Genomic DNA, 61,879 nt, shown 5'->3' on the forward strand with positions numbered 1-61,879 from the left:
CTTTTGTACTGCCCGGCTTTCCTTTTAGTAGAAGTGTTTGTGCCATATAAAATTTTTGTAGCCTAACTGTTATGGAAGAGATTGAAGATCTACAGTAAGAATGTAGTACTCACAAAGGTTTGCATTAATGAGGATTACACAGAAAACCTTTGTTAAGGATTTGTGTAGATCTGATAATTGGCAAATTTTTATGTTTTTAAATATTCTTACAAGAGAATTCCATATAAGAATTGACCAAAATATAAATAAAAACTTTCAAAAATGGTTGAATTTGAAAAAAAAAAGATGTGTATGCTCCCACCTGTACTTAAAATACCAGGGAGGATGTGGAATAGGGATTATGAATCTTATAAATATCACAAAATCAAGAAAGGGAACTCAGTATGCAGATAGCACACATACTGCACGTATGTGCTCAATATCTATTGCTCATACCCTGAATCAGGGGGTGGGGGACGCTGTGAGAACTGCTGGACATAATAGTATATCTACAATATCTCTATTATCCCAGAATGATCTGGAAATGGAAGATTCTGAACTTAGAAAGATCCTGTTCCAGTGGTTCATGCTCTTTTATAAAATGAGCTGAATTTTCTCTCAAAAGTATTCTATGACCCTTTGAGGCAGCATAAAAAGTCTTATATGAGAATATTGCGCTGTTTTGTGCTCAAAATGTCACATATGAAAGAGTAAGATATGAAATTCTCCACAACCCTCTGGCCCTGGAATGTGCAGTGATCTCACATTGCATTGATCCAACTATATTAACATGAATTATTCACTTATCTCTTTCCCAAGTATTCTTCAGGCAGGCCCTTTGTTGTTCTCTTGTGGTTATGGATACGTGGATACATAGTTCAGCCTGGAGGTGAATAACACGGCAAAAAGTCATGAATGTAAATCATGAAGAAATCTCCATTTTTATGGTATATGAGTAAAGTGTAAATGAACTTTGCTTTCTAGGATGGTATCTTTGGTATCTCTGTGATGTATCTAAAGGAAGAAAATAAGTGTCCTACAGTCTAGATTTTTTAATTTTGAATAATGATAGAACAACCAAATGCCCACTTTCATGGCCAGACAAGGAGGGTGCTCCTTATCAAGGACAGTTCATGGGCACTGCAAAACATGCTCTTGCTTATGCATAAACTGCAAATCTACCAACCCTTGTGGAGTCACTGTGTAGGTGACCACAGATCTTCGGGGCACTAGAACTATAATAACAAGTTTTTATTCTCTGTTGAGAAAGAAGGAGGCCTTTCACTTGTTTCTGTCTGCTTAGCCCTAAATTAATCACAGAGAAACTGTATTAATTAAAGCACTGCTTGCCCCATTAAATCTAGCTTCTTAGTGGCTAGCCCTAATATATTAATTTAACCCATCTCTTTAATATGTACAGCACCATGAGGTTGTGGCCTACCAGCAAAGTTTCAGGGCATCTGTCTCTGCAGGTGGCTCCATGACTTCTCTCTGATTCTGCCTCCTTTCTCACAGCATTTAGCTTAGTTTTCCCTGCCCAATTCTGTTCCCCTATAGCTCTGCTATAGGCCCAAAGCAGTTTCTTTATTCATTAATGGTAATTAATGGTAATCAGAGAATACAAAGGAAATCCCACATCACCTCCCTTTTTCTGTTGAAATAAAAAAGGAACTCTTCTACTTTAACATAGTAAAGTTACATACAACATAACAGATATCAAGCAAGAATTACAGTTATAACATTTATATGTACTTCATCTTTTATCATGACTAAGGAAAATTATAACTATAAATTCTTCAAGTCAATCAAGACTCCAGAAGGAGCCAATATTACCTAAATTAACAGGAAGTGCGCTGTAAGCAACTTCTTTTTTTTTTTTTTTTTTTTTTTGATTTTCGAGACAGGGTTTCTCTGTAGCTATTGGTTCCTGTCCTGGAAATAGCTCTTGTAGACCAGGATGGCCTCGAACTCACAGAAATCAGCCTGCCTCTGCCTCCCGAGTGCTGGGATTAAAGGCGTGCGCCACCACCGCCCGGCTTGTAAGCAACGTCTAAAAGTAGAATTGACAGAGACATCTCATTGACTGGACAGTCACCCAGAGTTCTTCTGTATCATTGGGGCATTCATCTTCAGTCTACAGCCCCACAGTATCCAGCAGACTTTTCCACGAGGAAGGAAATTTATTGGCAGTTTGTCAGTCATTTTCTTCTTTGCTCTGCAGAATATCCTACACACAAGTTCATGAAGCAGGAACCCCAAAGGATCATTTCACCTCTAGGCAAGTTCAGCAGTCATTTCACTGTGGGTTCTGCATGTCCAGTTTATCAAGTGGTCCAGGCAAGAGCAGTTCTTGTCTGCCAATATCTAACCAATTCCATAAGGAGCCTCTTCGATGCCCATCTTCCTCTTGAAGTAACTGGTTCTGTGCTTGTAGGAGCAGATGTGTCTCATTGTCATGAAAAGTCCTAATTCTTAAAGATTTTAAATGCCATATTCTGTAGTCTTTGAAAGGTTTGAAGAATGCCTATCCATCTGAAATACATCTCTGTACATCTCGAAAACCTAACTAACACAAGTTTCACTAGTATAGATGACTACCTATTAACCTATATTTCTTAATTATACATTACATTTTTAAATGAGCTGCACAATCACAATACCTTAATCAAGAGTAGAAATACATATACCCAGTATAACAAAATTTTTCTTAAATTTCTATCAATAAACCAAGTTCCATACCTCTCTATAGCATATTCCCCCCTTAAATGTAAACAAACATTTATAAACAATCATTTAGGGAATTTTGGTGTGGTTCTTCTCCAAACTGCTTCTTGCTTTTTATTGGGTGAAGTAATTTTTTGAGGGGTGTTCAAGACAACCTTTCAGGGGTCTTGGTCCATTAAACCTCATTAGCCTAGAATGAATCCACAGGTTCTCATCCTCTGTGGAAACAAAAGAAGAACCTCTTTTCCAAAGCAACATATCTTTAAACTCAAATTCTGAAGTCAAGATAACTTTAAAGTATATATGTTGGCTTAGCTTAACAGTTCCCAGAATCAAATGTCTCTCTGAGGTCAAAAAAAAATCCAAAGAAAACAAAATAGTATACATAATCCAGACGTTTTGTGTATATTTCATCTTTACATGGCTTATTCTTTCTTTACTCCTTTTAATCTATGGACTGTCTGTATTCTGTCTCTTTAAAGACTTTACTCTTTTTATAACTGTCTATATTCTTTTTCTTCCCTCTCAAAAAAAATACTTGGCATAATTCTCAAATTATTATACATTGAGGAAGTTTGAATACAAATCAACTTCTGTGACTTGGTTAAATTGTGGAAGCTTAGGGATGTTTGAAATCATGCTATAAAATAATGAGGTTGTACAGAATGAAATTGAGGACACAGTTATCCTAAAGATATTTGTATTTGTGGAAGGATATATATTATTCTAATTATAACATCAAACTACAAGCAAAATGGTTGATATGCAGAAACATCTTTATATTTGTTCTAAACTGACTAAGCCAATATTCCTAAGCTATCATAGCATGGGAAATTGTCTTGTAAGACCACTTTATATAATCATATATATCATTTATATATGTAATTTATATATCATAAATCACATTACATGGATTATATGAATGTTCTTGAAATGCTCACACCCATATTTCTTCTGATTCTTTTTTCTTTTCTCTTTCTAAGCCAATATGATTCCCTCTAGGGATTTAAAACTGAGCCTTGGAGATTCAGTGCTTTGGCCAGACAGAAACCACTGATAGTAAAACCAGGGTTTGAGCTTTCATACTGCACTGTTTCCTTAACAAAGACATTCAGTTCTATTCCATCCACCAACCTCAGCTGTGTACTATGACCCAATATCAACCTTAGTCATTGGCATTCAAAGCAAACATGACTTTAGTTAATAAGTAATGCAAAAATTAAATTAAAAATAATTTTTAAAAACAAGTTTTGACATTCAGGTCAGAAAAGTTTGATTTTAATGATCTTTAGAATCTAGCTAATAATTAGATGGTCTTTTTTGAAATGGTGGTCAGAAAAGTCTGATTTTAATGATCTTTAAAATCTAGTTAATAATTAGATGGTCTTTATTTTGACATGAAGGTCAGAAAAGTTTGATATCAATAGTCTTTTGACCTTTAGTGACACAAAGTCTTATTACCCTGTCACCTTTAGCAAAGTAAGCAGAATTTGTTTTCTAATTCGTATTGACATAAATCCCCAAATAAACAAGAAAGAAACAATTACTGGACATAGGCTTGACTAGAAACACAGGATTGTATGTTAAAACCTATGTTGAAAGTTGATAAGTCTTAACTGGGTGAGATGCTAATGGCTTCTATGTCCTGAGTACTAGCTGAGGACAGAGCCTATGAAATAGAGACATATTTCTAAACTTATTGTTTTTCCCACTGAATTATTGTGGCTTACTGTTCAAATCTCAAGCTAGACATCAAAGTTAGAGATAACCGGTACACAAGAAGCATGGCCTTGGTCCTTCCCCAGTGCTGAGCTGGTCTCACAGGTGTTCTGAGCATTGGGTTCACAATAGGGTAGAACATCAGCACTGGTTTCCAACATGCTAACCACACGATCCCTTCCCTAACTGTAGGAAGCACAATACAGAATAATTGTCTTTAGAGGAAAAAATTGGAAGTGTGTGCCAGGCTGTAACATAAAAGACTATTGTTTTAGGCTATCAACCAGAGATGACTGCTTAGACACATGTTTGAGCTTATAGAAAGTCTTTATTAGCCTATTAGTGACTATACTGGGTGTTTGGGATCCCAGGGGAGCCCCAAAACTTTCTCAAGGAGCGCTTTGAAAGCACAAAAGCAATATTCTGGGTTGACATACTTCAGTTAACAAAAGCAGGAAGAAACATAACTACAGAAGCCAAAAAACAAAGTTAATACATATACAGACTTACTCAGAACTGGGCTTTTTGGTGGTTTAGGTCTTTGTTTGCATTTTTGGAGGTGCTACTTTCTATGTGCTGAGTTTTATGACCTGAATGGTATTTCCATTATAAATTCAGCTGTGCTATGATCTGGGACCTATTAGAGTTGCTGCTGGTACCATCATATTTACTATGTCTATCACCATGCAACATCACACACTGTCTGACCATAGTTTGGTGACTACTGCAACCCAGAGAAGAGACTAACCTATTTTCAAAAAAATATTTTAAATTGGATGATGCTCATCCTTTTTGTTCATATTCTCCCATATCTGCTTTTTATTTCAAACACATCCAACTTTGTGTCGTCATTCACGTTGTTTGGTTTTTATAACCCTTACACTCCTATTATTGCTGTCTCTATATGCTTGGGTGTTTGACAGTCAACTGTGGTGGGAAGAGTGGGAGGACCTCTCGCTACACCAAGGAGTGGGAGGACCTCCCGCAACAAACTTTAGTGTGTTACACTTACCAGTGGCAACACCTTTAGAAAAAGCTATCTCTCTTCCAGAAGTTACCAATTACCAATAGCTTCTCAGCTAGGTATGTTGTTTCCTGCCAATTGCCCACACCGTGTTGAGATTTTGACTGGCTTGAACTTGTGCAGGTCTAATTATGTTATTACTTGTAGTTGGGTTTTTTTTTCACTCTAACCCCATGTTGCACACCAATGTGTTGTTGTTGTTGGTGTTGTTGTTGTTTGCTCTTTCCTCTTTATCGTTTTAGGGGGCCCACCACAGTTTCCAAATCATGACACAGAATTATTCTTTCTTATAAATGCCTAGCCTTACCTTGGCTTAATTTTAGACAGTCTTTCTTAACTTAAATCTGCCATTTACCTTTTGTCTCTGGGCTTTTCCCTCTTCTTACTTACGAATAACTTACTTTCACTCTGTGGCTGCCTGGGGAGCTGGGTGGCTTGGTGACCAACCCCTAGCATCCTCATTCTTGTTCTCTCTTGCTCCTCCTTCTCTTGCCATATTTCTCCATCTACTTATTCTCTCTGCCTGTCAGTCCTTACTATTGGCCATTCAACTCTTTATTAGACCATCAGGTATTTTAGGCAGGGAAAGAATAATATCTTCATGGAGTTAAACAAATGAAACATAAAAGAATGCAACACATCTTTGCCGTATAAAAAAAATATTCCACAGTGTAAACAAATGTAACACATCTCAAATTAATGTCCCAAAATAATTACCTCTCCTCTGAGTTTCTATGTGTGAGTCAGGACAACATTGTTTCACTGTGATAGTCTACTATCCCTGGCTCTTACTCTATTTCTGCTCAGTCTTGCTCAATGATCTATGAGTCTTGGCAGGTGTGTGTGTGTGTGTGTGTGTGTGTGTGTGTGTGTGTGATATAGGTGTCTAATTTATAAATTAACAACCCACAGTCACTTACTCTCTCTATTTTTAACAGTTATGGTTCTCTGTATTTACTGAAAACCACTGTTTAAAAAAGTGTTATCTATAATGAGGGTTGAGAGATTCACTAAACTGTGGTATAATGGTTATTTGTTAAGAATTAACTTAATTCTATTTCCCATTAGCAGAGCAATATTAGTTGTCATCTATTAGGGCCAATGAATATTTCACAGGTTCTTGGTAATAATAGCTGTACTGTGAAAAAGGCCTAAAATCCAATCGCAGAGCAGATATTTACATAATGTCTGTACCACTGTTGAATCACTAGGCATACCTTGCAAGTAGTCTTTATTACAGCTCACAGCATACACAGGTGAAAAAGCCTAGTGATTACCTTCTCCTCTTGTAGCATGGATACCACCGTCAGCAATGGAGATGAAGTTTCTAGATCAATATTACATTGATTTCTCCATGTTTCATAGCTCATATATGTGATGTCTTTAGATCTTCAATGTTAGTCATACCTTACAGGATTCCCATCTTGCTATACTATTTCCACATTAGCAATAATTTTTTCTCTCTCTAGTTCGTGATCCTCTACCTCTTTAAGTATCCCAGTTCATTCTGAAAAATACATGACCTGTGTATAAGACAAAACAGCTTTAGGTCCCCCTCTAGTGGTGATATAGAAACACTCCATTGCAGAGTTTGTCTTGCGACAAACTTAAACACAAAGTGCCATGTGCTGTGAGATAATAATGTTAGACACATAGAGGAAGAACTAATCAAAACCACAATGAGGTATATTAACTCTTTATAGTAATATTCCCTATTATAGAAAGGACAACGTGTAGTAGGAGGCCGCTTCTTCACTCCCAGCTGTCCAGACCATAAAATAATCACACAGAAACTATATTATTTAAAATCACTGCTTGGTTAATTAAGAATATTTCTTAAGTGTATTTCTAGCTAGCTCTTAAATCTTTGGTTAACCCACTTCTGTTATTTTATGTTATATCAAACCTATCGGCAAGTTTTTACTTGGTGGCTTGCATCTTTCCCTCTGGCAGCTACATGGCATCACTCAACAACAGGGTCTGCTCTACTGTGTTGCCAAAGCAAGGAACAGGGCCTGTTACACTGACTACTGCAGCTGGCTAGGGACAGGGTCAGCTGTCCCATTCTTATTACCTCAGGGCCAACTCTTCTACTGGTGCCAGTTTTGGAAGGGTTGGAAGAGGGCATCTTTCCCTTGTCCCCATCACCACACTGCAGACTAAGAAATAGTATTAGCTTTCCTCCATTACACACTCAGGGCTAGTTCATACACTCTCCTGTCTACAGGGCCAGCTCTACTCTGCTGCCCAGATGAGACACAGGACCCATTCTCCCATGAGCTGCATCTGGTGGAGTATTGGTTCAGGTCTCCCAATTGCTGCTGGTGGCAAGGGATGAGGGGAGAAGGGCATCTTTTCCTCACCTACGTCACCACATGGCAGATGAGAAGGGTGCAGTCTGCTCTCCCATTCTCACACCCTCATAGCCAACTCTCCCATTCCCCTATCAACAGTTCTATTGTCCTGCTCAGGTGAGGTGTAGGACTCCCTCTCCTGAGTGTTTCAGCTGGTGAGGGGCAGGACCAGGTCTTCCTAGTGGTGCGACCAGTGAGGGATGTGTCCAACTCTGTACAGCCCTACCCTTTCAGCTTTCTGTGGTGTCAGGAGCCACAGACATCAACACAGACCATGAATACATTAGGGCAATGAACCGAGATAGGGGTCCTGGCAGTAGCCCAGGCCCAGATATCACTATGCTCTGTGGTGCAGTTAAGCCTCCCATCAGAGACAGGAAAGTCCATGCCTGGCCTAAATGTGTGTCTCCTTGTTTTACTCAATCCATCATATAAACTGATTTCTTATATCAAAATTTATGGCATCCATGAATATTTATAATTTTTGTATTTTTATGATCGTGATGTGTGAAGTTCTACTGTATATATGTTGCTTTTATTGGTTAATGAATAAGGAAGCTGTCTTGGGCCTGCAAATGGCCCAAGAGTAAAGATAGTAAGGGAAAACTAAACTCGGTCCTGAAAGAAAGAAGGAGGAGTCAGGGAGATGCCATTTAGCCACCAGAGGGGAAAGATGTAAGCTGCCAGCTAAAATCTTGGTGGTAGCCCAAGAACCTCTAGGTAAAATAAAAAATAATAGAAATGGGTTAATTTAAAAGATAAGAGTGAGTTTGAAAGATGTATAAGTTAATAGGACAAACAGTGTTGTAATTCATACAGTTTTTGTTTGATTAATTTCAGGAATCTGGGCAGCTGAGAACAAACCAGCAGCCTCCTAATACATGATCACTTAAAATAAACTCAAAGCTCTTAAGGTGAAACAAAGGTTTGGTTTAAAATTCTGTATTAAAGCCAATAAACCTCTCAGGATTCAGAAGGATTACTATAGCAGGTGAAAACTGTCTAAGATATCTGAGGATAAATTTAAAAAATATATTTTATTTTCACTGGTGTGAGAAGTCCTACTTTATATGTGTTGCTTTTATTTGTTAATGAATAAAGATGGTACCTTGGCCTGTGATAGGGCAGAATAGAGCTAGACTGGGGAAAACTAAACTGAATGCTGGGCAAAAGAAGGAGGAGTCAAAGAGAAGTCATGTAGCCTTTGCCAGAGACAGGCATGCTGGAATCTTGCTGGTAAGCCACTGCCCCATGGCAATATACAGATAAATAGAAATGGGTTAATCAAAGATATAAGAGCTAGCTAGCAATACGCTTAAGTGATTGGTCAAGCAGTGATTTAAATAATATAGTTTCTGTGTGATTATTTTAGATCTGGAAAGCTGGGAACGAATAAGCAGCCTCCTACTACAGCTCACATAAGTCTCTATCATATCTCACTGATTCTTCCTGTTAGTTCCCTAATTCGCTGTTCTTTACTTTTCTCTCACCATTCCTCTTCATTGTTCCACGTTGTTCTACCCATCCCAAGAGGTTTTTAGGATATATACCGACACACACAGTTAATAAGCATGCATCTCATAGAATCACAAAAACCAGATGAATCCAGCAAGGAGGTTCCTTATGTCTCAGAAGGGACATGGCTGTGTAGCTCCCCAACAGACACTCAGAGGGTTGAATAAGGATAGGATTTTAAATTTAAATTATTTCAAAATTCTAAAAAGAAGTTTTTGTGCACTAGCTACATTTCTTAACTATAACCCATTAAGATAGAATTTAGTGATTAATTATTGTATAAAACTGCAGCAATGCTTTTAAACTTTCTGAGCACTTCTACTTCCATCCCCACTGGCTGGAAACACAGTGTTGGAAGCCATAGTAACCCGCAAGCTTTGGCGGAAGATGAAAGTAATTGATTGGCATTAGCATCTAGCTAGCTGAGTTTAAAGTGAATTTCTTTGGAGACTTTGATTCCAATTCTAGCTGGGTGCCTGCCAGCACACAAGAGAGGAGGAATTTCTTTCTCTGGGGTTGGTTTAGTGACTCAAGCCTTTGTCCTGTGTCTCTAGGGGAAAACACATAAGCAGTTAGTTTTCTGGGCTATGATCTTATGTTAAATAAAACCAAGATGAAGAGTAAACACAGAATATTAACAGTTTATTATGTTTGAGCTAAAGGCCAGTAGATTACACCTTCCTGAGCCTGCTGCTAGAGAATTCAAGGCCAACCAGACCCGTTTCTCAGGAAGAGTAGACATACTGTCTCTCGGCTCAGTGCCTTCTACTTGGGGCTCCTTTCTTATCAATGAATACTGTCAATAAGGATAGTTGTGAGAGACTAACTTTATGTAGATTTGACCATGAAAACTAAAGGTTTGGTTGAGTCAATAGTTGCACACCAGGGATTTAGGGTGTGGGCAAAGGTATACAGTTGCCCATACAGGAAAAGTTAGGTTTAAAGAATGGTTTATACACTGCTGGGGAGCCAGTTTTTTTTCTGGAGACAGCAAACGTAAAGAGCAAGTACTCTTTATATAAGAAATTTTGCTTTTGCTTTTTTTTTTTTTTGTTTTTTTTTTTTTTGTTTTTTACTGGCCCTACACAATTTGAGTGCTTAATGACATATCAGATGGCTTTTAGATGAATGCTTGGATGGCAGTACACATAGACAGACAAAAAGGCAATCATGGCAAATTTCTTATTACCTTCTTACACATACAACAGCAAAGAGCAGTAGAATTACCAGCCTCACATTAACAATTTATTAATTATTCTCATATTAAAAATATTATTTTAAAATGTCAAGCTTGTATGTTATTCTAGAAATATTGATACATTTCTTGTATTCTCTATTTCCAGCTCAAGTTTCCATAATCTTTTCTTCCTATTTTAGCATGCTATGTCCTGAGTTTTTCTAAGAATATTTTTAATTATTCTGCAATAGACTATGAAGGTTGGGGTATATCATGCTATTCCTTTTTGACTAATATACATCATTTAATGAAACACTAAAAAACAGGTTAAATATCCTTACCACCTTTCACTTTTTGTAAGTTCCTTATACAATAAAATCATCTCTCACTAGTTATCTGCTTTATCATGTTCATATTTTTACTGAAGCTCAAATCATCTGGAAGAAACAATTTTCTGTTTATTTTTTGTCAAGTAGAAATATGAGTTCCTAAAGAGAGATATTTGCCCTTTTTATCAGGGTCTCTACAATGATATAATGTGATATGAAGCAAATACTCAAAATCACAAAACAGAGGAAGGTGGCTCTAATACCAGACATTCAGCCAACACATTGTGTATTGGAGATCTGACATACAAGAATGAGTAAAGAGACAGATATTGCCTGCACCACTCTGACTAAGGGGTGAGTAGGTGGCCTCCCAGCTGGACAGCCCAGTCCCTAGGCACTAAGAAATGGGCCCACTGCATCCCCATCCCCCACCCATGACAACACCACTAGCCAGTCATCAGGCAAGGCTCCTCCAGACAGGCTGCTCCACCATACCCACATCAGACCCTGTAATCTACAAGTCCCACTCCACCTGCAAACCTCAAAGGTTTACTGAGACAGACATTGCCTGCACTGATCAAACCAATTGGTGGGCATAACTGGAGGTTTCTCTCCTGCCTTCTAGTTCCCAAATAATCGTTCTGCGGCTTAACATTAATTAGAAACTGTTTGCCCTATTAGCTCAGGGTTCTCATTATGTAGCTCTTACAACTTCATTTTACCACGAAGTTCATGATTTGTTGCTTCACATCATGTTTCTTCAGCAGTTGCTAATGTCTCACTGACTCTCCCTTCTTCCTTTCTGTAGCTGTTAGGATTTCCTACTATATTCTATAGTTTACCCTCCCATAGGCCAAAGCAGCTTCTTTATAAACCAACGGTAATAAAACCTATTCACACCATACAGAAGGGCCTCACACATCAGGTGATTGGCTGACCTCCCAGATGGACAGCCCAGTCTCTAATACTGAAGGCCCAGAGCACAACTCCTGCCCCTTCTCCAACCATCTCAGTCCCACCAGAAAGTAAGCAAGGAAGGATCCCCGAGAAGGCTTCTCCTCCACCAACTACCATTTGAACCTGCAAACTCCAGGCCCCACTCTGCTTCCCAACCCAACCATCCACTGTGGCATCAGCAGCTTTGGAAGAGATGGAAGAGGTGGGTAGACACCAGTGCAAGAATGTAGAACACAAGAGACAGAAGACAGAATCACAGGCATTGAAGATTCAATAGAGAAAATAGATTCACTGATCAAATAAAACATTAAAGTCAACAAAGTCATAACAAAAACTGCCCAGGAATTCTGGGACATTATGAAAAGGTCAAACATAAGAATTATAGGGTTAGAAGAAGGACAAAAACTCCAGCTCAGTCTCACAGAAAATCTATTCAACAAAATCATAGAAGAAAATGTTCCCCAAACTAAAGAAGGAAATGTCTATGATGGTACAAGAAGCTTACAGAACACCAAATAGACTGGATCCAAAAAGAAGTCCCCTCATTACATAATAACCAAAACACTAAATATATTGAATAAAGAAAGAATATTAAGAGACTCAAAGGGAAAATTCCAAATAATGTATAATGGCATGTAGCAATATTTTGTTTATGTTTTAATATATAAAGCTTGCCTGAAGATCAGAGTGCAGAGCTAAGTCACTAGAGGCCAGGGAATGGTGGCATGTATGTTTTACCCAGAGACTTGGGAGACAGAAGCAGAGGGAGCTCTGTAACTTCAAGGCTACACTGTGCTACACAAGACTGAATCTATATGAAAGCGAAAGAGATCACACAAAGGTGATCCCAACCTTTAATCCCAGCACTTGGGAGGTAGAAACAGGAGTCATAAGGCTAGATGGAAAAAGGAATATAAGGTGGAAGCAGACAGGAGCTATGTGCAGTCTGAGGCTTAGTAGAGACTGTTTCAGTCTGAGATTCAGTGGATGCAGTCTGAGGACAGAATTTCCCCATTTGACTGAGCATTGGTAGAGGTAAAAGAACTCTAGTGGCTGGCATCTCTGCTTCACTGTTCTTTCTCATTAACCCCTATTCCTATCTTTGGTATTTTATTATTAAGACCAACTAGAACTGGTGCTACATCTGATGCCCAACTTTTGGGGTACAAAGTCACAAAAAAGCCATTTGCCTGTTGAAGTAATAAGGGCGGCGGAGGGGCTGCGTTCCCAGCACCCCGGCCGCCTGCTCTGCTAGCTTATGCCCCGAAATAACAACACACAAACTGTATTCATTTAATCACTGCTTGGCCCATTCTCTTCTAGGCTAATTCTCACAAATTAATTTAGCCCATTTCTAATCATCTGTGTATGGCACCCCAAGGTGTGCTTACCGGGGAGATTCTAGCCTAGTCCATCCTGGGTCGGAGCTTCATGGCGTGTGTCTGCCCGGGAGCGGGGCATGGCGTCTCTGCTGAGGCGTCTGCTCCGGAGAGCAGAGCTGTGGAGTCTCTGACCTCACTTCCTGTTCCTCCCAGCGTTCTGGTCTGATTACTCCACCTACCTATGTCCTAACCAATAAAATGGGCCAAGGCAGTTCCTTTATTAGCCAATGACCTTCCTCCATCATTTCCCCTTTTTCGGTTTAAACAAAAAAAAAAAGGCTTTAACATAGCAAAATTACATATAACAAAACAGTTATCAAATAAAAGTTACAATAATCTTTATCATAACTAAGGAAAACTATAACTATAACTAACTATTCTTAACTCCATCAAAGACTCCAGAAAGATACACTACTACCTAAGCAAACAAGAAAAAAGCAACTTTTAAAACTCTAGAAATGACAGAGACATCTCGCTGCTTGAACAGTCACCCAAAGTTCCTCTGTACCGTTGGGGCATCCATCTTCAGCCTTCAGGCCCATGGCATCCAGCAGACATTTCCATAAAGCAGGAAAATTCAAAGTCAGTTCAGTCACTATCTGTTGTGTCCTGCAGAATATCTCCCAGACTCTTTCATGAATCAGGAACCCCGAAAGATCATCTCACCTTAGACAAGTTCAGTAGTCCTCTCTCTATGGGTTCTCTGTGTCCAGTTTATGCAAGAGTCCAGGCAAGAGCAGTTTCTTGCCCAAATGGCTATCAAACTCCATAAGGATCCTCTTCGATGTCCATCTTCCTCTTGAAGTACATTGGTGCTGCCAGGAGCAGAGTGTCTCATTGTCATGAAAAGTCCTCAGTTATTAAAACATTAAATGTCCTATTCTGTAATCTTTGAAAGACATGAAGAATGTCTATCTAAAATATATCTCTATATATCTAGAAAATCTAATTAACATGACTACAAGCTTTACTATTATCGATGATTATCCATTAACAACCTATATTTCTCAATTATACAGTACATATTTAAATGAACTACACAATCACAACCTTAATCAAAATCAGAAACACTTATACGTATAACAAAATTGACCTTAAATCTCTATCAATAAAGCAAAATCTATACTAATGCAAATTATTCATATCTATATCATATCCCCCTTTAAATGTAAAAGGACGTTTATAAACCATATTTGGGAACATGGGCGCAGTTTTTTCTCTCCAAACTGCTTCCTGCTGAATGGGGGCGTCGTTAATAAGGTCTTTCATGGTATAACTTGTGTGCTAGTTTCATCTCAGTTGGCAGTTGAGCGAAGCAATTTTCTAAAGATGTTCACTGCAACCCTTCAGGAGGGTGTGGTCCATCATACCATATCGGGATAGAAGAAATGAACAGCATCTCATCCTCTGTGAAAACAAAATAAGAAACTCCTTTCCAAAGCATCATGTCCTTAGATCCAAATTTCAAAGTCAAGGCATCAAAATATCTATGTTGGATTAGTTCAGCAGCATTTATAAATAAATATCTTTTAGTAGCTTTTGCTCTTTCCTCAGCATTCAAACAATTCAAAGAGAGCATAATAGCATACAGTATTAAAATTCTCTGTGTATTTTCCATCTTTGTGCAGCTTTTTTTTAAACCTCTATTTTGTTTATTTTTACTGTTAACTCTTTGCTTTTTGAGACAGGTTCTCTGTATCTTTGACCTGAAGTAACTCTGTAGACCAGGCTGTCTTTGAACTCTCAGAGATCTGCCTGTCTCTGCCTCCCAGGCATTCGGGATTAAAGGTGTACACTACTACACCTTGAACTCACAGAGATCTGTTTGTCTCTGCCTTCTAGGCACTGGGATTAAAGGCGTGTGCTACCACACACAACAACTCTCTTCCTTTTTTTGTTTTTAACTTTAAGAACTTCAACTTTTAGTCTGCATATATTTTTAACACACTTTAAACCATTCAGAAATTTTCTCTGTCTTTGAATCTCTCTTTACTGTATATCTCTCTTATTCTGACCACATGAATCTTTAATTTACCAAGCAATCTCAGTAGGACTAAAGGCGTGGCTTTGTCAGCTAGATAGAGTCCATTCCTTAGCTTTCCAGCCTCATGGCTGAGGTACTGGCTGTAGCCATGTTTACTGCAACAACTGTATGGCATTTCAAGGTCCCTGCCAGAAAGTGAGCTACAACAGACAACACTCAAGTCCTCTCGGTTAGCCGGCCCTCCTGCCTCAAACAGTCAGAGTTTGCCCTGGCAGGACAGCCCAGAAAGCCGGCATTTTTAAATGGCGCAGCTTTTTTCCTGCTACGGCTGAAAACCGAAAAGCATGCGTTCAGCTTTTCGTCAACACTGTTTAAGTGTTTCGTGGCAGGACCTCTTAATGAGCTGCAGGCTTTGCAGCTAAAGCTGAGTCAGGAAGCCTCTCTTAGATGAGGCGCTTGCTTGCCTCTAGCAAGCAGAGTAGAACTGAGAAATTGCTGCTACCAAGAAACCAGGCACAATGCTTTCCTTTTGTTCTAGAATTACTTCCCAAGCTGTCTCAGGCTTTATGTGGAAGCAGTTGTCCATGTGGGCGCCATATGAAGTAATAAGGGCGGCGGCGGGGCTGCGTTCCCAGCACCCCGGCCGCCTGCTCTGCTAGCTTATGCCCCGAAATAACAACACACAAACTGTATTCATTTAATCACTGCTTGGCCCATTCTCTTCTAGGCTAATTCTCACATATTAATTTAGCCCATTTCTAATCATCTGTGTATGGCACCCCAAGGTGCGCTTACCGGGGAGATTCTAGCCTAGTCCATCCTGAGTCGGAGCTTCATGGCGTGTGTCTGCCCGGGAGCGGGGCATGGCATCTCTGCTGAGGCGTCTGCTCCGGAGAGCAGAGTTGTGGAGTCTCTGACCTCACTTCCTGTTCCTCCCAGTGTTGTGGTCTGATTACTCCACCTACCTATGTCCTAACCAATAAAATGGGCCAGGGCAGTTCCTTTATTAGCCAATGACCTTCCTCCATCAGCCTGTGGCTTTGCAACCACTGGCAAAGCTGGAGCCACACGTGGTCAAAGGCAGCACCCTACCAGCTAGGTTTTCCTTTCTTCTCTCCCTTCTCAGGCTGCTGCTAAACTAGGAAGCTGCTTTAAAACATAGCCAAGGTGACAAAGCAATCATCATCCTCACATCATCATCATCATCATCACTGGACCATTTGGAGAGAAAATTGGGAATTCTAAAGAGGAATTACTTAAAAGAGAGTTTTTTAAATAAAAAATGGGGCCCTGCCGTCTTTGGGCACATAAGCCCTGCCGTCTTTGGGCACATAACAGCACCAAGCTCAGCCTGTCTGGACACTGGGATCGAATCCGGAGGGCAGCCAGGTGGGCAGGAATACCTTTGTTTCAATAGCCTGCCTGCAGCAAGCAAGGTAGGTGCTTTGTTTAAGAGCTACCCAACCAGCATGGAGATCTGATCTAGGCACCAGGAGAACCATCTCTGGGGTGAGTGAGTTTCTGACCCGCGGCAGCAGCCCTGGTCAGGGAACTACTTCCTGCAGGGCATATACTCCTGCATACTGCCTCTCTCTTCCTATCTCACCCAGCATGCATCCAGAACCCTCCCCACTTCTGCCTCCCTGCCGTCTTTGGGCACATAACATCACCCAGCTCAGCCTGTCTGGACGCTGGGATCGAATCCTGAGGGCAGCCGGGTGGGCGGGAATTCCTTTGTTTCAATAGCCTGCCTGCAGCAAGCAAGGTAGTCTCTTTGTTTATGAGCTACCCAACCAGAAGGGAGATCTGATCTTGGCACCAGGAGAGCCATCACTGGGGCGCCTAAAGAGCCATCACAGAAGAGTGCCATCACTGGGAAGGTACATCAGTGGGCAAGGAGACCTGATCCTGTAAAAGAAGATCCTTAGGGGAGCATTCGGAGGAAGAGATGGGTAGGCGCCAATGCAAGAATTAACACAACAATCTGAAAAACAACATGAAACCACCAGAACCCAGCAACCTCACAACAGGAGGACATGAACACCTTAATCAAGAAGAAGTAGAAAAAATGGACTTTATGAAAGTGATTGCCACCCTTAAACAACATGTAAAAAAATGCCCATATAGAAATGAATTAGAAGTATAACAGAAAGTTTGAAGAATTGAATAAAGCAGTGAATGATAACCTAGAAAACCAAGGAAAAACAATCAAACAGATAATGGAAACAGTTCAAGACTTGAAAACTAAATTAGAGACAAGGAAGAAAACAAAAACGAGGGCTGGCTGAACATGGAAAATATAGGTAAACGCATAGAGACTACAGAAACAAACATAACCAGCAGAATACAAGAGATAGAAGAATGAATCTCAGATTCTGAAGATAACATAAAGAAAATAATCGCAATTATCAAAGATAACAGCAAGTCCAACAAACTCTCATCACAAAACATTCAGGAAATATGGGACACAATAAAAAGACCAAACCTAAGAATAATAGGAGTAGAAGAAGGAGAAGAAGCACAGCTCAATGGTCCAGAAAATATATTTAATAAAATTATAGAAGAAACCTTTCCCAACATAAAGAAAGATATTCCTTTGAAGGTTCAAGAAGCATACAGAACACCGAATAGACTGGACCAAAAACAAAAACAAAAAAACATCTCCTCGCAATATAATAATCAAAACACAAAACATACAGAATAAAGAAAGAATATTAAGAGCTGCAAAGGAAAAAGGTCAAGTTACTTATAAAGGTAAACCTATCAGACTTACACCTGACTTCTCTATGGAAGCCATGAAAGCCAGAAGGTCCTGGATAGATGTATGCAGAAACTAAGAGAACACGGATGCAAGGGCAGACTACTATACCAAACAAAGCTTTCATTCACTATAAATGCAGAAAACAAAATTTTCCAGGATAAAAACAAATTTAAACAATACGTAGCCACAAATCCAGCCTTACAGAAAGTAATAGAAGGAAAATCACAAACCAAGGAGTCCAACAATGACCACAATACCTCAGACATCTAGAGACCCTTCAACAGTACAACTCAAAGAAGGGAAAACACACAAACTCGACTAATAGAAAAGTGACCACAGTTAACAACCACTGGTCATTAATATCACTTAATGTCAATGGGCTCAACTCACCTATAAAAAGGCACAGGCTAAGAGATTGGATAAGAAAACAGGATCCAACATTCTGCTGTCTACAAGAAACACACCTAAACCACAAAGACAGGCACCTACTCAGAGTAAAGGGATGGGAAAAGGTTTATCAAGCAAATGGACCTAAGAAACAAGCAGGTGTGGCCATACTAATTTCTTACAAAGTTGACTTCAAACTTAAATCAATCAGAAGAGATGGAGAGGGACATTTTATACTCATAACAGGAACAATTCATCAGGATGAAGTCTCAATCTTGAATATCTATGTCCCTAATATAAAAGCACACACGTACGTAAAAGAAACATAAATAGTACTCAAGCCAGCCATCAAACCGCACACACTAATAGTAGGAGACTTCAACACACCCCTCTCAACAATGGACAGGTCAATCGGACAGAAACCTAACAGAGAAATTAGAGAATTAATGGAGGTAATGAATCAAATGGACTTAACAGACATCTATAGAACATTCCAACCAAATAGGAAAGAATATACCTTCTTCTCTGCAGCTCATGGAACCTTCTCAAAAATTAACCACATACTCAGTAACAAAGCAAACTTCCACAGTTACAAAAAAATATTTGTAACCTCCTGTGTCTTATCAGATCACCATGGATTAAAGTTAGAATTCAACAACAATGCTACCCCCAGAAAATCTGCAAAGTCATGGAATCTGAACAGTCAACTACTGAACCATACCTGGATTAAGAAAGAAAGAAAGAAAGAAAGAAAGAAAGAAAGAAAGAAAGAAAGAAAGAAAGAAAGAAATTAAAGTCTTCTTTGAATTCAATGAAAATAAAGAAACAACATACTCAAACTTATGGGACACTATGAAAGCAGGCCTAACAAGAAAGTTCATAGCACTAAGTGCCCACTAAAGGAAAAAGGAGAAAGCACACATTGGAGACTTAACAGCCCACATGAAAGCTCTAGAAAAAAAAGAAGCAGACTCACCTAGGAGGAGTAGAAGACTGGAAATAATCAAACTGAGGGCAGATATCAACAAAATAGAAACACAGAAAACAATCCAAAGAATCAATGAAACAAAAAGCTGGTTCCTGGACAAAATCAACAAGATTGATAAACACCTATCAAAACTAATCAAATGGCAGAGAGTGAATATGCAAATTAAGAAGATCAGAAATGAAAAGGGGGACATAACCGCAGACACAGAGGAAATTCAGAGAATCATTAGATCTTACTACAAAAGCCTATATGCCACAAAACTGGAAAATGCAAAAGAAATGGTCACTTTTTAAGATAAATACCATATACCAAAGTTAAACCAGGACCAGGTGAACAATCTAAATAGAACTGTTAGTCGCAAAGAATTAGAAACTGGACTACTGAGAACTCAAGAACAATGGCAATGGGTTTCTGATCCTACTGAACGCACTGGCTTTGTGGGAGTCTAGGCAGTTTGGATGCTCAACTTACTAGACCTGGATGGAGGTGGGGGTTTCTTGGACTTCCCACAGGACAGGGAATCCTGATTGCTATTCGGGCTGAAGGGGGGGGGGACTTAATTGGGGGAGGGGGAGGGAAATGGGAGGCGGTGGCGGGGAAGAGACAGAAATCTTTAATAAATAAATAAATTGAAAAAAAATAAAAAAAAATAAAATGTTAAACAAAAAACCTCCATACCAAAAAAAGCCCAGGACCAGATGGTTTCAAAGCAGAATTCTACCAGAACTTCCAAGAAGACCTGATACCTATATTCCTTAATGTATTTCACAATATAGAAACAGAAGAGGCATTGCCAAATTCCTTTTATGAAGCTACAGTTACTCTGATATCAAAACCACACAAAGACTCAACCAAGAAAGAGAATTACAGGCCAATCTGACTCATGAACATCGGCGCAAAAATCCTCAATAAAATACTGGCAAACCGTATCCAAGAACACATTAGAAAAATTACCCATTATGATCAAATAGGCTTCATCGCAGAGATGCAGTGCTGGTTCAACATATGCAAATCGATTAATGTAATCCATCATATAAATAAACTGAGAGAAAAAAAAACCATATGATTATTTCATTAGATGCTGAAAAAGCATTTGACAAAATCCAACATCCCTTTATGATAAAAGTCTTGGAGATATTAGGCATACAAGGGTCATACCTAAATATAATAAAAGCTATTTACACCAAGCCGACAGCTAACATCAAATTAAATGAAAGGAAACTGAAAGCCATTACACTAAAACCAGGAACACGACAAGGCAGTCCACTCTCTCCATACCTCTTCAATATAGTGCTTGAAGTTTTAGCAATAGCAATAAGACAACATAAGGGTATCAAGGGATTTGAATTGGAAAGGAAGAAGTTAAACTTTCATTATTTGCAGATGATATGATAGTGTACATAAGTGACCCCAAAAACTCCACCAAAGAACTCCTACAGCTGATAAACAGCTTTAGTAATGTGGCAGGATACAAGATCAACTCCAAAAAATCAGTTGCCCTCCTATACACAAAGGATATGGAAGCAGAGAGGGAAATCAGAGAAGCATCACCTTTCATGATAGCCAAAATCAGCATAAAATATCTTGGGGTAACTCTAACCAAGGAAGTGAAAGATCTATTTGACAAAAACTTTAAGGCATTGAAGAAAGAAATTGAAGAGGATACTAGAAAATGGAAGGATCTCCCTTGCTCTTGGATTGGGAGGATCAACATAGTAAAAATGGCAATTCTACCAAAGGCAATTTATAGATTCAATGCAATCCCCATCAAGGTCCCATCAAAATTCTTCACAGATCTCGAGAGGACAATAATCAACTTTATATGGAAAAACAAAAAACCCAGGATAGCCAAAAACAATCCTATACAATAAAGGATTGTCGGGAGGCATTACCATCCCTGACTTCAAACTCTATTACAGAGCTATAGTGATGAAAACAGTGTGGTACTGGCATAAAAACAGAAAAGTCGACCAATGGAATTGTATAGAAGACCCGGATTTTAACCCACAAACCTATGAACACCTCATTTTTGATAAAGGAGCTAAAAGCATACAATGGAAGAAAGAAAGCATCTTCAACAAATGGTGCTGGCATAACTGGATGTAAACCCGTAGAAGAATGAAAATAGACCCATATCTATCACCATGCACAAAACTCAAGTCCAAATGGATTAAAGACCTCAATATCAATCTGAACACACTGAACCTGATAGAAGAGAAAGTGGGAAGTACACTACAACAGATGGGCACAGGAGATTGCTTCCTATGTATAACCGCAGCAGCACAGACATTAAGGGAAACATTGAATAAATGAGACCTCCTGAAACTGAGATGCTTCTGTAAAGCAAAGGACACTGTCACCAAGACAAAAAGGCAACCTACTGACTGGGAGAAGATCTTCACCAACCCCACAACAGACAAAGGTCTGATCTCCAAAATATATACAGAGCTCAAGAAACTAGACTTTAAAATGCTAATTAACCCAATTAAAAAACGGGGCACTGAACTGAACTGAGAATTCTCAACAGAAGTTCAAATGGCCAAAAGACACTTAAGATCATGCTCTACCTCCTTAGCAATCAGGGAAATGCAAATCAAAACAACTTTGAGATATCATCTTACACCTGTCAGAAGGTCTAAAATCAAAAACACCAATGATAGCCGTTGCTGGAGAGGTTGCGGATTAAGGGGTACCCTCATCCATTGCTGTTGGGACTGCAAACTTGTGCAACCACTTTGGAAATCAGTGTGGCAGTTTCTCAGTAAATTTGGGATCAACCTACCCCTGGACCCAGCAATACCACTCTTGGTAATATACACAAGAGATACCCTATCATATGACAAAAGCATTTGTTCAACTATGTTCATAGCAGCATTATTTGTTATAGCCAGAACCTGGAAACAACCTAGATGCCCTTCAATAGAAGAATGGATGAAGAAAGTGTGGGATATGTACACATTAGAGTACTACTCAGCGGTAAAAAACAATGACTTCTCGAATTTCGCATGCAAATGGATGGAAATAGAAAACACTATCCTGAGTGAGGTAACCCAGACCCAAAAAGATGAACATGGGATGTACTCACTCATATTTGGTTTCTAGCCATAAATAAAGGACATTGAGCATATAATTTGTGACCCTAGAGAAGCTAAATAAGAAGGTGAACCCAAAGAAAAACATATAGTCATCCGCCTGGAAATGGGAAGTAGACAAGATTTTAGGGCAAAACCTGGGAACTTGGGGGTGAGGAGGAATGGGGCTAAGGGGAAATGGTGTGAGAAATGTGAGAAGGGGAGAATGGGGGAAGTTTGGGGGAATGGGATGGTTGGGAAAAAGGAAGGGTGGACACGGGAGCAGAGAAATATATATATATATATATATATATATATATATATATATATATCCTAATTAAGGGAGCCATCTTAGGGTTGGCAAGAGACTTGACTCTAGAGTGGCTCGCAGGTGTCCAGGGAGATGTCCCCAGCTAGTACCTTGAGCAACTGAGGACAGGGAACCTGAAATGACCTATCCTATAGCCATACTGATGAATATCTTGCATATAACCTTAGAACCTTCATCTGGCGATGGATCGAGATAGACAGAGACCCAAATTGGAGCACCAGACTGAGCTCTTAAGGTCCAAATGAGGAGCAGAAGGAGGGAGAACATGAGCAAGGAAGTCAGGACCACGAGGGGTGCACCCACCCACTGTGACAGTGGAACTGATCTATTGGGAGCTCACCAAGGCCAGCATGACTGGGACTGCATAAGCATGGGATGAAACCGGACTTTCTGAACGTGGCGGACAATGAAGGCTGATGAGAAGCCAAGGACATGGCACTAGGTTTCGATCCTAATACATGAACTGGCTTTCAGGGAGCCTAGCCTGTTTGGATGCTCACCTTCCTTGTACTTGATAGAAGTGGGAGGACCTTGTACTTCCCGCTGGACAGGGAATCTGGACTGCTCTTCATTCTCGAGAGGGAGGGGGAATGGAGTGGGGGGGAGGGGGAGAGGGGTAGGGGAGTGGGGAAAGGGGGCGATGTGTGTGAGGAAGGGGAGGGAAATGGGAAGCAGGAAGGAGGCGAAAATTTTTTTTGCAACAACTAAAAAAAAATAAAAAAATAAAATAAAATAAAATTTAAAAAAATGGGAAACACAATGATGATAAAGAAAATTAGGTCTCTATATAATTATGTAATGAATTATTTTAAAATGGAATGATTAAATGAGGGAATAATCAACTTAACCAAGATTAGCATACTGTTAATTATCATTTTGATAATCCTTCTCATTTTGATAGTTCTTGGTTTATCTCTTAAAAAGCTGTTCAGTATGAATGCAATGATATAGGACTTAGAAAAAACTTAATAAAACAGGACACATAGATATTCAAATCCCAGTGGGAATTTAATGGAGATCCAATTTCAACATTGCATTATAAGGCTATTGTAACTGTAATTCTTGCTTGATACCTGTTTTGTTGTATGTAATTTTACTATGCTAAAGTTAAAACCTTCCTTTTTATTTAAACAGAAAAAGGGAGGTGATGTGGGAGTCCCCCTGTGTGCTGAGATTACCATTAATGAATAAAGAAACTGCCTTGGCCTGTTGATAGGGCAGAACTTAGGTAGGCAAGGAGGGTTGTACTGAATGCTGGGAGAAAGTAAGGCAAAGTCAGAGCGATGCCATGGAGCTGCCGCCAGAGTCAGATATGCCAAATCTTTGCCGGTAAACCACTGCCATGTTGCATTTACAGATTAATAGAAATGGGCTAAATTTTTTTCTTTTCTTTTTTCTTTTCTTTCTTTTTTTTTTTTTTTTGAGACAAGGTTTCTCTGTAGCTTTGGTGCCTGTCCCAGATCTAGCTCTTGTAGACCAGGCTGGCCTCGAACTCACAGAAATCTGCCTGCCTCTGCCTCCCGAGTGCTGGGATTAAAGGCATGCACCACCACCACTCAGTGAAATGGGTTAAATTAATATGAGAGTTAGCCAATAAGAAACGAGCTAATTGGTCAGGCAGTGATTTAAATAATATGGTTTCTGTGTGATTAAGTTGGTTCCAGGCCTCTGGGACAAAAAAGCTGACCCTCCTCCTACAAATGGGTTTAATTAAATCCTTATGTTTGACTCCAACAAGCACTATCTGTACAGCTATGATAAAGGGAATGGCAAGTAGGTACCTCTTAGAAATAAACTTTAAAATCTGATGTCAGATTGAAAGAAAGGAAAATGTTGACAAGAATTTAGTGATAACTAGATATGCATTTTTGTATTTTCCAGTGATCAAATAAGGTCAATGATTTCACAATTATAACATCAAATTGATATCATACAATGTGTGGAAATTAAGAAAATAAACTGATGAGACTTTTTAAGAACTTTGGTGTTGTTTGGTAGAGAAGGATAATACATAGAGCACAGGATATCCTGTGTAAAAGCATGAATTCATATTTGGTTCTAGGTAATAATCATGAGCTGGAATGACAAGAGTTTATGTTCAGAGTAACACCAATTCAGGGACAGGAATAACAACACTTAATGTGGAATCCTCCCTATGTCTAGTCCTTAATGTATTTCCTCTTGCAACATTCATTTCATTAGATGCTGAAAAGGCATTTGACAAACTTCAACATCCCTTTATGATAAAAGTATTGGAGAGATTAGGGATACAAGGGTCATACCGATATATAATAAAAGCTATATACAGCAAGACGACAGCTAACATCAAATTAAATGGAGAGAAACTCAAAGCCATCCCACTAAACTCAGGAACACGACAAGGCTGTCCACTCTTGCCATACCTCTAATATGGTGCTTGAAGTTCTAGCAATAGCAATAAGACAACATAATGGGATCAAGGGGATTCGAATTGGAAAGGAAGAAGTTAAACTTTTGTTATTCGCAGATGATATGATAGTGTACATAAGCGACCCCAGAAACTCCACCAAAGAACTTTTACAGCTGATAAACAGTTTTAGTAATGTGGCAGGATATAAGATCAACTCCAAAAAATCAGTCGCCCTCTTATACACAAAGGATATGGAAGCAGAGAGGGAAATCAGGGAAGCTTCACCTTTCACGATAGTCACAAACAGCATAAAATATCTTGGGGTAACTCTAACCAAGGAAGTGAAAGATCTATTTGACAAGAACTTTAAGGCATTGAAGAACGAAATTGAAGAGGATACCAAAAAATGGATGGACCTCCCTTGCTCTTGGATTGGGAGGATCAACATAGTAAAAATGGCAATTCTACCTAAGGCAATTTATAGATTCAATGCAATCCCCATCAAGATCCCATCAAAATTCTTCACAGATCTGGAGAGGACAATAATCAACTTTATATGGAAAAACAAAAAACCCAGGATAGCCAAAACAATCCTATACAATAAAGGATCTTCTGGAGGCATTACCATCCCTGACTTCAAACTCTATCACAGAGCGACAGTAATGAAAACAGTGTGGTACTGGCATAAAAACAGAGAAGTCGACCAATGGAATCGTATAGAAGACCCGGATTTTAACCCACAAACCTATGAACACCTCATTTTTGATAAAGGAGCTAAAAGTATACAATGGAAGAAAGAAAGCATCTTAAACAAATGGTGCTGGCACAACTGGATGTCAACGTGTAGAAGAATGAAAATAGACCCTTATCTATCACCGTGCACAAAACTCAAGTCCAAATGGATTAAAGACCTCAATATCAGCCCGAATACACTGAAAAGGATAGAAGAGAAAGTGGGAAGTACACTACAACAGATGGGCACAGGAGATTGATTCCTATGTATAACCCCAGAAGCACAGACATTAAGGGCAACATTGAATAAATGGGACCTACTAAAACTGAGAAGCTTCTGTAAAGCAAAGGACACTGTCACTAAGACAGAAAGGCAACCTACTGACTGGGAGAAGATCTTCACCAACCCCGCAACAGACAAAGGTCTGATCTCCAAAATATATAGAAAACTCAAGAAACTAGACTTTAAAATGCTAATTAACCCAATTAAAAAATGGGGCACTGAACTGAACAGAGAATTCTCAACAGAAGAAGTTCAAATGGCCAAAAGACACTTAAGGTCGTGCTCAACTTCCTTAGCAATCAGGGAAATGCAAATCAAAACAACTTTGAGATATCATCTTACACCTGTCAGAATGGCTAAAGTCAAAAACACCAAGGATAACCTTTGCTGGAGAGGCTGTGGAGGAACGGGTACCCTCATCCATTGCTGGTGGGATGCAATATTGTGCAACCACTGTGGAAGTCAGTGTGGCAGTTTCTCAGGAAATTCGGGATCAACCTACCCCTGGACCCAACAATACCACTCCTGGGAATATACCCAAGAGATGCTCTATCATATGACAAAAGCATTTGTTCAACTATGTTCATAGCAGTATTATTTGTAATAGCCAGAACCTGGAAACAACCTAGATGCCCTTCAATGGAAGATTGGATAAAGAAGGCATGGAATATATACACACTAGAGTACTACACTGTGGTAAAAAACAATGACTTCTCGAATTTTGCATGCAAATGGATAGAAATAGAAAACACTATCCTGAGTGAGGTGTCCCAGACCCAAAAAGATGAACATGGGATGTACTCGCTCATAATTGGTTTCTAGCCATAAATAAGGGTCACGGAGTCTACAATAGGTGAACCTAAGGAAGCTAAGTAAGAAGGTGAACCCAAGGAAAAACATATAGTTATCCTCTTTGCTAAGGGAAGTAGACCAAATTGCCGGGGAGAAAATTGGGATCTTGGGGGTGGGGTGGAATGGGGGTAAGGTGAGATGAGGAGAGTAAAGGTAGAAGGGAAGGAGGGGGGACTTGGGGAAACAGGTTGATTGGGATAAAGGAAAGGTGGATAGGGGAGCACGGAACCACAATTCTTAGTTAAGGGAGCCACTTTTGGGTGGGCAAGAGACTTGACCCTAGAGGGGCTCCAAGTGCCCAAGATGAGGTTCCCAGTTAGTTCCTTGGGCAGCTGAGGATATGGAAACTGAAATGACCCTATCCTAGAGCAATAATGACGAATATCTTGCATATCATCATAGAACCTTCATCTGGTGATGGATAGAGATAGACACAGAGACCCACACTGGAGCACTGGACTGAGCTCCCAAGGTCCCAATGTGGAGCAGAAGGAGGGAGAACATGAGCAAAGAAGTCAGGACCACAAGGGGTATACCCACCCACTGAGACAATGGGGCTGATCTATTGGGCACTCACCAAGGCCAGCTGGACTGTGACTGAAAAAGCATGAGATAAAACCAGACTCTCTGAATATGGTGGACAATGAGGGGTGCTGAGAAGCCAAGTTCAATGGCACTGGGTTTTGATCCTACTTCATGTTCTGGCTTTGTGGGAGCCTAGCCAGTTTGGATGTTCATCTTCCTAGACCAGGAGTGAGGGGGGAGGACTTTGGACTTTCCACAGGGCAGGGAACCCTGACTGCTCTTCAGAATGGAGAGGGAGGGGGAGAGGAGTGGGGGGAGGGGGGAGAGGAGTGGGGGGAGGCGGAGAGGAATGGGGGGAGGAGGAGAGGAGTGGGGGGAGGAGGAGAGGAGTGGGAGGCTGGGAGGAGGCAGAAATTTATTTCAATAAAAAAATTAAAAAATTTAAAAAAAAGCAGAAGCAGAAGTTGATAGACAAAGAAAGGAGAGACAAAATGCATACATATATGAGAGGGGGATGATAGAGAGACATAAAGGTAATAGATGAATGAGAATTAATTTATTAAAGCCATTGCTACACACGGTCTTATAACTGATAATTTCCTATGTAATCTGACTGCAACACAAATACTCAGGAAAACAGGTTGCAAGTCTGAATGCAGGTATAAAGGCCTGAGAATAGTGGTGTAAAGTGTTCTTAGGAAACTAGGAAAATACATAAACGTAAAAATATTAGTACGTTGACCCACTTTAACAAAAAGTCACATTTTGTAGCACAACAATCTGTATTATAGATCAAATAGCATTGTGAATGTGTGCTTGTGCACTAATGTATGTGCAGATATAAATCTGCAGTAGAACCCAGGGTAGGAATTAGCAATTCCAGACAAAGTGACTAATCTAAGATTAAGTTAGAGAAGGGATAATCAGTAATGACACTTCTCATTAGATTACTTGTAATGCAGTGGGAAGGGTATAATTCATCTAGAAATTATAGAAATTTGACTCCTCCTGGGAGTATTATTTTTTGGGGAAGGGAAGTGATGCACATGGAACTCATGGTTAACAATAGAGAAAAAAAATGCATGCTCAGTTCTAACCTAAGAACATCAAGGCAAAAGTGTGTTTAAACATTTATCTTTTATTGACACTATCTGCAAAGCAAGGCATGACCTGACCCTGCAATTGCACCCCTCCCTGTGACTTATCCTCTAACTGGAGCTACTCTTGGACACTGGTTATTTGTTTCAAATACAAATACTTCCAGTGAGTCTAAGTGATGTTCAGCCAAAGAGCATTGTATCATCTTCCTCTTCATACACTGTATTTCTTGTATGTATGTGGTTATGTGAATGTGAGCATAATCAAGTGCCTATATGTAAGAGAATGTCTATACATGTACACATACATATGTGGATGTCAGAAATGAACCTTGTATGTTGTTTCTCGGGAGCTGACAAGTTTGTTTTCAGAGACAGGGCATAACACTTGGGAACAAGGCTCACTAATTAGGCTGGATTGGATGTCTAGCAAGCTCCCAGGATCTCTTGTTCTGTTTACCCAGTGTTGGTACAACAAGAACACACCACCATGTCTTCAGGATTAATGGGCAAGCACTTCTGTGAATGAAATATCTCTCTAGCACTCACTCTTACATTCTCTATTCTTCATGATATGTGGACCAACATGATGTGTAGGAAACTCTTATTTTATTTTGCTTCTTACCTAAACTGTCTAAAAACAGGTGCACAAATCAAACTTATTTATTACTGAAAACATACAGAAGAAAATGACTATGGATTCTCTTATTATGTGATTTGCAGTAAAGTTCTATTTTAATTAAAGACCAAATACACATTAGCAAAAGGAATAATAACACAGTTGCAGAGAACAGAATATAACAATGTATTTCTACTGTGATTCAACAAGTTGCAAAATAGTTAACAGGTGTTTCCTGGGTACAGAATGGGAATACATGAGAGGAGGGAAGGACATCTTGTCCAAGATGGGGAAGGAGGTGAATGATGATCTAGAGAAGAATTACAGAAAACAATACAGCTTGGGCTAGGCAATCTTCTCTTTTTTTAGATAGGAATAAAGCAGAGCTGGTATTGGGGTGGCACAGAGGCAAATCCATTGAGCACCGGGGTTGTGTCAATATCCTCAGCATTAACCAGCGATTTCAGCTTAAAGTTCTGTAAAATGGTGGTGATGAATAGAAACAGCTCCATTCGTGCCAGGCCCTCTCCTGCACAAATCCGTTTTCCTAGGGGGGATAAAATCAAAGATTACTATGCTCATTTGCATTTGAGAATCACTGCATTTGTAACTGAGACTATGAATGAAGGGTAAGTTTTAGGTGGATGGATAGACGTTTGGCTGCATGAAAGAACAATTAATTTGGCAAATAGAAAAATGTGGAACACAATTGTTTCTCAGATAACCTATACTATTAAGAAATACATTGTTCAAAAATACTTTTTAACTAGTTATAGTTATTCACATCTATAATCAGGCTGCCTAGGAGACTGAGGAGGAATTTTGTGTTAACACAAATAACTCTCTGATCTCTTCATGAAATTCTATTAATGATAAGTGATTTCTTCTTATGATTCTCCACAACACATGAATTTTGAGGCAACTAGGGAATCATTTATTAGAATGGTGTTCCATTTTTTGCACTAAGATATCAAGTTGGAAAGATAAATGTACTGATATCCCCAATAACCCAGAGATCTGGGAGTCTTTCTCATTGGCCTACTTTAACTGAAATTTAAGAAGCATTATTCATTTGTGTGTTTACCAAGTGCACTTGGGATGTTTCAGTAATTTTTGGTATTGCGGAGACTTGTAATTACATAGTTGAGTATGGAGGTGAGTGACACAGCAAAGAAGACCTGAATGTAAATTATGACGTCTCCATTTTCACGGTGAGTAAAGTGTAAATGGCCTTTGCTTTCTTTGGTATTTCTGTGATGTAGCTAAAGGAAGAATACAAACACACTGTACTCCAGCTTTCTGAGTTTTGAACAGTGGATTAACAATTAAAGCCTCACTTTCATAACCTGACAAAGAAGAAATCTCTTTATCATGACATGCATAAACACTGAAAGTCATACTCCTGATCTTTGGCCATTAGGGAGCCACTAGATAAGTCGCTACAGATCCTCATGTCCCTGCATCCATGGAAATGAATTTTTATTACCTGTTGAAAATGGCACGAAGTAGTCACTTTTCTTAAAGTTTCCATTCTTATCTAGAAAGTGGCCAGGGTCAAATATCTCTGGGTTAATGAATTCCTTGCTGTCATTCAGCACTGATGTCAGTGATGTTATTACCGTTGTTCCCTATAACAACACATAAAAACAAATAAAGTTAAAAGAAATTATAGAGCTTAGAAAAATCATGAAAATATCCAGATTTACCTTCTGGTCCATAGTTAGGATGAAGTGCAAAGAACAGTAGGGACATTTCAACAGGCAGAACAGTAAGCAGCAGGGAGGAAGTCAGTCACAGTGTTGTAGCTGATGTGACTTCAATGATGTTCACATGAGTACTTGGACTAAAATTTCTGAGTCTCTTCTCCCTTTCCTTTAGATTGAACTAATGCTTCTCTGAACACCAACTGCTCTACTTCATCACATATGTCTACATACCCTTCATGTGAATTAGGTTATAAGTAGAAAAATTCATTGAGTGTTTTGAACAGAATAGGAGACCATTCATTAAGTACAAAAAGGAAGATTTAGAAAGACAAACGGCACTCCTTTTCTCTCACTTACAGAATCTATATTTGTATTTATATTATAAGAAAGAAAATGCAGTGCTATGTGCAGAAGTATATGTGTTCAGTCTTATATATAATCTGTCTATGTGAATGTACAAACATAAATATAGAAATGCATACATATATATGCATAAATATATATATATGTGTGTGTGTGTGTCAGAAATGCAAGATGAGGATTATTTGGGAGAAAAAAAAGAGGAATGGAATGGGGAGAAGAGGGAGACAATAAAATAAAACAATGTATGATGGAGGTAAGATGATCTGGTGACAGCTAAAGCAATAAAACTTCTGAAGACACAGAAATTGCTGGGAGCTGGTGCAGGCAAGTTCTCTTTAACTAGGACAAAAACAAACCTCATATCATTTTACACTTTCTAGAAATGTGGTCTACAATCTTTTTCAAGGCTGCCAACACATATTAGAAAGCAGTTTATCTAAATATGTCTAAAATTTTAAAACTAAAAAGACCATTATTGATATATGTAAATTATGTGAAAATTAAGTTCTAGTATCAATAGGCATTGAACATTGATATGAATGATATTCATAATCATTTGTTTACATGTTGCCTGTGACTGCTTCTCTGCTACAGTGAGAGTTTCTGAAGGGGCAGCACAATCTTCTTGGCCTAGAAAGGCTAAAATCTGCCAGAATATGGCAAAGATCATTGGTTCCTTCTTATCCTATTTGTTTTTGATGAGATCAGTGGCTCTATTCTCATCTATGAAATCATTTATCCTGTTTCTCAGAATGAAGAATCAACTTGGTTGTTTCATAAAGTAGAACAATAGAATATTCTACTTGACTACATCACAAAGAAACCTGTCGGGTCATGAACCTGAAGGAGAGGGATGATGGAGTATAAGTTTAGCTGATACAACACTCACCTCAAACTAGGCTTTAAACCCAAGAAAGATATGAGTAAATGTGCCATTCCTATTTTGACCTTTGTTATACTTATTAGTTAGTTAGCTCTAAGTATATAAACATAACTAAGTTCTGTATATTAACCATAGACATCAACAATCTTACCTTGAGAATGTCCCTTAGCCAAACAGATACACTAACCCATATACTAAGTCTGTTATGATACAGAAAACCTACTGTCAATTGGAGAAGTAAGTTCTATTATCAGCACATGATGTTAGTAACTGGAACCTTACCAAAATCGTTTTGCCCCACTCCACCCTCCCCGCAAAAGAGAAGAATCCCAGGAGGACCAATGTCATACTTTCTGAAAGAAATTACTACTATAAAAATTCTACATTTTTCATCTGCAATTTGTGATGTCTTCAAAATAGCAATAATTGGCCACAGAAATGAAATAAGTACAAACATAATGACATCAGGAATCAATTTAAACTCCTTTTTAAGGCAAAAGCTTGGTTTTAATGTAAAAATTCTATCAAATTTGAGGAAGAAAAACTATGAAGAGAATGGAATATGAGCTACTTTACTGTGGAGCCAATTATGTCTGAGTATGGCCCAGGGACACTGATTTTCACTTTGAGATGAATTTTATTCACAAAAGTCTGTACATTATTTTCAAAATTGTTCTTTATGCTCATTTTATGGTTCTATGTATTGTATACTTTTGATCACCGACTGTATATGGTATAAACACATATTTATAATGGATTTCTCCACTACACATTGCTTATGACTTCTAGTTTAAGAAAATTCTCTTCATAGTTTTTCTTCCTCAAATTTGTTATTGGAAGTAAACAAGATTGCCGGGCAAAAATTGGGAACTTGGGGGTGGGGTGTGATGGGGGCAAGGGGAGATGGGGAAACAAAAGTGAGAAGGGGAGGATGGGGAGAGCTTGGGGGAATGGGATGGAGGAAGGGTGGATATGGGAGCAGGGAAGTACATATCTTAATTAAGGGAGCCATTTTAGGGTTGGCAAGAGTCTTGACTCTAGAGGGGTTCCCAGGTGTCTATAGAGATGTCCCCAGCTAGTTCCTTGGGCAGCTGAAGAGAGGGAGCCTGGAATGGCCCTATCCTATAGCCATACTGATGAATATCTTGCATATTACCATAGAACCTTCATCTGGCGTTGGATGGAGATAGAGACAGAGACCCACACTGGAGAACTGGACTGAGCTCCCAAGGTCCCAATGAGGAGAAGAAGGAGGGAGAACATGAGCAAGGAAGTCAGGACCGCGAGGGGTGCGCCCATCCACTGAGACTGTGGTGCTGATCTATTGGGAGCTCACCAAGGCCAGCTGGACTGGGACTGAAAAAGCATGGGATCAAACCGGCTCGCTGAACGTGGCGGACAATGAGGGCTGATGAGAAACCAAGGACAATGGCACTGGGTTTTGATCCTACTGCACGTACTAGCTTTGTGGGAGCCTAGGCTGTTTGGATGCTCACCTTCCTAGACCAGGATGGAGGGGGGAGGACCTTGGACTTTCCACAGGGCAGGGAAGCCTGGCAGCTCTTTGGAATGAAGAGGGAGGGGGAATGGAATGGGGAAAGAGGGGAGTGGGGGGAGGAGGAGGCGGCGGAAATTTTTTAATAAAAAAATAAAACAAGTCAGAAAGGACTTTTGGAAAATTGACAGAATGTGGACCTTCAAACAGAGATGCTTAAACTTTGCGGAACTGTATTTGGAAGAGAGCAAATGTGGAAGTGTCATTACCAGTTCTAGCTGCACCTGCGGTAAAGCTGCCCCTCTCACCGTGAAGCAGTATAAGCCATCAGCAGCACCAGATAACTCAGAGGACTGTAACAACACTGTGAACCTGTGAGCATCAAGAGCACAGAGGTGCAGCAGAGAAGAGACAAGCTCACCTTGGGGATGATGTAGTTCCTGAATTTAATGTCGCAGGTCACTGCATGGGGCAGGTTGATGGGGATGAGGTTGATGAATCTCTGGACCTCATGAATCATGGCATCTGTATAGGGCATGTGGCTCCTGTCCTGCATGCAGGGGCTGCGGTTTCTGCCAACAACACGATCAATCTCTTCCTGGACTTTAGCTATATGGTCACAGTGACAAAAGGGAAAACAGGAGAAAAATAACATTTTTGGCACAATGTCAGGCCATATACAGCACTATGTGAATATTCCAAAATAAGTGTAAATGTGCGTTTTTCATTCATAGATAAATGTATTTAAACATATATTTATACAGAAATGCTGTGTTGTGGATTTATATCACTATCCTCTACAGATATTAGGATAGATCAGGATATATTTATTACTTAGTAGCTGTAACAATAAATAAACTGTAAGTAATTAAAAATATCATAAAACAATATAATTATTTGGAGGTCTTTTATGTCTGAATATGTCTTATTATATATCTCAAATACTTTTTTTGTCCAGGAGTGCCTCTTAAAATGTTAAGCACCATTATTAGGACTAATGCTGTTTTGCCTTTTGTCTCTGCCCAGTCCAGCATGTCAGAGATCCATTCATTGCCTCTGAGAGCCATTCTTTCAACCCCAGATCTTGGGTCAGGTTGCAGTAGGTCTGTGATGCTATTAAGCAAGTTGTATCACTCTGTTCACAAACCCCATTTAAATGCTCCATATCAGGGCCTCCTGAAAGACTCAGAGTTTCTGCTGGCAGCATGACCCAGGAAAACACTATTTCAAAACTGCCTTTTATTTTTCGTTTACTACCACTGAATCAGGAAGACTCTCTTAAAGAAGCTGTGGCATGCTGCCAGCAAGCAGAGCCAATCCGGAAAAAAATGCAGGTAAACTTTGATTTTAGTGTCTAGAATTCCTTTGCATGCCCTCTCAATTTTTATGTGGATTTAACTAGCACATATTGGAGTTTGAATTTGTTGTAGGAGGCTGTTAGTTTGTTCCCTGAAATAATCGCACAGCTGCTCAACTCCAAAATAATCACACAGAAACTGTATTAATTAAATCACTACTTGGCCTATTAGCTCTAGCTTCTTATTGGTTAGCACTTACATCTTAACCCATTTCATTCATCTGTGTATTACCACATGGCTATGGCTTACCGGCAATTTTCTGTCCATTGTGGTGGGGCTACACGGCATGTCCCTGACTCTACCTTCTTCCTCCCAGTATTCAGTTAAGTCTTCTCTGCCTAACTCTATTCTACCCTGTCATAGGGACAAAACAGCTACTTTATTCATTAACCAATAAAGTCACAAATATACAGAAGAATTTCCCACACCACACAAGGACAATTATATGTATTCACTTAAACTTGGACATTGCTCTTAAATCAATAATAACCAAGCTACAACCTGTAGAACCACTGAGGTTAGGTATGGAACTATGAAGGACAGAAAGACCTTGTTAGGAAGAGAGATAGAATAAATGTTTATGGATGTACTGGGTGTGGTGCTCAAATCAAGGCCTTAAGTGGTGAAGAGACGGGACATGTATGTTGAAATACAGGTAGAGACATGTAAACTTCAGCATCATTTGAGGGAATGTATGGAATCTTAATACAGCAGAAACTTCATATATATATATATATATATATATATATATATATATATATATATGAAACATATACAAAGGTGATCTAATGAAATAGCCAAATAATATGAAGGTAAGGTAGAGTCCCAACTAAACAACACTTTTCACCAAATGAAACTTCTAACACCAGCATTAGGTTACATCTAATTGAGTTTTGATCAAAGGAGTTCCCAGAAAATCTCCAAACAACCCAGGCTATTGTCAAGACATAGGTTGCTCTCCAAAACTGACAGCAAGGTCTCATTGTACAAAACTCTGGGACATTGAGAAGTCAAGTCAATGTTTACAAGGAAACTTCACCCATATATTCCAGGATCTTTGGTAGAGGAATATGCTCTGCTTACTGTCAAAAGAGAAACAAACACCAACCCAGCCACAAAGTCTTTAATCAACAATGGTGTCTTGCCTCCTAGATATGCGAGGGCAATAGTGGCACAAAACCAACCAAGAACTTATCTGACTTATGACTCACTCCATGATATCACACCCATTCCTCAAACTGCTTGGGTGTCTATAATGGAAGACTAGATAGCCCTGAAACCTATAGTAAAACCAAATACTTCTGTATTAAAACAAAAAGCATAAACAACAAAACATAAAACAAAAATTATAGCAATAAAATGAATCCTGATGACATTCTGCTCTACTCATTGATCAGCATCTTGCTCAGTCATTTTAGAGAATATTCATCTTGCAGCAGAGAGCAAGAAGTACAGAGACCCTCAACCAGGCATTATGCACAGAGTGAAAGATCTCAGAATACTTATCCTAAATGGAATGTCTCCATTAAACTCCTCCCATAGTGCTCAGAGTACACTGTGGAACAGGAGGCAGAAAGAGCACAAAAATCAGAGGGGATGGAGGGTATTAAGAATAAAAGGCTCTCTAAAATCAAAATAATCAAAGGACATACGCACTCGTGGAGACCGAGGCAGCATGAATAGAGCTTGTACAGGTATGTAATAGGTCCTTTGCATTAAATTATGGCTTCCAGGTTGGATGGGGGAGCACGGAAGCACGGTTCTTAGTTAGCAAGAGACTTGAACCTAGAGTGGCTCCCAGATACCCAAGCCGAGGTCCCAGTTAGTTCCTTGGGCAGCTGAGGATGGGGAACCTGAAATGACCCTATCCTAGAGCAATACTGACGAATATCTTGCATATCATCATAGAACCTTCATCTGGTGATGGATGGAGACAGAGACAGAGACCCACACTGGAGCACTGGACTGAGCTCCCAAGGTCCCGATGAGGAGCAGAAGGAGGGAGAACATGAGCAAAGAAGTCGGGACCACGAGGGGAGCACCCACCCACTGAGACAGTGGAGCTGATCTATTGATCAAGGCCAGCTGGACTGTGACTGAAAAAGCATGGGATAAAACTGGACTCTCTGAGCATGGCGAACAATGAGGGCTGATGAGAACCCAAGGACAATGGCACGGGGTTTTGAACCTACGTAATGTGCTGACTTTGTGGGAGCCTAGCCAGTTTGGATGTTCACCTTCCTAGAAATGCACAGAGGGGGGAGGACCTAGGACTTACCACAGGGCAGGGAAATCTGACTGCTCTTTGGGCTGGAGAGGGAGGGGGAGAGGAGTGGGGGGAGGGGGAGAAGGGTGGGAGGAGGGGGAGGGAAATGGGAGGCTGGGAGGAGGAGGAAATTTGTTTTTTTTTTCTCTTTTCTCAATAAAAAAAAGTTACAAAAAAATAAAGTTAAAAAAAAATAAATTATGGCTTCCAGTTTATTGTTATTGTGGAATTCTTTGCATGCAAAAGAAATGGCTTCTCTTTCCTATGCCTTCTCTTGAGTTCTTTCCCTTTCTTTTGTCTAATTTTAAAGTATTATTTTTGTTTGTCATATTATATCTATTACATTCAATTATTTTATATATTATTCTTTAGAAGGCTGCTTGTTTTCTAATGAGAAGCAGAAAAAAAGGTATATGGGTGTGAAAGAAGGTGGAAATTTCAGGAAGGAGTAGAGGGAGAAGAAACCACAATCATGATAAATTATGTGAAAAAAATCCATTTTCACTAAAAGGGAAAAACAGCAGATTGAATTATAATACTTTGTAATAAAAATATTCTTTGTTAGATTCATTAAAATTGCATAAATATTATTTATTAGCATAGAAGTATAATTATTTTGAATTTTAGCAGCCTTCTTATATCTGATTATATTTTACCTGTTTGTAATTTTCCTTTATTGTTTTTTTTTTGTTTTTAGGGGGGTTTTGAGGTTTTTTTGTAATTTTCCTTTTTTGAGTTGTAATTTTATTGGAAATTTTAGTAGATACTTTGAAATGCTGGGAATATATTCTCAATTAACAGAGCACTACACTACAGTTGTTTCCCTTTCATTCCCTCTTTATGTTCACACCTACAGCACCCATATGGGAAATGTTGAATTGGGAGCTTCCCAGAGGTGGTACCCAACAACTGCTATGATACTCTTACCCTCTGACAACTGCTATTCAGATTCCTGGATCTTATGACTTCCTGTTACTTTACTTCAGATAATAGGATAAAATATTATCTCTCAAATTTTATGTAGAAATGAAAAATTGAACAAAACTAACGGTTGACCTAGAGGTTTCTTCTGCCTTTTATTTTATAAACACAAAAGAAGCCAGATGATTTTGAGAATTCTGGTCTAGTCTCAATGGGAAAAGTTTATGTGTGACTCAGGTATTTCCCTGAAGGGTTCCATGCTTCTGTTCAGTCCTGAAAACACCATGAGTCTGTGTCTTGGATTGGTGTTTTCAATCCATAGTGGTAAATACATGGAAAATGTTGTCTATTATATTGATGAAATAAGGAGTGCTGATTTATTCCTTTTGTCTGGATGAGTGATGCCACTGCTCACATTCATGGAACAAGGCAGAGAAGGGACTCTAAGATCTAGAATTTGGGGACTCAAATGCTGCCAGCTTCCACGTTCATCCCTATGTATTGCTCAGTCCTTTGTCATTCATCAATGCATCAGTTAAAGGGCTTCTTAGACTCAGTTTCTTTTAAGAATTTTATTTTCCTGGAGGGGTGTATCATGCTGAATGGGAATAGGAAGGGAACTTCAACAAGTCCAGCATCCTATATTCAACTTGTTCTCTTCTTAAGCTGCTATTGCTTTGGAACCAGAATCTTTACATGTCTGTAGTTATATATCCACAGCTTGTGTGTCTTACTTCATGTATGTTCATCTAACATTTATGTTTCAAGATCATCTTTCCTGTTTTATATTTTTCTATTCCCTCATAGTAATGTTTTAGTAATTTAGTGAAGCATTCTTAGCTGCTTGTTATCTCTTCCTATCCTAAAAAATATGATTCATGTTTGTGCTTTTATCATGTATTGGGCACAGAAGGGAGGGTGTGTTTTGTATGTGCTGGACCACTGGATCTGTTTTAAACTGCAATGCGAAAGAAAACATTATTGGTACAGTTGAAAAGATTATTGTTCAACAAAAGTTTAAGAAAATGGATTTCTTAACTGACAAAATTTCTTAATCTACATTTTCTTCATCGATCAAAAATCTTACTAGAGAATCTAAATGTTTTGAAATCTTCTCAGAAGGCACATTATCCCAGCCAGACTCAGTAAAGTCTAGGTTTCAGTGAGATGAATTTTCTTTTCTCCTTCCCAAAGTTGATTCATAAGAATGAAAGAAGAAATCTAGAAGATTTTAGCTGACCTAAAAACATGACTTAAGAATAAAAGGACATGTATCTGAAGGACAATGTATGCTGGTCATGCCTATTTCAGATTACCCTCCAGAAATCTCACACACTGACTAGAATTTGATTGTTTGTCTTACAGTCTGTTTCTCTTCGTCATGCTGTTTACTACAGTCAGTGAATGGCATAGACGGTGAAGGACTGAGACTTCTCTAAGGAAAACAACACACAGACACTAGCAGATTCTTTCTACCATCTTATAAGAACACTGTGGTCACCACCTGTGTCCTCACCTGTGACATCAGGGTGCTTCAGCAGGAGCAGTAAAGCGTATCTCAGTGTTGTGCTTGTTGTCTCTGTCCCAGCAGCAAACAGGTCAAACAAAGTCACTGCCAGATTTTCAAGTGTAAATTCCGATTGTTCATTGTGGCTTGCCTATGAATAATTTGATGCAATGATCTGATAAATTCTTTATCGCAACATCTAATTACAATGACTTTATAATTTCAAGTTCACTGGATGTGTAAAATTTAAATAAAATTCCGTAACATTCATTCCAAATGGTTATTCTAACTGTATAGAAGTTTACTGAGTCGTATAGATTTTGGGTCTAGTTAGTGGCATAATGTTTTATTTATGAGCAAGTTTTTTAATAATAGGACTTCAACAAAAATCTTTATTTTATTTTATTGCCAACAAAGATACTTAAATGTAGAGTAGAGAAGAAATTAACAAATAATTTCAAAATCTGTGGCACAGATTTTCATAAATTTCTATTTCACCCTAAATTCCTGACTAGCCTAACTCTTGCAATGATGTGATTGTCTGCACTTAAACATATACAGTTTTGTACACTCATGCCTTCAAAACATAAAGGAAACATTTTATTCATTATGTATTCTGTCCTCTCAAAACTTTAAGAGGAATAATGTGAGATAGGTCTAATTTGGGGATATATACAGGTTTATACATAAAATTGAAGTCCTGTGTTCTCAATATGGTAAAGAACAGTGGAATACATTTGATTCTATCTCTGAGCATTCTCTATTAAACTAAATAGGTCTGTAATAAGATTTTTTGTCTTGAATTAAATAAACCTATTCAATCTTAATGCATTAATTACTAAATTTTCTCTTATTTTGAAAAGTAACATATCCTTGCATGTGTATCCCACAGTTCGTATCTATCCACCCATCAATCCGTTGATGACTTCTGGATTGATTATCTCAGCTATTTTGAGAAACACAGCAGGAAACAAACACAAATGTACAAGTGCCTTTTCCTATGCTGATATTCTTTGGATATAGGGCAGATTGGGTCTAAGAGCCACCATGTTACATAAGACCCATATCTGTCACAGTTATGTGTCTAAGAATTGGTGGTCAAAACTATTACTCTAATAGACTAATGGGAATAATGCTAAAATGATTCCTAATGACTTACTACTATATTCATAGAACATAGATCTCTTACTTTTGATCAGAAAAACTTCTCCTTTCAGGAGACAGCAATTAATACAGAGATACCCAATGGTTAAATGTACACAGAATAAAGCATTGTTTCTTGATTACCCCTAAATCATGATTACCCCTACGTCCTGACCCATTCCCACAGTTGTTAAATCCAAAAAAAAAATCACACAGAGGTCTGCATTAATCATAAAGTGATTGCCCCATTAGCTCAGGATTCTTATTAACTCTTTTAACTTACATTATTAGCCCATTATTCTTATCTGTGTTGGCCATATGGGTCAGTACCTTTTTCAGTGGCATAGTCACATATTGCTTCTGTGTCTAGACAGGACTGTAGATGGAGCTTCCCTCTTCCCAGAATTTCCCTGTTCTCGTTGACCTGCCTCTACTTTGTCTTACTATCTTTTCTATAGTTCCTGCCTGGCCACGGGTCATTTAAAATATAATTGACAGAATATAGACATTTGTCCCGCACCAAGAACACACTCCTCCCCAGAAGGTTTAAGGATCTTTGTGGAAGAGGGGGCAGAAATGTAGGATTCATTTGTGATCAATAACATCAAGGAATCTGTGTTTTCTGGACACAAAACGACAGGTGAACATGAGAACTCACAATGACTGTGACAGCCTGCCCAAAACTGTGTAGGCTCCATCAGATAAAAATACAACAAAGTATGGGGAGAAACATGAACCCCCAATTCTAGATGATTAGTTCATGGGAAGGGGTAGTAAATTTCCTACAATAATGTGCCCCGCCCCCCGCCAGTAGTTTGATTACATGTCAGGCCTGAGGCTAGGTGAACAACAGACATTGGACTCAATGCTGAAAAGGGGAAAAAAGAAATCACAAAGTTTGGTGAGAAGAGTTAAGAGGATAAAAAGGAGGGTAACCAAAGTTGAGGATTATGTTAAAATTACATCTCGTGAAATTCTCAAAGAATTAAAAAAATATTGCAAAAAATAAAAACAAAAATGTATCAAACATAGAATGATTATTTAATAATCTTATTGCAGAGCTACAGTAATGAGTGTAATGAAGTATTGACACACAAATCAATATCAATACCAATAGAGCTTTGATAGCAAGGAGTTAACCTAAACACCTACAGCCAATGTTTTAAACTGAGTTCCAAGACTGCTCCATCTAAAGGAAGAGTCTGTATCAGATGATGACAGAACAACAGAATACCTACATGAAAGAAGAATGCTAGAAGTGTAAAGAAACATGGACAAGGATAAGCCTCATTCTTTATGATTTGTACTCATAGATTACAGATCAAAACATCAAAACCTAGATAAACAAGACTTCACCCATAACAGAATGTTAATGCATTCAAGACATAACTAAGAATGTGCAAATGACAACCTACAGGATGGAAATATGTTTCTACGCCATTCATGTGGAAAGGTTTCTACCTATATAAATACATGATTGTATAGCTCCATGCAGCAAGCAGTCCAATGGGCAAAAATTTTAGAATTAAAATACTCTGAAGACATGAAAAGGCAAAACAGCACATGAAAAGATGTCCATTCTCACTGTTTAAGGAGATACAAATCAAATCAGTCCTGAGGTACCACTTCATACTATAATTGTTAATAATTAAATTTCAAAATGACAACTTCGCCAGCTATTTGGAAAGTAGTGGATCTTATAGATATGAAATATGGTATTAATGTAACTTTTTAAGCAGCCTCTCAAAAAAGAAAACAATAAAGATATTATTATTTGACTCAGAAACCCCAGTCCTGGAGATATAGTCAGAGGAAGTGATGCCAATATATGTTCATATATATAGCTTAGAGAAGCCTCAGGCCAAAATAAAACAAATATCCATCAGTTAGGAATGAGTGCATTGTGCTATTAATGCATGAAAATGAAGTTTGCTACAAAAAAAGTAGGAAGTAGTGAAACAAGGTGAACTTAGATGAATGTCCAAGATTTCATTCAAATGGAAGAAAACAGAAATTAGATGCCACATATACTGAGCCAGTTTAGATGATCCATTGATCGTAGGCAAGTCTGGACATACAGAAACCACACTAACAACTGCTAAGCATGGTGTGAACGGAAAGGACTGACCAGTAGTGGTGTAGTGTGTTTTATCATGGTAAGAAATTGCTTTCCAACTAAAAGGAGCTGGAAGTTGCAGTACTTTGTAACCACATATGGTACCAACATAATGTAAGTGATATGTGGCTAGGATCCTGAGATACCGCTTTACACTCAGTGAACTAATTCTGTGAGCTATATTTTACAAACTAGCCAGGCAGTGGTGGTGCATGTTTTTAATCTCAGCACTTGGGAAGCAGAGACAGGCAGATCTCAGTGAGCTTGATGTTAGCCTGGCCTACAAATCAAGTTCGAGGACAGCCAGGACTGTTACACAGAGAAACCCTGTCTCTAAAAGCCAGACAAAATGCAAAAACTAGAAAAAATAGTCTGGTCTAGAAAACCCAGCAAGAACAGGTCACTCAGATGCCAGGTTATTAAGTATTACTACACATAAGACCAGTGGAATAGAATCAATGCCCACACCAAACCCAATAATCTAGAGTCAAGTGTTTTTTCTGAGTTCCAAAAAAATTCAATGGAAAATTATCTTTTCAATAAACTACACAGTGTCAATGCAGTTCATGCTGTCAAGATACCCAATAGATACCAATTCTCAACCCCTTTGGTGAAAATTAAATTGAACTTGTACTCAAAGCTTCATTCTTCCATACACCTTCTCTTCCCACCACACACTTCTCTTTACATCACTCAATCCTTCTGAAACTAACTCCCGTATCTATCCTTTTAAAGTAAAAATTTGGCCAGATCTATTTTAACTCACTAGCTATGCAGGATTTCTAGCCACACAATACGCACATTTATGGTGAAACTATTCACACTGCCATGATAGTTGGCTATTTTCACTTGATTAGAATTTTTCCCACATTACCTGCCCTTTGTATGACTGTTCTCCCCTACAGTTTTTAAAGAACAGAGCCAATGTGTTCTAGTTAACAAATTCCCTTTATATTATCAGTATCCATATGGTGCATCCCAACACATAATAAATACTAAAACAGTTTTTCAAATGATAATGACTTAAACCATCTCTGACAAACATTTCAGGATTCAAAAAACCACAACACACTCAGACAATAAATAAATTTATATTAATATTTTACCTGCTTTAGTTTAATCAGGTAATAATCAATGAAGTCCCGAGGGTTTGCAACATTCAATGATTCCTGATGCTCTTTTATTCTTTCCAAAAGGTAATTTCTGATATACTCAACATTTTTTGATACTATATGATGACTTCCTGGACAATAGTCAATTAGTGAAGGGAAATTATTGCAGACCTACAAAATCAGAGAAATTTTTTGTTGAGATATATTATTTTACTTTTAGTCATGTATGTGACGTGTATATGTTATGTATGCATGCGTACATGTGTGTGGCATGTATGTGGGTACACTGGAGGCCAAAAATATCAGATCACCTGAAGCTAGTGGTTTTGGACCATCTAAAATGGATGCTCAGAATAGGACTTAGGTCCTTTAGAAGATAAACACACACTCTTAACCACTAAACCATCTCTCCAGTCCTTGACAAAGAACTTTTTAAATAAGGAAACATATCCACAATATACAGCAAGACCAACATGGATTTGTAGATTCAGAAATGAATGAAAAATAGTGTTTAGCAAAAGGTCAGCAAAAGGAAGAGTTGTTTTATTTCATACATACAGCAATTCTTTGTGATAACAGAGAGACCTGGGGTGGGAGGGTATTCCTGTCTGAATGAGGAAAGATAATGATCAAGTTTCAACATTTATGAATCCTTTTTTTTAATATAAAGACTATTTGTGAGAACTGACTGATGGTTTATACCATTTATTCTCTACAAGTCTTAAGTATGAAATTATGTAAATAATTGTCGTTTACACTTTTTAGATGATGGCTGTAGTGAAAAGAGTTATGAAACTTAATTTATAGAAAAAAAGTAGCACATGCATATTTAACTCTTATAAACTAGACTATGACATGGAATAAATAATCAGAAGTGGGTGGGGCTCCAAGAGACTTTGAAAGCAAAAGTGTGACATAGCCTTTAGGGGTTTCTCTATGCTCACAGGTATTCCTTTTTTAACTTGCTATTTATTTATTTATTTGTGTCCCTCACACCATACATCTCAAACCCATCTACTCCCATAACCCCACACATCCACCCTCAGTCCTTAAACTGCCCCAAAATAAAACAGAATAAAATTTAAGAGTAAAAAGAAAAAGTTTTATCATGGAAGCTGTATTGTGGCAAAGTGAGTCAGGCAGTACACCCTTTTACCCATATAACATTGCTTGGCAAGTGTTCACTGCACAGAGTCATTGACTGTCTCGGGGTCTATGCTTTCTCCTACACTATCAATACTGGCCCTTACTTTGTAGATGTCCTGCTGCTGCCCTGCACTGTGACGATCTTGCAGCCTTAATCTGTAGGACCAGCTCCTCCACATTCTCCAACAGATTACCATTGGGATGGATGTTGAGGTGCATCACCTCATGACCCTAGATCCGAGCCTAGGTAGTTGCACTGTTGGCCAGTTCCCCATCTCTCTCCCTATCCTCATGACTAGGATGAACTCCCTGGCATTGCTCTGGTTAGTTCAGCCTTTATAATGGAAGAGCTGTTTTCATACCTTCTGAGTTGGCTCTCCTACACTTACACTATCACAGCAGGATCCACTCTGTTACCCAGGCTAGCTGCAGGGGCAATCTCCCAAGTGCTGCAGCTAATAAGGGGCAGAGGCAACTCTCCTAATATTATGACCTCAGGATCAGCGCTGCAACCTGCCACAGGCTACAAAGGAGGGGAGGCAATCTTTCCTCCACACATACTTTCATAAGTCAGATGAGGGGAGAGGCCAAACCTCACAAACTCACATTATCTAGGTTGGTTCACCTGCAGCCCTGCACCCCAATCAATAGGGGCAATAGAGTCAGCTGTGTTGTACTACCTGTGGAGATGCAGGACCAGCTTTCAAAGGTGCTGAGGTTGGTAAGGAGGAGTGTCAGGTTTCTTGCACACCACAGGTGGCTGTGGCAAGGGGAGGAGGACATCTTTCCCTAGCCCTTACCACCACATGGCAGATTAGTGGGTGTGGCCAGCTATTCCACTCTCACAACCTCAGGGCCAGCTCACCTGTGCCACTGTAAACAGGGTCCACTCTTGTGTGCTGCCCAGGCTAGAAGCACAGCCTGCTTCAATGAGTGCTGCAGCTCGTAAAGGGGAGGGTCAGCTCATGAGGAGCAGTCAGGGTAAAATCCACCAAGCTCAGCTTCTTAGACCTGGCTCACCCACACTCCTATCAACAGGACCTGATCTACTGTGCTGCCAGGAGGAGGTGTAGGACCCATTTTCTTCCTAGTGTTTCAGACAGTAAGTGACAGAATCAACCCTGTACAGCCCTTTCCTCTTTGCCTTAGGTGGTTTCAGGAGCTATGGACATCAACACAGATCAAGGCTGCAGCATGTTCATGTACCCAGACATGAACCTTGGCGGCAGCCAAGTCCCAGACATCACCATAGCCCTGGTTAGCAACCAAGTCACCCACTTCAGCCCACTCCTCACTGTTTCCCCTATTCAGGTGTGCCTCTCTCTCCAGAAAACATGAACTGTTTTTCTGTCTCTCCCATAGCACACCATACATTTGCTCACCTTAGTAGTGCCTGACTGCCTGGTGTCTTGATTTACTGGGCAGTCTGGAATACAGCCATTCTTGTGGAGAGTTCAGGAGATGCCAGTTCAGTCTAGGATAACTCTGATAAGATGTATGTGGGCCACACTCCTCTTCACATTTCAACCTGTCTATTTGTCAACTAGGGCAAATGTGTCCAGCAGACACATGAAACCACTGGAAATAGTGTTTCCTGACAGATTTCATTGTCATTAATATTCTTTCTCCTTTTATGGAATGTTCTTTCTAAACTAAAATATTCCTGCCTAGTAATATGATAAGGATGTGTTTAATAGTCAAAAAGATAAGAATTATGCATAGAAGAATGTCCTGTGAACAACTGGCCACACTTCCAGATATGAATGCAATATACAAAAACTTCTCTGGATATCAAGTGGAAAACCAAGGGGTACAAAACTAGCAGCCTTGAACCAATCTGGAAACTGCCATTTAGTTTTGCTATTTGTATAACAAAGGATGTAGACCGGCCTTCCTGATATTCTGTCCATAATATGTTATTCAAAACTATGTTGTCAGGCCACCTCAATTCTCAGTACATATTGAATTTGATTTGTGATAATGAAAGACCAAAAATATGATTTTAGGAGGAAAAGATCTTGACTTCACCTGCATCCAGGGGGAGCTCAGAATCCTGACATTCTCATTTAATTTTTCCATCAGGTTAAGAAAATCCTGATCTTTGTAATCAAAACGATTCTGGAAAACAGTGGAGCAGATGACATTACACGGAGCACAGCTCAAGATGAACGTGGGGTCACACGGTAAACCTGAGCAAACAGTAAAAAAAATACCATTAAAATGGACAAAGAGATTGTTTTGGTTTTGTGAACATGTAAGGAGTCTTTAGAAGTTGTAAACCATATCCTATCTACAATTTTTTTAACAGCTAAGCATTCATTATATGTAGAATCAATGTATCACTTTAATCTTAAATTTGAGGTGGCCTCATCGACAGTAGCTATAGAAAAACAGACCATATCTGATATAGCAATGTTTACACTTTAAACTATATGGTACTTGCAAGAAAACAAAAGATTTTGTAAACCTAAAATTTCTAGTGTTCAGAACAGAACTGCTTCTTACTACAATGTCTAGTTTCCATATACCACTCAGATGAATGTAGAAGAGTGTACACCTGAAATATCTGCAGCCACAGTGAGGAATCCAAAGAAGCAAATATTGATCCTAGGAAGGAGGAACCCCACTGCAGGTGAGTTCTGGTATTAGAAGAAAAAATGTGTGGAGAATTTTTCCTTGTTACTTGAGAATAATGTGTAATTTCAAGAACAGCAACTTCCATGTGGATTTGTTTGCATTACTAAATAAAATGAAAACTTTCTTATTACAGTTAAATTCCAAGAGGGGAGACAACAAGAGAGCAGTGATAGAGACTTCCCTTTTCTCATTTCATCATTTAAAAAAAGGAATCTTATCCAGAAAAAGTAAACACAACATTCGAAAAGTAGACACAAAGTATAACAAGGTCAGTGCTAGACAGAGAGCTCTGCTTTTAAAGTACTTTCTGTTGTTTTAGAGGACCAAAGTTCAGTTCTGAGGAGCCTCCCAGTGGCTCATAACTTATTGTAACCCCAGTTCCAGAGGAATATAACACAATTTTCTTATTTCTTTGGCACCAGGTACACAAGTGGTTCTCACATGTATATGCAGGCTAACATTTATACACATAAAAAACCAATCTTTTTAATTAAAATGAAGAGTCCCAGGGAAGGATACAATAGAAAAAAATGGAAATGGGGTGGCCAGAAAGGTGATGGTAGGAAGATTTGTTCGAAGCACATGTTACCCTCATGTGAAATATCTATATGAAGCCCACAATATATACAGTATTAGTAACAATAATGTTTATTTTTTAAAAGAAGTAAACAGTGATTATGCTCAATCAAACTCTACACAACATATCTGAGAAACAGTGCAGTATATAGATTTATAAACATCTCTCAAAATCACCATTATTAGATTACTATGCAATATAATGCTTAAAATTTGTGTAACATATATACACATATGATATTTCAGGTCAAAAATCATAATAAAATTTCTTTTTTAGACTTATTTTCATTTGTGTGCATGAATTCACAGGTGTATGTGTGTATGTGTGTCTGTGTATGTGTGTGTGTGTGTGTATGTGTGTGTGTGTGTGTGTGTGTGAGAGAGAGAGAGAGAGAGAGAGAGAGAGAGAAAGAGAGAGAGATCTGTGGAGGCTAGGAGAGCATGTCAGATCTCATGGAGCTGCCTGACACCTGCACTTGGAACCCATTACTGATTCTTCAAAGGAGCATTCTCTCTCAAGTGATAAAGCATCTCTTCAGCTCTCAGGACAGTTTCTTCTGATCTCTTTTCTATAGTAAAATGACTTTGAACATATCATAAATATACTTTACATGCAAGCAGATCCAAAACTTAAATCTGTAGACCTCACATAAGGGTCACATAAAAAACAAGATTCTGAATAAATTATTAAACATTTGAATAACATGAAGCTCCGTAATATTACTGTACATATGCCAGGGTATAAAAACATGATTATATTATATGCTATCAGAAAATGATTTATTTAAGTCAAAAACAGTGAAGGATGAAAGAACTTTTCTTATGTGTAAACATGCTGTTCACAGATTAAATTTGATTTTTAATCTTTCCTTTCATTTTATTTGGGAAAAAAACTTGAAGTCCTTAGAAATGAAATAATTAATGCAATTTTTCACATCAAGAACTTCTTAGGTCTTCCTAGACCTGGATAGAGCCTTGGACTTCCCACAGTACAGGGCACCCTGACTTCTCTTAGGACTAGAGAGGGTTTGGGAGAGGGGTCATGGGAGGGAAATGGGAGGAGGAAAAGAGATGGAAATTTTTAATAAATAAATAAATAAAAAGTAAAACAAAAAAAGAACGTCTTAGGTAAGTAGCATTTATAGCAGTAGCAAAAGAAAGTGATTCATTTTCTACAAAAGAATTTTGACCTTGGGCAGGAATGACTGGCAGGATAAAAGACAGAGTCAACAGGTTAGCAAAAGTAGTTCATGTTTAGTTAAAGACTTAATTTAATTAATAAATAATTTCCTTGTTTTCTCTTTGTGCATCTTGCATATTTGTGCTGTCATATGTGTTTTGATAGAATGTAATTCAAAACAGATGTGCCATGTAAGACGAAATAATGAAGTTGTTTACATTTATTGGTTTACATACATTTAACCATTCCTAGAGCTTGGGAATAAATCCAATTAGATTACACTGGATAATCGTTTTGATGAAATATGAATTTGGTTATAAATACTTTATTGAAAAAATTGCTTTTCATGTTCATCAGAAATGTTAGCCTATAATCTTTCTTTCTTTCTTTACTTTTTTCTTCCTTGTTCCTTTACTTTTTTCTTTCTTTCTTTGTTCCTTCATTTTTTCCTTTCTTTTATGCTTTGTCTAGTTTTGATATCATGAAAATACCAACATTGTACAAAGATTTTTGGAAGTGTTTCATCATTTTCTATTTTACAAAATAATTTGAGAAGTACAGATGATGGCTTTTTAAACAGATTATTAACAGATGAATCTGTTAGTATTAATCAACTACAACTAATATATATACACAAGACTCATGTAAGTTTAAGCCAGACCATATCACAGTATGAAGAGGGTAGGTGGGTACAAAGTCCCATCAGTAGTTAAGAACCTACTGGCACTTCTTAGCTCTCAAGAGAAGGTAAGTCATTTTTCTTTAAACGTGTAACTTCTCATAAGTCAAACATAATTCAGAAGAAAGCCACACATACAGGATATTGCTCATACACCATCATAGAAGTTTCTGTTTACAGTAGATGATGACAAATACAGAGGCTACAAAAGATAAAGGTGCTGAGAATAGGCTAAATTCAGTTCAACCCTAAATATAAATTATGTACTTTACCGATTCCTCAGAAGACTTAGGGATGACTGAAAAAGAAGAGACAGAAAGATCTTAAGAACCAGAGGTGGTAGATATCTATTAGGAAATGGTGTCCTCTGGGTGCAGCAGGGCAGAGCACGATAGAACTCACAGAAAATGTGACAGGATGTACAAGACCTGTGCAAACCAATGCCAGAAAAGATCCTTTCATGGACACAGAATTTGGGCATGTTGTCCTACCAATAACGGAGGAGTTATTGACAATTACTACCTTCTGGAAGAGGAAGGGCCAATTTCCTCCAAGAGCCCCTAATAAATCGATCATGTTTTGGTGGAAGGTCACACATAGAAGAATTTTTGACAAGCACAATTGTTTTTTAAGGAAAATTACAAAAAAAAAGTGTTTGGAAGAAAAGATGGGTATGTATGAGAAGAATTAGAGGGAGAAGGATGAATGTGATGAAAATTGAGGCATCTGTGTAGGGCTAGTGAGGGGATAGACCGTAGAAAAGGCTATACTACCTAGTCTGCTTGACTGCCATAATTCTTAATTGTATTCAGAATCATAACCCTATATGAATAGGTAAACGTAGTTACCGCCCATTATTAAAGAGATCTCTTTTTACAGTAAATGGAGATCATCACCGAAAGCCACAATTGGACATAATGCAGACACCAACAGATTTTGGCGCTCCCAGCATTAACTGAAACAAATACATCATAACTGCCACATCTATGACTAAGGGAACATCACAGCAGAAAAGGCAGAAAGATTATAAGAACTAAAATCAGCCCCAAAACCATATATATGATAACCAACAACAAAGATTACTCAAGAGGTTGTTTATATATGTGTGTATACAAACACAAAAAACACACAGAGAGACATGTGTGTGTGTGTGTGTGTATAACAATAATCAAACAAAAAGAGGCTATCAACTTGACAGTGGAGAAGGCATTAGAAGAAGGCAAGGGAGGGCATCTGAAAAATGATAGAATAAGAAAACAGGAGGAATTATGTAATTCTATTTTATTTAAAACATATTTTCAAACACGTACCAAATTCTGAAAGCACTAATAAAGTTTTTCTTACAAAAATCTTATAGGCCAAGCACAAATCATGTTAGGTGATTATTAAATAGACAACACCAAACAGAATAGGTAGAAAACTAGGGTGTGTCTCAGTAGAGATGGTGGATGATCATGATAAAAACACATTGTATAAAATTCTCAATGTAGTTAATAATTTTTAAACAAATGACAATACAATTTTAAGATCATGCTACAGCAGACAAAATAATTGATGAAAATTCTATTATACTAGGCTAAGAAAAGGAAAGTATAAATTGCATGTTACCCAGGACTGTAAACATTGGCCTAGAAGAATCCCTATACTGCTTAGTTAATTTCCTCAAAGCTCTGTAATCCAAGAAAATGAAAACAAATATCCTTTGATTGGGCTCTGCCACTATTATCAATAGCAGTTATTCCATGATGGAACGATCCACAAAGACAAAGTACACTTGTGCTCCTGGAAATTCAGCTAAAAAGAAAATTAGCATGAAACATATATTCATTGTTTCTGATTTAAAAACAAAGAAAATTTTAGAATAGGTGTGATCAACATCACGCATACATACACACACACCTTGACTAAAATGCAAATGCAGAAATCTGCACTTACCATTGGTTTTCCTCAGTTCCTCCACAAGGCACTGTGCTTCCTCTTGAACACGGTTTTCAAGGTTCCTTTTGCCCATGCCCAAATTCCGCAGAGTTGTGAGAGTGAAGCGCCTTATCTCTTTCCATCTGTTTCCATTGCTAAAAATAATGCCTAAAGAAATAGAAAAACAGGGTCTCTCCCTACTGCTTGCACTGGCTTTCAGAAATATATTCTCTTTAGAGGGATACCGTGCTCAGCCTACATATAGTGGAGAGGGCCTTGGTCCTGCCTCGAAGCAATGTGCTAGACTTTGTTGACTCCCCATGTGAAGCCTTACACTGTCTGAGGAGTGGATGAGGGTGTGGTGGAGGGGAAGTTGAAGGGAGTGGGAGGAAGAGATAAGTGAACTGGGGTTGGTATATACAATGAGAAAAGATGGATTTTTTGAAAAAATTAAAAATTCAGAAAAAATAAATGGTAAAGCACTAGAAAAATATTCTAGGAACAAATGAGAGATTTGATGGGTGGAAACCGCAGAGAGGTCCAACCTGTACCTAGGGGAAGAAGTTCCACCCCTCCTTTCGGTCTTCACTTTCAACAGAAACACTGCATCCCTCATATGAACATGTATAGTAACTTACCAAGACCTTTATTAATTCTTTCAGCCATTGGGAAGCTTCCTCTTCCAGCAAACTCTTCCCCATGATCAATCAGAGCCTCTTTCACTGCTTCATACCCATGCAACACCACAGTGGGTTTCATGCCAAAGTACAGAGTGAACACTGGGCCATAGACTTTTGAGAACTAAAAATTGAAAAGAAAAATGTAAATACTAGCAAAAAAGCCATTTTAATCTCCATGGAGTCAACCTCATTCACATTGATAATATCACTCACTGTATTTTAATATTTTTAGTCAGGCAAAGCTCAATTTCAAATGGTTGTGAAGCCTATTTATATCATATTAGGGTGTTATTGATCACCTTCAGAAAACCATATAATGGTTCAAGACTCAGGTAGTTCTCATACAAGGATTACAATGAATTTTCACACCAAAACATTCAGCAGGACGCTGACCACCAGAACTCCATACAGGAAATATACATGCCTACTGACTGCCCCCTCTGTCTCAGCACCTGCCCAACATACTCACCATCAACCCTCCCATCTTTCCCACCATGTCTCAGTCCCCAACTCAGGAACAAACACCCTCTTTGAACAGAGGCCATTCCACTCTGACCTACAGAAGTCCAGCCCACAGGTGTGGAGACACTTTCCTCAACCACTGGCAACTGTAGTCAGAAGATCAGAGAAGAAACAGAAACCGAATAACAAACACACATACTGCTAAACTCATATTACTATATTTATGAATTTAATGCTATACATCAGATATCTGGTTCCATATTTACAGGTTTAGAAAAAGAGCAGATGACAGTACCTAAAGGACCAAGAATAGTCAAGTCACTCCTAAGGAGTAAAAATGCTGTTTGAGATATAACAATAACTGATACCAAATTATATTATAGAGTTATGTGATAGAAACTGTCTGGTACTCACAAATAAAGGCAAGTGGTCCAGTCGAATAGACAAAATGATGCAGCAATAAAGCAGCAATGTAAAGGCCCACTTACTTTCAAAATACAAATCTGTAAGTCACTACAGTTGATTCCATTGAGGAACAAGATTTGGCATAATGCTACTACAAACACAGAGAGTGGGCACCACGGGAGCTGCACCATAGGCATGCAATATTTCCTGGAAAAAAATAGTTCCTTCTCTGGCTGGATATAAACATCACCAAATATGTTGAAATCTTGGCTTCTCTGTTGCATTTCTTGTGTTATTCCTTGTCCTTGGTGTTTAGTTAAATTAGGAATCAGTTACTTTGTTAGAGTGCAACATCAAATAGATGTAATTAGAAAAAATGTTTTTCTAAAATTCTATTATTTCATTATTATTAATGACTTATTCAATAAATCATTACTCACTATTGGTCTTCATCCAAAAATAATGGAAAAGATGTGGTTTTTGTTTTGTTAGACAGGAAATATTCACAAATTGTGCAATTTTGTGGAATTTTTTGTTTAATAAAATGTGAAGAAGTAAATGTCCTTTCACCTGAAACCTCACTCATTACTGAATTCCAGACAATGGTCACCTATAAGTGTCATAAGGTACACAATACTTCGCAAGAGTTTTGAATTTGTAATTATTTATAACTATATTGCCCCAAATACTAGATTTTCATCTAAAGCAACTGTCAGTTTATCTTCTTTGTCAAGGTGTTGGAGGAGCACAGAGAATACTTACATTGGTCAAGCACTGGCTGATGTCCTTCACATCTATTTGCAGGAAGTTGCCAAGAACTGGGAGAGGGATGGGGCCAGGAGGGAGCTTCGCTCTCTCAGAGCTCTGTCTCCAGAGTGAGAGGAGAAGCAGACAGCAGAGGCTGAGCACCAGGACCACAACTGCATCCATGGAGATCCTTCTGCCTGACACAGCTGTGCTCAGCCAGCATGGAGCTTTTATAACACTACCTGCTGAATCAATATGTCTTCTTTGGAACAGCACTGGCTGGTAAATCAGATAACCTTTAACCTCTCTATTTCTCAAGTAGACTTTGTCCTTCTGATCGAAATAAAAATAAGATGGTCATTACACTTTCCCCTCTTTACAGGGTATCCATTTGAATTTCTGGTTTAACAGAACAGATTAGTGTTCAAATAGTGCTAATAAAAATAGAGTCTGTGCAGCCATGGGACAGACACACCTTACACCACTGACTACAGTTTGATGTTTCACACTTTTGGCTCTTTGCAGGAAGTCTGCCTACCAGCTCCTAAATAAATCATATGGTGGCTTATAGTTAGTTATAAATGTCCAGCTTTAGCTTGGCATGTTTCCTACCAGCTTTTCTTAACTTATATTATCCTGCTTACCTTTTGCCTCTGGACTTTCCCTGTTCTCTTACTTCTGTAAATCTTACTTTCACTCTGACCCCAAGGTAAGTGTTTGTAGCTGGACGGCTGCCCCCCCATGTCCTTCTCCATCTCTCACTCCTTCCTTTCTCCAAGATTTCTTCTTCTATATAATCTCTCTGCCTGACAACCCTGTCTATCCTTTCTCCTGTCTCAGATCTTGATTAAACTCTCAGGTTTTCTAAATAGATAAAGTATCACAGCTTCACAGAGTTAAACAAATGAAACATGAGCAAAAGTAACATATTATAACATCATATTACTAAACAACAGGTAGCTATTTATATCATAATACGCCTGAACATTGTTTTGGTGGAAAGCAGACTCTCCTTAGGACTTCCCTCATCATTCAGGATCCAAATCCAGGAAGCAAAATTTAACACAAATATCCTTTGTGGGGAAAAAAAACAGTAGATGGTAACAGGCCTTATTGAAAATGCTGGAGAGTTATACCTTCATGGTTAACCTCCCTGAAGTCAGGCAGAATCTTAAAGTCCTGATCACAGACTGGTGGCTGTAGAAAAGGTATGGGACTACCACAACCCTAAAAGACAGAACAGCCGTCTTTGTTCACCTGGATTATATGTAAATATTTAACAACAAACTTCTTTTAATAAAAATATTACAGACATTTCCTCTCTGGCTCACAACGCGTTCTTTGAGTAAACAACAAATAGTGGAGCCATTTACCATGGCAATGCAGAGGCAGGGACATGGTGTTTGGCATTTTCCCGGGCAGTGGCATTGAAAACATCCCAAATATGAATATTTTTTCTTACACTACATGCAGCCCCATGGAGCACATGGAAGGAAGTTTGTGGTTTTTTTTTAATCAGTGCTATGAATGTAGGCCATCATCTGTAGCCTTTGACAGTTACGCTATGAGGCCAGACCATCTTTTATAGCCATAACAATCTGTAAAACTTTTCCCATGTAAAGCTGTTTCTCTCTGGACTTAGCTGATTAGTTAATTGTTACTTTTATCCACCATATAAATTTTAAGACTTAAACATAAAGATTGCTTGTTACTTTTGTCCACCATATAAATTTTACCACTTAAACATAAACGGTTAGGTAGCTGAGCCTTGAATTTTGAATCATAAACTGAGGTTATACATTACTGCAGTGTTAATTGTTAAGGAATTTAGTAGGGAATGGACACTCATCTCTATTATCAACCAGGCTTCGTTAAAGAAACCAACATAGCAGTTTTAGGCCATGTTGTGTCTAAAAAACTTTGGTTCAACATACCAGACACCTACACATTTGTCTTTGAGTTTAATCTTTGATAAAGTCTATCTTGCAATACATTCACAGAGACATTCAGTCTAGTTTGAAATTTTTCTGAAGTTGTAAATCAGCTAAATATATGTAACTTAATTGTCTTAGACTAGGGAAAAATTATTTTCTTATGTTAGTCTGAGTAAAGAAACAAAACAGTCTTTGAAGTGTCTTACAGTCCTCATGGAACAAAAGATCTAGTTATGAAGGATAGCCTAGTATATTTCTGTTCATCAGAGTTATACAGTATTATGGGACATCATCTTCCTTACTATCCACAGATACATGTGTGTGCATAATGTTGAGATATAATCATGAGATTACATATACAAATTACATAAAAATTCATGGAAATGGGGAGATTTCACAGATGTTTTTGCACAAGTGAATCTACTTGTGCAAAAGTAGTGATTTTATAGAAGTAGCCAATTTTCCAGAGACTATGGTCTTAAAATGCTTTCTTGGTTGGGGTTCTCTCCATTAGAGAATAATTTATCTGGGGAATTAATAACTGAATCACCAATTGGCATCTGTTGTATTTGCATTAGGGCCCACAAGAGCCCATGAGAGCAAAGCCTCCACCCTGTTTGTGTTTTCATCCCTGTGACTTGTCCTTACTCTGTTTATCTACAGGGTGCTGCTGCTTCTGACCACTACTTATCTGTTTCAAATTCAAATACAACCAGATACTCCAGTTTAAACTCAGTCAAAGATCTTTCTTACTCTCTTCCACTTCATATTCTCTTTGGTATTGGAGAAGAGGAAGGTAGGGCGTATATGATTAGGTGAATATATGAAAAAAAATCATATCCATGTAGAGGTAAACCTTGGATGCTATTTCTGAGTAATTGCTCATCTTGTTTGGTGTGACAGTGTCAAAGATGCTAGTACCTGAGTCTTGACTACTAAGTTCCTATGGATAACCAGTAAGTCCAAGGGATCCTCCTATCTCTGCCTTCTAATTACTGATATAACAAGTCTATGCCGCCATGCCTGGATTTTGATTGAATTTTCTCCACTCCCTCCTAACACGTTCATTCTTCTCATTCTATGCATTAGCATGAACTCTTGAGAATCAATGTTCTTCTGTTTCTAGTCTGAATTATGATGAAAGTGTAAGCAAAAGCATATCAACAAGAAGACCTTATTATTGAGAAAATTCAGAAGATAAATTGCTGTGAATTATCATAAGATAATATTTTCTTGGTTACAGTTAAACAAAAAGTAACTCAAGTTTAGATACACATGGGCACAAGAAATAATAGGGACTTGCAGATATATGTGTGCAGTGTCTGCAGAATCTGCAATAGAATCTGTGTGTTTCCAGAACCTTGACGATTTGGAAGATAAGAGAAAGTAGAAAGGATACAGGGTCCTTAGTGTGGAAAGAGATGTATAGTGGCCTGGAGGGGATTGCAAAAGACAACACATCAGGTATCGGGCAATATGATCTCTTTAGGGAGGAATGAAGCAGAACAGGTAAGGGGATGGTAGAGAAGAAAATCCATTTGTCAATCGGGTCATACTGCTATCCTTTGGGTTAACCAGAAATATCACCTTAAGGCTCTGCAAAACTGGTCAGGAATAGAAATGGCTCCTTGTGGGACAGGCCTTCCCCTACACACATCTGTTTTCCTGGCATAATAGAGAGAAACATCAAGGAAAGTGACTATTCCTTGTACATAACAAGTATTAGTCTGAGATGCAATGTACTGATACGAATACAAGAGAATAATAGTAAATACTGAGTTATTGGATGGGTGGTTAAATAAATGGATGAGAGAAGGGAAGCCTAGTTAGGCAAACAGATAAAAGAGACAATTTCCAGTTAATATATGGTTTCAAGGAATATGTCACTCAAAAATACTTCTCATCAAGATGTGTATGCTCGGGGTCTGCAGGGATGGCGGCCAGGCAGGGTGGGTGGTGCGACCCGCTCTCGGGCTGCGCTTGCTGCTGGCGACTGCGTTTCAAGCGGTGTCCGCTCTTGGGGCTGAGTTGTCGTCAGAGGCATGCAGAGAGTTGGGTTTCTCCAGCAACGTGCTCTGCAGCTCTTGTGATCTTCTTGGACAGTTTAACCTGCTTCAGCTGGACCCCACATGCAGAGGGTGCTGTCAGGAAGAAGCACATAGTTCAGCCTGGAGGTGAATAACACGGCAAAAAGTCATGAATGTAAATCATGAAGAAATCTCCATTTTTATGGTATATGAGTAAAGTGTAAATGAACTTTGCTTTCTAGGATGGTATCTTTGGTATCTCTGTGATGTATCTAAAGGAAGAAAATAAGTGTCCTACAGTCTAGATTTTTTAATTTTGGATAATGATAGAACAACCAAATGCCCACTTTCATGGCCAGACAAGGAGGGTGCTCCTTATCAAGGACAGTTCATGGGCACTGCAAAACATGCTCTTGCTTATGCATAAACTGCAAATCTACCAACCCTTGTGGAGTCACTGTGTAGGTGACCACAGATCTTCGGGGCACTAGAACTATAATAACAAGTTTTTATTCTCTGTTGAGAAAGAAGGAGGCCTTTCACTTGTTTCTGTCTGCTTAGCCCTAAATTAATCACAGAGAAACTGTATTAATTAAAGCACTGCTTGCCCCATTAAATCTAGCTTCTTAGTGGCTAGCCCTAATATACTAATTTAACCCATCTCTTTAATATGTACAGCACCATGAGGTTGTGGCCTACCAGCAAAGTTTCAGGGCATCTGTCTCTGCAGGTGGCTCCATGACTTCTCTCTGATTCTGCCTCCTTTCTCACAGCATTTAGCTTAGTTTTCCCTGCCCAATTCTGTTCCCCTATAGCTCTGCTATAGGCCCAAAGCAGTTTCTTTATTCATTAATGGTAATTAATGGTAATCAGAGAATACAAAGGAAATCCCACATCACCTCCCTTTTTCTGTTGAAATAAAAAAGGAACTCTTCTACTTTAACATAGTAAAGTTACATACAACATAACAGATATCAAGCAAGAATTACAGTTATAACATTTATATGTACTTCATCTTTTATCATGACTAAGGAAAATTATAACTATAAATTCTTCAAGTCAATCAAGACTCCAGAAGGAGCCAATATTACCTAAATTAACAGGAAGTGCGCTGTAAGCAACTTCTTTTTTTTTTTTTTTTTTTTTTTTTGATTTTCGAGACAGGGTTTCTCTGTAGCTATTGGTTCCTGTCCTGGAAATAGCTCTTGTAGACCAGGATGGCCTCGAACTCACAGAAATCAGCCTGCCTCTGCCTCCCGAGTGCTGGGATTAAAGGCGTGTGCCACCACCGCCCGGCTTGTAAGCAACGTCTAAAAGTAGAATTGACAGAGACATCTCATTGACTGGACAGTCACCCAGAGTTCTTCTGTATCATTGGGGCATCCATCTTCAGTCTACAGCCCCACAGTATCCAGCAGACTTTTCCACGAGGAAGGAAATTTATTGGCAGTTTGTCAGTCATTTTCTTCTTTGCTCTGCAGAATATCCTACACACAAGTTCATGAAGCAGGAACCCCAAAGGATCATTTCACCTCTAGGCAAGTTCAGCAGTCATTTCACTGTGGGTTCTGCATGTCCAGTTTATCAAGTGGTCCAGGCAAGAGCAGTTCTTGTCTGCCAATATCTAACCAATTCCATAAGGAGCCTCTTCGATGCCCATCTTCCTCTTGAAGTAACTGGTTCTGTGCTTGTAGGAGCAGATGTGTCTCATTGTCATGAAAAGTCCTAATTCTTAAAGATTTTAAATGCCATATTCTGTAGTCTTTGAAAGGTTTGAAGAATGCCTATCCATCTGAAATACATCTCTGTACATCTCGAAAACCTAACTAACACAAGTTTCACTAGTATAGATGACTACCTATTAACCTATATTTCTTAATTATACATTACATTTTTAAATGAGCTGCACAATCACAATACCTTAATCAAGAGTAGAAATACATATACCCAGTATAACAAAATTTTTCTTAAATTTCTATCAATAAACCAAGTTCCATACCTCTCTATAGCATATTCCCCCCTTAAATGTAAACAAACATTTATAAACAATCATTTAGGGAATTTTGGTGTGGTTCTTCTCCAAACTGCTTCTTGCTTTTTATTGGGTGAAGTAATTTTTTGAGGGGTGTTCAAGACAACCTTTCAGGGGTCTTGGTCCATTAAACCTCATTAGCCTAGAATGAATCCACAGGTTCTCATCCTCTGTGGAAACAAAAGAAGAACCTCTTTTCCAAAGCAACATATCTTTAAACTCAAATTCTGAAGTCAAGATAACTTTAAAGTATATATGTTGGCTTAGCTTAACAGTTCCCAGAATCAAATGTCTCTCTGAGGTCAAAAAAAAAATCCAAAGAAAACAAAATAGTATACATAATCCAGACGTTTTGTGTATATTTCATCTTTACATGGCTTATTCTTTCTTTACTCCTTTTAATCTATGGACTGTCTGTATTCTGTCTCTTTAAAGACTTTACTCTTTTTATAACTGTCTATATTCTTTTTCTTCCCTCTCAAAAAAAATACTTGGCACAATTCTCAAATTATTATACATTGAGGAAGTTTGAATACAAATCAACTTCTGTGACTTGGTTAAATTGTGGAAGCTTAGGGATGTTTGAAATCATGCTATAAAATAATGAGGTTGTACAGAATGAAATTGAGGACACAGTTATCCTAAAGATATTTGTATTTGTGGAAGGATATATATTATTCTAATTATAACATCAAACTACAAGCAAAATGGTTGATATGCAGAAACATCTTTATATTTGTTCTAAACTGACTAAGCCAATATTCCTAAGCTATCATAGCATGGGAAATTGTCTTGTAAGACCACTTTATATAATCATATATATCATTTATATATGTAATTTATATATCATAAATCACATTACATGGATTATATGAATGTTCTTGAAATGCTCACACCCATATTTCTTCTGATTCTTTTTTCTTTTCTCTTTCTAAGCCAATATGATTCCCTCTAGGGATTTAAAACTGAGCCTTGGAGATTCAGTGCTTTGGCCAGACAGAAACCACTGATAGTAAAACCAGGGTTTGAGCTTTCATACTGCACTGTTTCCTTAACAAAGACATTCAGTTCTATTCCATCCACCAACCTCAGCTGTGTACTATGACCCAATATCATCCTTAGTCATTGGCATTCAAAGCAAACATGACTTTAGTTAATAAGTACTGCAGTAATTAAATTAAAAATAATTTTTAAAAACAAGTTTTGACATTCAGGTCAGAAAAGTTTGATTTTAATGATCTTTAGAATCTAGCTAATAATTAGATGGTCTTTTTTGAAATGGAGGTCAGAAAAGTCTGATTTTAATGATCTTTAAAATCTAGTTAATAATTAGATGGTCTTTATTTTGACATGGAGGTCAGAATAGTTTGATATCAATAGTCTTTTGACCTTTAGTGACACAAAGTCT

General features: G+C 38.5%; 1 protein-coding gene across 1 annotated transcript; it reads right to left on the reverse strand.

The window, feature by feature from the left end:
* Positions 1–29,273: 29,273 nt before the first annotated feature.
* LOC121454361 (cytochrome P450 2C25-like) lies at positions 29,274–54,695 on the reverse strand. The gene is made up of 9 exons (XM_041661661.1): positions 54,494–54,695; positions 52,823–52,985; positions 52,203–52,352; positions 47,224–47,384; positions 44,044–44,220; positions 39,688–39,829; positions 34,048–34,235; positions 30,666–30,807; positions 29,274–29,726 (listed from the first exon to the last, which is right to left on the reverse strand). Exons 1-9 carry the CDS (start codon positions 54,659–54,661, stop codon positions 29,545–29,547), a joined length of 1,473 nt encoding a protein of 490 aa, XP_041517595.1. The 5' UTR covers positions 54,662–54,695; the 3' UTR covers positions 29,274–29,544.
* Between the last annotated feature and the right edge of the window lie 7,184 nt (positions 54,696–61,879).

Source organism: Microtus oregoni, unplaced genomic scaffold (genome assembly GCF_018167655.1).
Source record: "Microtus oregoni isolate MIOR12 unplaced genomic scaffold, Mior012 000012F_ref0000307, whole genome shotgun sequence".
Taxonomy (NCBI): domain Eukaryota; kingdom Metazoa; phylum Chordata; class Mammalia; order Rodentia; family Cricetidae; genus Microtus; species Microtus oregoni.

Excerpts from the sequence above, each read along its gene's own strand:
- LOC121454361 (XM_041661661.1), bottom strand. The coding sequence starts at position 54,661 with ATGGATGCAGTTGTGGTCCTGGTGCTCAGCCTCTGCTGTCTGCTTCTC. Across the intron at positions 44,221-47,223 it reads TGAGCTCCCCCTGGATGCAG|GTCTGCAATAATTTCCCTTC; the intron begins GTGAAGTCAAGA and ends CTGATTTTGTAG. Across the intron at positions 34,236-39,687 it reads GAAGCACCCTGATGTCACAG|CTAAAGTCCAGGAAGAGATT; the intron begins GTGAGGACACAG and ends GTGACCATATAG.